Source organism: Microtus pennsylvanicus, chromosome 1 (assembly GCF_037038515.1).
Source record: "Microtus pennsylvanicus isolate mMicPen1 chromosome 1, mMicPen1.hap1, whole genome shotgun sequence".
NCBI classification, from domain to species: domain Eukaryota; kingdom Metazoa; phylum Chordata; class Mammalia; order Rodentia; family Cricetidae; genus Microtus; species Microtus pennsylvanicus.
The window spans coordinates 29,788,576-29,859,104 of record NC_134579.1 but is presented as its reverse complement, the minus strand read 5'-3'; the positions used below and the strand labels follow the sequence as shown (position 1 = coordinate 29,859,104).

The 70,529-nt window shown below is 47.8% G+C and overlaps 2 protein-coding genes across 5 annotated transcripts in view; both read left to right on the top strand.

Annotated features, from left to right (window-relative positions):
* Dnajc28 (DnaJ heat shock protein family (Hsp40) member C28) overlaps window positions 1-5,144 on the top strand; it is a 5,147-nt gene extending 3 nt beyond the window's left edge. Inside the window, exons 1-2 of the mRNA XM_075960335.1 lie at window positions 1-250; window positions 1,612-5,144. The exon at window positions 1-250 is cut by the window's left edge and continues 3 nt beyond it. Of these exons, the coding sequence (XP_075816450.1) occupies window positions 1,640-2,788 (1,149 nt within the window). The 5' untranslated portion in view covers window positions 1-250; window positions 1,612-1,639 and the 3' untranslated portion in view covers window positions 2,789-5,144. The remainder of the gene's footprint in view (window positions 251-1,611) is intronic.
* A 20,986-nt stretch (window positions 5,145-26,130) lies between these two features.
* Window positions 26,131-62,339, top strand: Tmem50b (transmembrane protein 50B). 4 transcript variants are annotated; one of them, XM_075960033.1, is made up of 8 exons: window positions 26,165-26,254; window positions 36,936-37,041; window positions 45,310-45,428; window positions 48,746-48,858; window positions 50,405-50,472; window positions 55,638-55,730; window positions 57,926-57,983; window positions 60,683-62,339. In XM_075960033.1, exons 3-8 carry the CDS (start codon window positions 45,330-45,332, stop codon window positions 60,726-60,728), a joined length of 477 nt encoding a protein of 158 aa, XP_075816148.1. In that variant the 5' UTR covers window positions 26,165-26,254; window positions 36,936-37,041; window positions 45,310-45,329; the 3' UTR covers window positions 60,729-62,339. The 4 variants fall into 4 exon arrangements, with proteins under 4 accessions (XP_075816130.1, XP_075816148.1, XP_075816139.1 ...); XM_075960024.1 differs by having other exon boundaries at window positions 45,289-45,428; XM_075960015.1 differs by lacking the exon at window positions 36,936-37,041 and having other exon boundaries at window positions 26,131-26,254; window positions 45,289-45,428.
* Window positions 62,340-70,529: the final 8,190 nt, after the last annotated feature.

Here is a 70,529-nt window from a genome sequence, read left to right as displayed (position 1 = left end):
AAGCGGGTGGAGGCGGAGCCTGTTGCCCCCTGGGTACAACGGGCGTCCTGGATGTTTGTCCTCTGCCCCCTGGGTTATGATTCTGTAAAAAGAGATTGGTGTCCCTGATGAGGGAGGCCGCCTGTCGCAGCGAGGAATGATGAAGGGCTCCGCAGTGTAGCGCGGCAGAGGCAGCCGAAGCGGGGTGAGCGTGCCAGGAAAGAGACGCAGCCGGGGGCCGCGAGCCGCTGAGCCCCGTCGGTCTGTGAAGGTGAGTGGGGGGTGCAGCGGTACTGACAGCGCCCTGACAGCCACGGTGAGCATAACTACCAGCATTCCAGACAGCTCTAATATCCACTGACCCCTAGCTTATGACATCGGGGTTCCCATGACTTCTAAAACGCGCCTTACAATCAAACGTCCAGTAATTCCCATCTAGTAATCCTCTAGTACTTCTTTCATTGCCTTATGTCAGTGTTCAGTGTCTTTCTCCTCAGGACCATGCGTTTTTAATATGGCAGGTGCTCACTCACCATCCTGCCCATCCCCCCCCCCAGCACTTAGCCAACTGTGAGGTGCTGAGGTTAAAGTCGGTTGCATGCTTGATTCTTTCTGTTCAATCTAGTATCACACTTAGTACCTGTCTCTGATGTGCAGCAAGTTATTCGTGACGGCCACTGTACAGTATCTGCCAAAAATAAATAAAATGAAATGGTACTTGGGGAAAATTTGCAATTTGCTGAGCATACAATTAAACCAACTGTGGAGACAGAGGCAGGCTGACCTTGAGTTCAAGGCCAGTCCAGAATACTTAGTTTCAGGACAGCCAGAACTGTGTAGAGAAACCTGTCTCAAACAAACAAACAAAAACCAGTCAAGCCAAGTCTTTACTGAACCCCGAATCATTTGTCATACCTTTAACGTGATTTGATTGAGTTGCTTAACCTTTCAGGACCTGCTTTTCTTATAAAATGAGAAAACTGGATTAGGTGAATTCTAAGACCCTTCTAGGTCTAACATTATATGCTTGGTGGGTAGAAGAATTCAGATTGTTTCACAATATGTAATTGCTAAACATCAATGTCCACCTTCTAGCTAACATCAGTAAAATAATAAATATAAAAATGTATATATTGCCAGGTGGTAGTGGCACACGCCTTTAATCCCAGCATTTAGGAGGCAGAGGCAGGTGGATCTCTATGAGTTTGAGGCCAGCCTGGTCTACAAGAGCTAGTTCCAGGACAGGCACAAAAGCTACAGAGAAACCTTGTCTCAAAAAAACCAAGAAAAAAAAAGTATATATTTTTGCATAGCAACTTTGTTACAAAGAACTAACTTTTTCTTTTTTTCTTTTTTATATGCATATGGGTGTTTTGCCTACATGTATGTCTAAGCACCACATGCATCCAATGCCTGAGTAGGCCTGAAGGAGGTGTTAAACTCCCTGGAACTGGAGTTAGGGACATTTGCTAGCTGCCATCTGTGTGTTGGCACCAAACCTCAGTCTACTCTCTTTGCCCCCAACAGCTGACACTTACTAAGAACATGTAACCCACACCTTAATTTACTTTGTTATTGAAAAAAAAGAAAATTACTGATAATACAGGTTTGTTGCTCACCGCTGTTTTGTAGGTCATGGTTAGGAAGAATTCTGAATACAATGATAAACACAGTATGCATGAAGATGGCTCAGATCTTAAGACCACATCTCATAAATGCTTCACTGATTCCTCACGGGGTAAAGATGCTGTCAGATTCTGGATCTAGGATGATCTCAACCCATAAATCAAAGAAGAAGATGAAAGAATATTATAGGCTGCTGAATCTAGATGAAGGATGCTCTGCAGATGACGTCAGGGAGTCTTTTCATAAGCTTGCCAGACAGTATCATCCAGACAGTGGCTCTAATAAGGCTGATTCTGCAACATTTATAAAGATCGAAGAAGCTTATCGGAATGTGCTTTCCCACGTGATAGAGCAAAGACAGGCCAGACAAAACAAAGCTGAAGACACAGAAGAAGAGGACAAATTCAAATACAGTACACCTCAGCACCGGCATTACTTAAGCTTCGAAGGCGTTGGCTTTGGGACACCAAGTCAGCGAGAGAAACAGTACAGACAGTTTAGGGCAGACCGTGCCACGGAGCAGGTGATGGAATATCAAAAACAGAAACTTCAGAGGGAACACTTTGCCAATAGCATAACTGTCAAAGACGTAAGACAGAGCAAAGAACAAAAGATAACTCAAGCCATAGAACGCCTGGTGGAGGACCTCATCCAGGAATCGATGGCCAGAGGAGACTTTGACAACCTCACCGGAAAAGGAAAACCTCTGAAGAAATTTTCTGGCTGTTCATATATTGATCCCATGACTCACAACTTAAACAGAATATTGATAGATAATGGATACCAACCAGAGTGGATTCTGATGCAGAAAGAAATCAAGGATACCATTGAGCAACTTCGAGAAGGACTGTTAGTATCTAGGAAGAAACTTGGGAACCCTCTGACACCCGAAGGGCAGAAACAGTGGAACCAAGCCTGTGAGCAGTTTCAAGACAACATCCAAAAGCTAAACAAGCGAATCAGTGATTTCAACTTGATTGTTCCCATCCTCACCAGGCAGAAAGTCCATTTTGATGCCCAGAAGGAAGTGATCAGAGTCCAGAAAATGTACGAGGCCTTCATAGAAGCAAATGAAAGCACAGATGAAAAGCCAGCCCACGTTAGCCAGGAAGAAGAGAAAGCGCCCAGAGTCAAGACAGGCTTTCTAAACTGGTTGACTTTGTGGAAATTCATTAAAATTTGACTCTTTTGACATTCACGGTCATTCCTGCTCTGGTCAGTCTTGAGTTGCCCTGACAGCAGCTGTAGAACCTGAGATTGGTTGTTGTACCCCAGGGACCTGAGAGTTGTGTGCCTTTTTAGTGTTTATAGAACTAAACACACCCCTGGTGATAGATGAAAAAACATAAGAAACCAACTTGAGAGAAAATTTATAGCATTGCTATAAACAAGGTTGTGGCAAGAAAAGGTCCGCCATCTGAAGGGAAGGTTGAGTCAGGCCAGTCTGCAGTGATGGGTAGGACAGACTCAGATCCTCGACCCGCTGGGGCGCTCCTGAAGCCTCAGTGCCCTTTGAAGCTCTAGGAACTCAAAGGCAGTTGCTGTCGACATTTCTAAATGTAGTTATTTAAACAACAAAACCAAAAGATGTATTTTTGAAACCCAAAACTGAAGAAGTTAATGAAATTTAACCAGCTAAAGTCTCCAAATGAAATTTAAAAATCTCAAGGAAAAAAAAGAGGGGGATGGAGAAACAGCAGGGGAGGGGCAGGGGTTGAGAGTGCTTAGTCCTTGCTGCTCTTGCAGAGGACCAGAGTTCAATTCCCAGCACCATGTCAGGTTGCTCACAACTGCCTCGAACTCCAGCTTCAGGGATCCAGTGCTCTCTTTGGCCTCTATTGACACCTGCGTGTGTGTGTGCCTGTGCATACACACATAGATATACATACACATAAATATTATTAAATTAAAAATCTCCAGATGACAGATAGGTTTTGCAGGCTTGCTAATGTATATTTCTGAGCTTTAGCTCTAGACTGTTAAAAAACTTTTTTTTCTTTTCATTTTTGGTTTTTTCGAGACAGGGTTTCTCTGTAGCTTTGGTGCCTGTCCCGGAACTAGCTCTTGTAGACCAGGCTGGCCTCGAACTCACAGAGATCCACCTGCCTCTGCCTCCCGAGTGCTGGGATCAAAGGCGTGCGCCACCACCTCCCGGTTGAAAAACTTTTGAATCACCTGCTGGATGGAGGAAAACTGAAGGTCAGGAAATAGCCTGCTGGGACTCTGGTATTTACAAAGACCTTCCCTGTGGGCACTAGACAAAGAAACAGCCTAGTAAGTACAGGAGCTAACTTAAGATCCACTGGCAACAGAAGTTAATCTTAAACTAGTTGATGTAAAAGTTCTAAAAATAGGTTCCAATGCTAAAGAGTTTGAATGTATTTTTTTTAACTTTCAGAGGGGGCAAAAATCTTTACAATCAGCTGGGCAGTGGTAGTGCATGCCTTTAATCCCAGCACTTGGGAGGCAGAGGCAAGTGGATCTCTGTGAGTCTGAGGCCAGTCTGCGCTACAAAACGAGTTCCAGGACAGGTTGTTACACAGAGACCCTGTCTTAGAAAACAAAAGTCCTTAAGAGTTTACGTCTGGTTTGTTCTCTGGTCACAAGTTGAAAAGGTAAGTTCCCATAAACTCTCCTTAAGCCCCATGGTGTCCTAACCCAGACTCCCTAGAGACTTTTCAGCAGCCTAAGAACCCAAATTACTGTCTTGGGAACCCTACTTCCCATCTTGGGGTCCCTTTGATAATGAGGTATCTGAAGTTTGTTCCTTGGGGCTTTAGCAAATGACGAGACAGGAGTTGATGAGATTGTCGTTCTCTCCTTCAGCATATCTGGGGCTCCCGGGTTTGCCTAATCACTTTGAGCACAGAGTTGGGTACCTAGGAGGAAACCAAAGTGGGTGGAGAGGAACCAGTCCATCTCCAGACAGCAGAGAGATGGAATTTGGAAGAACAGCTCCTGACACTGATTTGGGGCCATACAAGTCATTCTGGAAAGTTTTTGATGATTAAACAAAGAAACCTACATCCTCAAAGGAAGTCGGGGCCCTTCTGCTTCCCTGAGTCCTCAGAAAGAAGTCGGGGCCTTTCTGCTTCAGTGATCGGCCATAGTTAGCATAATAAGCAATTCTTTTATTGGAGTTATTTGGCTTTTAAGGTGATAGTACTATATATATATATATATATATATATATATATATATATATATATATATTACTATAAATGAAATTGTCCATCAACATGAAATATAGTTTTGTGATAGAGTATGGTTCCAGAATATTTTAGAAGCCTATTTTTCTGTGATTCATGTTTAAAAATGGGAATTTGGAGTAAACATGAATGAAATAATTTTCAGTATTGTACATGAGAAGATGAAGTTACCAGAAGACTATTAATTCTACTACCATTCACTTTGTTTGCAAATGTCTATATTAATAAAATTATGTTAATGATTGTCCAGTCATCCATTGTTCTATAAACAAATAGTAAATGATAACCACATTTTAACAACCCGAGTAAATTTTTAAATCTTTTTTTTTAGTTCTTGTGTTACTATTTTCTTTTAAAATTTTTCTATTTGTATATGTGTTAGTGTTTTGCTTGCATGTATGTTTGTGTATCATATGCATGCTAGATGCCCAGAAGTGGGCAGATCTCTTGTGCCTGGAGTTATAGACAGTTGTGAGCTACCAAAGAAGTGCTAGGAACTGAACCCAAGTCCTCTGGAAGAGCAGCAGCAGGTACCCTTGACTCCTTCTGCCCTCCTTTTTCTTTTTTGTTTGAAGCAGTTTCGTGTAGTCCAGACCTCTGCTTCCCCCTCCCTGGTGCTGGGAGTGCAGGTGCGCACCACTGCACCTGTTTCTGTAGAGCTGGACTAGAACATGCAGGCTTTCACACACGCTAGGCCAGCACTCGCCTGGCTGAGCTACACCCCCAGCTCCCCCAAATCTTTTTGGTGGATGACAGACATCTAACTGTAGCACCAATCTTCACATAAAAGATGATTTACGTAAAGACAGCCTCATTTTAGTAACCTGTCCAGGAAAGGGTGTGCAGGGTTTTAGTCTGCTTAGGCGGAATTGATCCTTGTGCTGTCGCTGCCTTCATGGCTACGGCTGTGATCAAACACCCTGGCAAAAAGCAGCTTGGGGAGGAAGGGTTGATCTCCGCTCACTGTTCCTGGTCAGAGTCTGTTGTTGCAGGAAAAGCTGAGCACCAGGAACTTGACACTGCCAGTCCCATCGCATCCACAGACAGAAGTGGAGAGACACGAACGCATGCGTGCTGCCTGCTCACAAGCTTTTTCTATCATACAAGTCAGGACCCAAACGCAGGAAATAGTGTGGGTCCTCTTTTAAGTAAGCCTTCCCACATCAATGGAGGCCAGCGAGAAAACCCCCACCCCTGATCCCAGGCCTGCCCAAGGCTAGTCTGATCCAGTCTGATCTAGGCACTCCCCATAGAAACTTCTTCAGTGACTCTGAGGTCACACCAAGTTGACAAAACTGCCGTCGCAATTTCAGAGTGCATTGACAGACATGTGCGGACTTCTGCCTTTTTCTCATCCCCATTTGCACTGCTTCTTTCTCTAGACCAGGACTGGCCCAGTGACCTGAGGCTGGAGCCTCAGATCCATAGGCCCAGTCTCAGTCCTAAAGCTGAACCCCAGGAGAACAGCCACGGTCCGATGTCGGAAGGAGAGAGAATACTTCCAGGGACAAGCAAATGTGCATTATTCAGTCATAAAGGGTAGGAGTAACCCAGTGAGGGTACCCCAGCAGCGGTAACAGGAAGTGCATCTGAAAATAATATGCCAGCACTTGGGAGGCAAAGGCAGGTAGATGGCTGTGATTTTGAGGCAAATCTGACAGTGAATTCTAAAGCCAGCCAGGACTACATAGTGGGACACTGTCTCAAATTAATGGGAAAAAAACCTAAAACTCAAGCAAAGAGGCATGGTTAGGAGGAGCCCATGCCTAGGAGGAGCATTGCCATGCCCCATGGCCAGCTAATGGTTTCCCTGTTCTTAAAAATACCACCCATCCTGTGGTCAGTGTTTTGTCTTCCGCTGTCTGTTGATGTCAAGACTTTTACTATCACTCCATCTGAATTCTCAGAGAGCTATAATTGAGGGGACCAAATGGACTCCTCACCCTTAAATGTAACCCTGGAATACAGACTCCCTGGTGTGTCTGTCATCACCGCCTCCCTGGCCTTAGGCAGAGGACAATGGACCCCTCTACATCCATGTTTAAAGACAACACAAATGTTGTAATAGCCCTGGCACCAACAGCTGACACTAGAATGGACCATCCGGTCCTCTTCACTTAAGGCTCAGGCATCAGGAGAGGGGAAACATCTTTAGAATGGGACAGCCTCTCCTATTGCTTTCTCCAGTTTGCCGTTAGGCCTGGTTCCCGTGGAGAGTGACAGTCACAGTCATCTCCCTCAGAGGAACACCCTTAGGGCCCAAACCATGCCTCTGTTCATCCAAAATCTAGAGTAGGGCCTAGGGAGGATGGAAATTTCTTTGCCACCAATGGCAATTTCAAAGATCTGGCTTCCTGTGGGAGGGCCCAGTCTTCACAGGTGGCTGACAGGAACACCAGTATTTCCTAGCACCCTTAAGAGACAACAAACCAGATGCATCCAGACACCTCAGTGAGCTTACGGATGTTCTCAGAGAGACCCACAGCTGCCGGAGGGTTCCTACCTGGGGTTCACAGGTAAAGGGGACATCTGTGGTGCTGAAGCTCTGCCGTGAGCGTTTACCCACTGGTGTTGATGGTTGATTCCCACCTCCTGTTGCCGGTAAGCTTGGCTCTGTCCACTCTCTCATCCAGCTACAGTGCGTTAATCCATCTGGGATTACTATAAGTAAATTCCCGGGGAGGGCTATCTTTAAGAGAGACTTCCACGTAGCCGACAGCACAGGAGACCCGGGGTGCAGCCCTGCCACCAGCCCTGGCCTGAGTTCCCTTGGTTGCATCACGGCTGGAGCCTGACTACAGAGAGATTGTATCTGCAAACAGGAAGCCAGAGAGAAACTGGGTAGGGCCAGGCTCATGCTTTTGTAATAACCTTTCGGGAAGAACCAATTAGAATCCTGGGTAATATACCCAGATCGCTTCCTGGAATGTGTCCCCAGTTAAGCTAGCCCCCCACCCCACTGGACTGCACCTCCAATACTGGTGGGATTGTTTCTTGAAACAGGGTCTCAGCCGGGCGGTGGTGGCGCACGTCTTTAATCCTAGCACTTGGGAGGCAGAGGCAGGCGGATCTCTGTGAGTTTGAGACCAGCCTGGTCTACAAGAGCTAGTTCCAGGACAGGCTCCAAAGCCACAGGGAAACCCTGTCTCGAAAAACCAAAAAAAAAAAAAAGTAGAAACAGGGTCTTTAGTCCAGGCTGACCTATACTCACAGCATCAGGAGCTGGGATTACAGGCATGCAACACTACACTAGGCTTTCATTATGGCATTTTCTTTTTTTAATTTATTTATTATGTACATAGTGTTCTGGGCACCAGATCTCATTATAGATGGGTGTGAGCCACCATGTGGTTGCTGGGAATTGAACTCAGGACCTTCGGAACAACAGTCAGTTTTCTTAACCTCTGAGTCATCTCTCCAGCCCCCTCATTACGACATTTTAATACATGTATTTTTTATCACATTTACCCCACTGCCCTTTCTTGCTCCCTACCAACTCCTGCTGATTATTTACCTATCTTTCTGTCTGTCTGTCTGCCTGTCTGTCTATCTATCTTCTTATTTATTTGAGACAGGATCTCACTATGCATGTATGTAGACCAGGCTGGCTGGGAAATTATAGAGATTTTCCTGCCTCTGCCTCCCTAGTGCAAAGGCATAAGCCACAGCACCGGGCTTGCTTATGTGTTTATTTATTTTTGAACCTGTCTCACATACCCCCCAAGACTGGCCTCAAATTTGCTATGTATCTGAGGTTGACCTTGAACCTGCCTATGGGTTGAGAGTGCTGGGGTTGCAGGCATGTATCATTATGCTGGGTTTATGCAGTGCTGGGCATTGAACCCAGGGCTTCAAGCATGCGAGGCAAGCAGGTTACCAAGTAAGGTGCATCTCTAGCCCTAGAGACCACTGCCCCCCCCCCCTAAAAGACTCCATCCGTTCCACTCCCAATAGTAGTACCCTATGGACCAAAATTCTAACACCCGAAATGTTGGGGACAAACTGATAGTATATATCAGTGCCAGTGGACATTTTCTTAACTGATGATTGGTGTGGAAGGACCCAGCCCACACTGGGAGGTGCTGTCCCTGGGCAGGTGGCCCTGGGTGTGTAAGAAAGAAAACTGAGAAAACCAGAGGAGCAAACCAGTAAGCGGAATTCTCCTGTGGTCTCTGCTTGGGGTCCTGCCCTGGCTGCCCTGTAACTAGGAGCTGAAAGAATCCCCCCCCCCCCAAACTGCTTTGGCCATGGTGTTCATCAGAGAAACAGGAACAAAGCTAAGACCAGGGTTGGTCCTGAGTCTCAGAGCTTTGCTTAAAGAAAGGGTGGCAGCCATTGTGGTTTTGGTGGGGAGTCTTTTGCTAACTGTCATCCAGCGGGCCTTGACCTTGTGGTCCTCTGACCTCGGTCTCTCAGCTCCGTCTTCTTTCAGATGGTCCATACGGATGGTGGCCTGCATCTCTCATCTGGGGAAGACGGGACTCTTCCAGCAGGAAGCCAGGCCTTTTGAGTTGGTCTTGGTAAATTTCCAAGTTTGAAGCCAGCAAGATGGTTCAACCAGTGAAGGCTCCTGCTGCTACACCGGAGTTTCCTTTCTGGCTCCACACGGTGGGAGGAAGAGCTGACTCCCGCAGGCTGTCCTGACCTCCACATGCGTGCCAAGACAAGCGTCCCCACCGTGCCCACCCCATTATCGTTTTTAATACGAGAAAATGAGAACCCAACAGGTTCTGTTGATGGGTGGTGTCTTCAGGAACCACAAATTCGGAATAAGACATGGCGGACAATGGGTGACTGTGGGTGCAGGAAGGGGGTGGCTGCCAGGTGGAGTTACTGGCACAGAAAACAAATGTGTAGGTGGTGGTGGCCATCAAGTTCATGGCATCCAGAGTGTGATGCTCACATGAGGCCTTTAGCCAAGCCTGTTCTGCTGGCTCCCTGGGGCAATGGGGACCGCCTTGCACAACTAAGAATTGTGACTGAAAGAGATGACATCATGAGGTTCTCTCTCACAGTGTCAGGGAGACAGGAGCTGTATGCTGCATGATAGTAGGTGAGGCACACTGGAATCTCTGTGTGTGTGGGTCTGTGCCGTGTGTGTGTCTGTGCCGTGTGTGTGTGTGTGTGTCAGGGAGACAGGAGCTGTATGCTGCATTATAGTAGGTGAGGCACACTGGAATCTCTGTGTGTCTGTGTGCCGTGTGTGTGTGTCTGTGCCGTGTGTGTGTCTGTGCCGTGTGTGTGTCTGTGTGTGTGGTCTGAATCAGAAGTCAGCCTTGGGTGTTGTTCCTCAGGTATCATCCATCTTGTTCCTTGAGGCAGAGTCTCTCATTGACCTGGGGCTCACCAAGTAAGCCGGGCTGACTGGCCAGCAAACCTCCAGGCATCCTCCTGTCTCTGCTTTCCCACTGCTGGGGCTCTAAGTGGGAACTACCACACCTGACTTTTCCTGTGCATTTGAGCGCTCACACTCAGGTCCTCTCGCTTGTCTGACAAGCACTTGACTGGCTGAGCTAACTCCCCCTCTGGCTGGAATCCCAGCTCTGGCATTCTGCAGGGAAGATGACTGAACTTCACTGTCCTACAGATTCACACAATGCATTGTGGGGGCTGAAGAGCTGTGCCTTTTAAATAATCCAATAAGCCGGGCGGTGGTGGCGCACGCCTTTAATCCCAGCACTTGGGAGGCAGAGGCAGGCGGATCTCTGTGAGTTCGAGACCAGCCTGGTCTACAAGAGCTAGTTCCAGGACAGGCTCCAAAACCACAGAGAAACCCTGTCTCGAAAAAAAAAAAATCCAATAAATAAACCAGACCTGGCACGGTGGCACATGCCTTTAATCCCGGCACACTTCAGTCAGAGGCAGGTGGATCTCTGTGAGTTCATAGGCCAGCCTGGTCTACATAACAAGTTCCAGGACAGCCAGGGCTACATAGGAACACTCTGTTCCAAAACAAGCCACAGACAAATAAACAGAAACAAGAATAAGCTGTAAGTTGTATCCACTTACTCTCTGCAGCTTATGGGAATTGATGTTCTGCCCTTGGCATAAAAGAGGCTTTTACAGCTTTAAAGAAAACATCACACGATTATCCCATTCAGGCAGATAAAGGGGCGCGCCTGTCACTCCAGAACTACTTGGGAAGCGCTCTCTCTCTCTCTCTCTCTCTCTCTCTCTCTCTCTCTCTCTCTCTCTCTCTCTCTCTCACACACACACACACACACACCTATAGGAAAAGGGCCGGGGTGTGGCTGTGTTGGTAGAATGCTAAGGGAGTCCCCATGGGCCCCTGGCTTTGACCTTCAGCACTGCATAAACTGAGCCTGGTAGTGCCTACCTGTATGAAATCTCAGCACTCTGGGGGCAGAGGGGTCAAAAGTTCAAGGTTTCTAGGGAAAACAGCAAATTTAAAGACAGTCTGGGCTACATGAGATCCTGCCTTGAAAGGAAGGGAGAGAGAAAGGAGTAAGCGGTCTATTTATATGTGATGTCCAGAATGGACCACCCAGAGAAAGGACACGATCAATGGCTGTGCTTGAGGCAGTGGGAACTGGAGGACACGAGCCATAGCAATGCGCCTACATGGGTTGTGGTGAGGCTGCAGTTAGGAGGCCACACTAAAAACTGCAGAATTATGCATTTCAAGTGAGTGGCTTTATGGTTCGTAGAGAACGTTTCTCCCAAGTATACATCTGCACTTCCAGCCCTCTGGAGGCAGAAACAGGAGAATCTGCAGTTCAAGGCTCAGCTGGGCTAATGTAGAACTCTAAAATAACTCTAAAGCCATTTCTGACAACTCTGAGGCCAATTCTGAGGCCTCTCAGCAGTAGGGCTCCCCCTCCCCTGGGAACCTAACAACTGCACATGCACGTACTGAAATGTTGGGAACTTCTATCTCCCTGAGTCCTTGTGAGCTCGGTTCCTGAAATTGGGACAAGATAACCCACAGATGTCCACGATGTTTTGACTCAGTCCCTGGGAAAGGGGCAAAGCAACCCTCAAATGTTCCCTCTAACCTCACCTGATCTGGCAACTGCTCTCCAGCCAATTATTGGTAATAGCCCTTTGAATAAGCTAATCATATAGTTAAAAAAAACAACCTCCAGACTTTTTGCTTTAAAAGTAGCCTGTACCAGCCATTTGGGGTCTTTCTGGCTTCTTGAATGCTGAAAGACCCTGTCGCGACAGAATTAATAAAATCCTCATGCTTTTACATCAACTGTGGTGTGAGAGAAAAAAATTAGCCAGCCCTGGCATTGTATGCCTGTAATCCCATCACTCAGGGTGTGGAAACAAGAGAATCAGGAGGAGTTCAAGGACGTCCTTTGTCAGCCTGAGATACTGATACATGAGACCTTGTCTAAAAACATAAAATTAAAAAAATTCAATGTTCCATGTCTTCGGGAAAGAATGAGTCTGAAGATCCATCCAACCTGCTCTCACTTCTCCATCTTTAACTCTGGAAAAAGTGGTCTAAGAAGTTGTGACCCGTGGCTGTAGAGATGCCCCAGTGGGTTAAAGGCTGTCTTGCTTTTGCAGAGGACCCAGGCTGGTTTCCAACATCTATGCGGTGGCTCATAACCATCTGTTGTATCCAGGGGATCTGACGCCCTCTTCTGACTTCCTTGGGCCTTGCATGCAAGTGGTGTGCATGCATACGGGTAGGCAAAACATGCCTATACTAAAAAATGTTCTTTGGGTGGTGGTGGCGCACGCCTTTAATCCCAGCACTTGGGAGGCAGAGGTAGGTGGATCTCTGTGAGTTCGGAGACCAGCCTGGTCTACAAGAGCTAGTTCCAGGACAGGCTCCAAAACCACAGAGAAACCCTGTCTCAAAAAACCAAAAAAAAAAAAAAAAGTTGTGACGTTGTGGTTTTTTGAAATGAATTGTTCCTGAGTGTCAGTGAGCTGGCAGAGGGAGGGGGGTGTCTGATAGTCTTACATATCTGAGTATGTGGAAGAGTTGAGAGGTTTTCTGTTTTAGGTATCTGCCTAACCATGGCTGCATAACAGCTAAAAACTTACACAAAAAACAGTGGACGCCTTGACTGGTCAGTGAAGTGTTATATGGAACAAGGTAAGCTGATAAATTAGGTTGCTTCAGGGAAGGACTTATAAAATTACATATATAGTAAACATTTTTTTTTTTTTGGTTTTTCGAGACAGGGTTTCTCTGTAGCTTTGGAGCCTGTCCTGGAACTAGCTCTTGTAGACCAGGCTGGCCTCGAACTCACAGAGATCCGCCTGCCTCTGCCTCCTGAGTGTTTATAGTAAACATTTTAATCAGCACAGAAGAACCTCTTGTCCCCCAGAATGTCCCCATCCAGACCTCCTGTGGCCACCTACTGGATCCAATCCCTGTGCATAGACTCTCCTGGGCCTCTGGTGACACTCTGTGTCCACTCCATACAGGCTCTGTAACTTACACGACTCCACATAGAGGTGCTATGTTACAGTCTGCACGGCAGAGGCCCCGAGTGGCCTTTCTGGCCTGAAATCAGGATTTTAGAGATGCTTTAACGGAATAATCCATTCGTCTCTTCCACCTCTTCGAGGCTGCCTGACCTTGATTTTGCCACCTCCAGCTTCAAAGTCAGCAAGGGCAGGCCAACCCCACCCCTTGCTGTAACTGTAAGTTTCTCTCCCACCCACCCGCTCCCAAGTAACCACTCAGAGGCTTCATATTAATTATAATTGTTTGTCCAATGCGCAGGCTTATTCCTAGCTAGCTCTTATGTTTAAATGAACCCATTTCTATTAGTTTATTTTTTACCATGAGGGTCGTGGTCTGTTACCTCACATCTTGCTTCTCAGGCGGCTGCTGGCATTTCCCTCCACCCTGCCTTCTTTCTCCCTGTCTTTCTGCTTGGATTTCCCACCTACCCGTATTCTGCCCTGCCATAGGCCAAAGCAGCTTAATTCATCAACCAATAAAAGCACCATGTATTTGCAGGGTACAGAAGGACCTCCCACATCTCCTTGTTACCACTCTGACTTTCGTCTGCCTCCCTCTTCCCCTGTGAACACCCTTCATCACTGTGCTGGATCCACCCACATAAGCCAACCTCCATCCCACTTGAAGTTTTACTTCATTATATTGGTATTTGAGTAAGAAATGTCCCCCATTGGCCTGGGTATTTGGGTCCCTGTTTGGTGGTGCTGTTTGGGGAGGTGGTACAGCCCTGTTGGAAGAACTTGGTGACGAGGGGTGGGTTCTGAGAGCTCACGGCCTCTCCCCGCTGCCCACTGCCGGTTCACCATCTCTGCTTTGAGGGTGTGATCTCTCGGCTTCCTGCTCATGCCAGTGCCTGCCACTTGCTGCCATGACTACCGGCCACAATGGACTCATCCCTCTGAGACGGTAAGACCAAATAAACTCTTTGTTCCATAAATTGGTTTTGGCGGTGGTGTTTTATCTCAGCAAAGGTAGAGTAACTGATACAGTAAGCTGGCACGGACCGTATGGCAACCTTTGCTGTTTGACAAAGTTCCAGAGCTTCAACACTGCGACCACACTTCACGAGCACGGTTTTACTTTCATTCTTAAGGATTCTCAATATTAATGTCTTTCCCTTCGGGAGATTTTGTTTGGGCTTTGGTAAAGGATAAAAATGTGTACACTGGTAGCCTCTCTAAACAAAATAATTCTTTAGGAAAAAACCACTATCTTGGAACCAGGAATCCCACTGTGCCCTCCTAATTACAGTTAGAGATTTAACAGATACACCCGATCTCAAGGATAAAATTCCTACAGTTTAGGTCCAGAGCCTGAGGCCATTAAAGGCAAGAGTTCAGTTAATAAACACAGAGAAGCTAGGCCATAGTGGCACACGCCTTTAATCCCAGCACTCAGGAAGGCAGAGGCAGGCAGATCTCTGTGAGTTCGAGGCCAGCCTGGTCTACATAGAGCTAGTTCCAGGACAGGCTACAGAGTTCAAACCTTGTCTCGAAAAACAAAATAAAGTGTAAGACTTTAAGACAATCCTGAAGCCATTTTTGACAATTCCGAATCCTCTCAGCCTCTGTGCCCTAGTGCTTCCCCTCCTCCCCTGGGAACCAAGGACCTAACAGCTACACTCGCACGTACTCAGTTCCTGAACAATTACCCATATACGTATGCTTTGGTTCGGTCCCCTGGGAAACGGGGTCAAAATGACCTCTTACCTCATCTGATCTGGCAACAGCTCTCCAGTCAATTATTGGTAATAGCCCTTTCAAATAAGCCAATCAGAATAGTCAAAGAACAACCCCCTTGCTTCTGTGGCCCCTTTAAAAGTAGACTGCACCAGCTATTTGAGGTCTCTCAGCTTCTCGAATGCTGGGGGACCCTGTCATGACAGAATTAATAAAATCCTCATGCTTTTGCATCAGCTGTGGTGTGTGAGACGGTCTCTGGGGGCGACTCCTTCTCGGTGTTTGGATGCTAGAGTCCAACAAAAGTAACACAGAGAAATCAGAATGGTACAGTACAATAGGAAAAGAGTGAGACATCAGGACCTCCCTTTAGGAAGTGTAACAAGGGAGAATAGACCTATATAGCAAGACTAGGAAACTGTAGTATAGTGTCTGGTCCCCAGAAGACCTCCTTTTTCTGAGGTCAGGTATTTGGATAAGGGTCCCTTGGGGGCTTGAGGAAAGCTCCTGCTTGATAAAAATTCTTATCTCTAGCAAGAGGAGCTTGTGGCCCTTCCAGTAACAGTGACTGGTGCCTGCTGTCAGTGCCAATGCTAGATTCCTCACCCCAGCTCACACGCCCCTCGTCTCTTGTTTAGTCCTACGTGCGACTATACAGAATACAAGGCATAACCTCCTCCCCATTGTGCTGGCAGCCAACCTGATTCACCCTCAGACCACGTTCGTCTCCTACCTCCACCACCGCTCCTCCGCCAACTGCACACACCCTCTCTGGGACCTGACGCCCTGCCGAAGCAGGGCTTCAGCAGTAATAGAACGTGTTTACAGATTCTGTGGATTAGGAAATGGACATACTGGGAGGCTATTATCCTGGTTCTGCAATATCCTTTCAAAAACTTATCATTTGTGTGCAGAATTTATATACACAGTCTTTCTCTAATGTGGCCACATTGTCGACATTCTTCTATATCTTTCTTCGCCTGGTTATTACTAGATTTTAGCTCTATGTCATTATTTACTGAGCCTTGTATGAGTATTGTATGCACTTCTGGGAATTAGAACTCTATACCACCAAGCAGAGAAATAATAGTACAGCCAGTGGCGCTCGATTCCACAAGGAGGAGGCTGGAGGCACAGAGGAGAAAGGAAGCTGAGGTTTATCATGAACCAGGAACCAGATGTGGCAGAATGAGGAAGCATAAGTCAGAAGGTGAGGGGCGATGGCGACAATCAGGAGGCAGGCGTGAGATGCGGCTGGTAAGGAGAGGGAAGACCCAAGGCACGGAAAAGGTGAACCCGGCACACAACTGTGGCCCGCTTCTTTCGCAGTCACCGATTTAACCCCTGCAACAACTGGGAGTCACAGTTCCTCGCTCCCATACTAACTCTTTAAAAAAAAATTCTCTAGTCCCAGCACTCAGCAGGCAGAGGCAGGAGAATTGCCACAAGCGCAAAGCCTGCCTGATAAATGTAGTGAGTTCTAGGCCAGACAGGGCTAAAAAGTGAGATCCTGCGTCTGAGAGGGAAGAGGGGAGAGGAGGAGGAGGAGGAGGAGGAGGAGGAGGAGGAGGAGGAGGAGGAGGAGGAGGAGGAGGCCCACAGGGATCAAGTGACACATTGGGGGAGGTAGACTCTGATCCCGGGGCATCTGCAGTTGGTCTGATTCCCGAACTCTGTTCCTGTCCTACTCCAGGGCACCGTGGAGACGCGGGAGCTCCATCCACTAGAGTGTTGTCTGCATGAGCTGACATTCTTGTCCTCGATTTCCCATGAGGGCCTTGACTCCCTGAGTGTTGTAGCACAAACTCTAATAGGTATTAATAATAAGAACCCAGGGTCAGATATTAGGCGTGAAAGCTGAGAGATCAGAGAAGCAGAGCAGCCAGCCACTAGAGAGACCTTTATCTCTACCAAATCCTCAGACCAAAAGGGTGATCCTGTCCTCAGACTGCATCTCCAGACGGCACTGAGTCTTGTTTCCTTCTGTCTTTTTTGTTTGTTTGTTTTTAAATAGTTTTTTAAATTTATTTATTTATTAAAGATTTCTGTCTCTTCCCCGCTGCCGCCTCCCATTTCCCACCCCCTCCCCCAATCAAGTCCCCCTCCCTCGTCAGTCCAAAGAGCAATCAGGGTTCCCTGCCCTGTGGGAAGTCAAAGGACCACCCACCTTCATCCAGGTCTAGTAAGGTGAGCATCCAAACTGCCTGGGCTCCCACAAAGCCAGTACGCGGTAGGATCAAAAACCCATTGCCATTGTTCTTGAGTTCTCAGTAGTCCTCATTGTCCGCTATGTTCAGCAAGTCCGGTTTTATCCCAGGCTTTTTCAGACCCAGGCCAGCTGGCCTTGGTGAGTTCCCGATAGAACATCCCCATTGTCTCAGTGTGTGGGTACACCCCTCGCGGTCCTGAGTTCCTTGCTCGTGCTCTCTCTCCTTCTGCTCCTGATTTGGACCTTGAGATTTCTGTCCGGTGCTCCAATGTGGGTCTCTGTCTCCTTTCATCGCCTGATGAAGGTTAATATTCAGGAGGATGCCTATATGTTTTTCTTTGGGTCTCCTTCTGTCTTATAGTCCTCTCTCTGCCCAGTCATATCTTTTCCTGTTTCCGCCTCCCTAGTGTTGATATTAAAGGCATGGAACTCTCAAATACTGGGATTAAAGGTGAGAGCCACCACCGCCTAGCCTCTATTGGCTTAGCTCTGTACTCTGATCTTCAGGCAAGCTTTATTGGCTAAAACACAACCGACCTGTCATTACAGAGTGTCCGTAAACAATACTGACGAGCAGAGGCATCATAGTGTGGTAGAGAAGGAACTTTGAAATAGAGGGATTTCAGGGTGGATCCGGGATTTTCAGTCACTAGCCATGTGACTTTGAGGAGAAACAACACAGTCAGTGAGTGCTGGCCACACAGGCATGAGACTTGAACTCAATGCCCAAAGTCCACGTAGAAAAGCCAGGCATGATTACAGCTGGGAGGAGAACGGCAAGTGGATGCCTAGGCTTACTGCCCGTTCAGCCTCGTTGAATTGCAAGTCCTAGGTCCCAGTGAGAGATCATGTCTCAAACAAAACAAAGCTCCCAAATCAAAGAAGAATAAAAACAAGTGAAGGAGCCGGTCAGTGGTGGCACACATCTTTAATCCCAGCACTCGGGAGGCAGAGGCAGACAGATCTCTGTGAGTTTGAGGCCAGCCTGGTCTACAAAAGCTAGTTCCAGGACAGGCTCTAAAGCTACAGAGAAACCCTGTCTCAAAAAACAAAACAAAACAAACAAAAAAAAAACAAAAAAAAAGTGAAGAACAGTCAAGGATGACACCCTCTGGTTTCTACATGCTTGCACATACTCTTGAATACATACACCTGTTCATGCACACACACAGAGATATAAAGCCCACCAGGCAGGACTGAGGTATTCCTGGGTCACAATATGCTGGCTGCAGAGTAGAGTCCTGGTTGCAAATCACTGGTTCTCAGGGGAAGCTGCTCTTCTCCAGTGGGGCCCTTTGACGAGGAATCCTTAGTTGCTACAATGATAGGACATTGCTACCAGCAGACTTTCTGTTTAGCGGAGTTGTGCAGGTATGCTCCGTTGGCCAGCACTCTTTCCGATTGACTTCTAAGTCCATGTTGTCCTGCTGATAGGTATTTCAAGCATCATGTCTGACCACAGGCAGGATGCCAGGTGTTTTTCAGTGTTCAGGGCAATTAAGCATAACTAGGAATTTTTCCTTGCTTCACCTGACTTGCAAATGTCCCACTAAACAGTCACATGAATGAAAAGCCTGCTCATTATCCAAGTCTACCATGGAATTATATATTACACATAATGGCAGCATATTATTTGCTTGCTATTAACTAAGCCATACACAAAACAACCACTGTGAACTTGGTTAAAAAAAAAAAGTACTCCATTTTCTTGTGAATTTTACTATGAGTGGTAACCAGAAAGTCATATTAAACTATGTCTTTGTTTGTGCGTGTCATGTTATGTGTGTGTACATGTTCATGTGTGTTAGTGAATGTGGAGGTCAGAGGTCAATGTCAAGGGTGTTCTTCAATCACGTTTACCTTATTTTTTGAGACAGGGTGTTTCACTGAACCTGGAGCTTGATGATTTGCTAGTCTAGTTGGACAATGAGCTCCAGCATCCTCTTGTCTCTGCCTCATTCAGTGCTGGATGTACCCAGTTTTGCCCAGCTTTTCGTGTGGGTGCTGGGTATCTAAACTCAGGTCCTCATGTTTGTGCAGTGAGCACTTTACCCACTGAGCCATCTGCCTAGCCTCTGCTATCTGAGTCGCCTATATTACATAGCTATTGCAGTCTACATTTGGGGCATTCAGTGAAGATATCCTTTTAATTTAGGATAAAATATTACTAAATAAATAAGGGTAGTAGCCAGCCTTCAAGATGATTCTCAATGATCCCCATCTTCTGATAGTCATGGTTTTGAGCAATACCCTTGAACATTGTATTAGACTTGATCTATGTGACCAGTAGAATATAGCAGAGTCATGATATATCACTTCTGACATACTCTCTCTCCTTCCCTCTGTGTGTGTGTGTGTGTGTGTGTGTGTGTGAGAGAGAGAGAGAGAGAGAGAGAGAGAGAGAGAGAGAGAGAGAGAGAGAGCGCCGTGGACCTTGGCGTGCAGGTGTGTGGTCCCATATGTGTATATACGGAGGCTAGAGGAAGACACTAGGTGTCTTTCTGTTGTGGAATAATCCTTCTGTATACTGTGAATGTGTTGATAATAAAAGTCTCATTGGTTGATAATAAAAGCTGCTTTGGCCTGTAGCAAGGCAGAATAAAGCTAGGCGGTAAGGCCAAATGGAGAGAGAGAGAGAGGGAGAGACAGAGGTGGAGTGGGAGAGAGAGACATGGATCAGCCACCCAAAATCCAAAATGCTAGCAGACCAGTAAAAACCACAGCGACATGGCGATGCATAGATGAATAGAAGTGGCTTTATTTATTTATTTATTTATTTATTTGGTTTTTCGAGACAGGGTTTCTCTGTGGCTTTGGAGCCTGTCCTGGAACTAGCTCTGTAGACCAGGCTGGTCTCGAACTCACAGAGATCTGCCTGCCTCTGCCTCCCAAGTGCTGGGATTAAAGGCGTGTGCCACCATCGCCCGGCTGAAATGGCTTAATTTAAATGTAAGAGCTAGTTAATAATAAACCTGAGCTATAGGCCAAATATTTTATAATTAATATTAAGTCTCTGAGTGATTATTTTAGAGCAGCTGTGGGATGGGGTGGGACAGAGAACCCTCCGTGTGTGTATATGTGGAGACCATAGGAGGACACTGGGTGTCTTTCTCTGTTGCTCTCTGATTTGCCTTGAGAAAGAGTCTAGCGCTGAGCTGGAAGCTGACCTTTTCTGCTAGGCTAGCCAGTAAGCTCTCAGGATCCTTCTGTCTTCACCCACCAACGCTGGGGTCACAGACATATTCAGCTATGCTTGTCTTCTTATGTTTGTGCTGGGGCTTTGAACTCCATGCTCTCGGAGCAAGTGCTCTTACCCAGTGAGCCATCTCTTCAACCTCTTAAAAAATCTTTTTAAAAGAATGAACCTTTGTCCCATGGATTGGTCTATGTAACTGAGCCTAACCCAGTTATTACTTAGCATTTCACCATGTCCAGGGATTGGTTTATAGGTTGTTCAATCAGGAGTCCTTTCCAGGCTCAGGAGAAAGCGGTTTTGTGTTGGTAAAATGACAGTGGGATCAAGCTTAGCTGCTGTAACAAAACACCCTATGCTGAGCGTTTTGGAATGGAAATTCATTTCCCACAGTCTCAGAGCCCAGAGTTCTGGGATCAAGATGTCTGCAGATTCAGTTCCTGGTGTAAGGTCCACCACCTCATAGAGTGGTGGAAGGAATGAAGATTTCTTTGAGACTATCATTTTACATTTTTACATGTATTTATTTGATTGTATAGGTGTGCACACACATGTGCAGGTGGAGGCCAGAGGACAATTGGAAGGACCCAGTCTTCTCCTTCTGCGGCATGAGTTCCAGTGATCCTATGAGGCCTTCAGCCTCGTCAGCAAGCACTTTTCCCCACTGAGCCAGCTCTCTGGGCCAGAGACCTCTTTTTATAAGGGCCATTAATCTCATTCAGAAGAGCGTCATCCTCTAGACCAATCACAATTAGGGTTCAACACATGAATATCGAGGAGACATAAACTTTCAGCTCATATCCTCTATCATACTCCCCCGCCAGCTTTCCTAGTCCCAAATTGTCTTATTATTTAAGTCATTTTGAGGTGAATTTTTCTGTTCCTTGTCTGCTGTGTCTAGAATCTCCACCACAGAAAGAAATGCTTCCTCTTCCACCAGGAGCAATGAACTCCCAGGTAATGATGTGTTCTAGGTTCATTTCTGTTCATGAAATAAAACACCCTGACAAAAGCCATCTTGTGGGGGAGGGGGCTTGTTTCCCTTATAGTCTCAGGTTATATGGTCCAGCAGAGAAGTCAAGGCTGCAGGAACTTAAAGTGGCTCGCCGTAGGGTCCACAGAGGTGAGCCTGTTCCACCTTGACTCAATCTCAGAGTCTGAGCTTATCTTTACTCTTTCAAAGTTGTTGACCACAGGTGTGAGTACAAACATGCACTCCTGACCTAGGGTGTGGTTAATTGGTATTTTGAGTATAGAGGTAGGTCAGTTCCACCTTGCTATTATTGCTTCTTCAAAGAGGACTGGCAGGAGGATCCAGGGAGTAGCTGCCTGCAGGATACCTGGTCTATTCCTTATATCGTGTTAATGAAGTCTGTTGCCTCCCCTCTCCCCTTCTGGAGTGAAGTATATAAGTGTGTGGAAAATAAATGCAGGCAGGTTCAGTATTCACTGAATGTCCCTCCCGATGCTGTTCTGTGTTTCTGTCTCTTATTTCTCTCACATCTCTGTTCCTTTTGCTTAATAATTCTAATCCTTGTGCTCTTACCCTGGACCGTGCAAACCTAATTGGGGTTGGATCCCGATGGATGTCACCCCAACATGTGGCCTATGACAGATGTCAGCCCAGCGTGTGGCTTATGACAGCTAGTCCCATCATATCTACAACCAAGTGTGTTATAGCTGAAGGGAAAGGCGTCCCCAGTGGAAGTGTTGCAGCTCTGAGGTTCCGGAAAGGTACCCTGGCAGTACGGAACCAAGGGATACCATAAAGTCGCATTGCACAACAAACCTCAGACAAGAAATGTATTGGGAAGGACACAAGAAGGTGGCTACTTCTGTTCGGCTGAGAAGCATCAGGGAGTTGAGTTGAGGGAGGTGGGTTTTATATAGGGTTTCTTGGGGGCAGGGTTTTCCAGGATGGAGATTTCCAAGGTGGGGATTGATGGGATTTCAAGGCAAGCCCAAGGATTGGTGGGTTTTTTTGAGCCCAGAGAAGTGGATTTTCAAGTTCGGGGAATGGTGGTTTTTGAGCTCAGGGACTGGTGGGTTTTAGTGAGTTTTCAAACCCAGAAGTAGATTTGAACCTTTTAGCCTACACCAAGAGCAGAGAGAGAAATGAATGCATGCACACTTCTTCCTTATGTGTTTTCTCATATATTGTCCAGGGCTCCAAACCAGGGAATGGTGCCTCCCTCTCTCAGGCTGAGTCTGCCCACATCAGCTAAGGCAATCAAGACAATCTCCTACAAACATGTCTGCACACATGTAATAAATGTTCATGACCTTTTACGAAACACGTTAAGGAAATGGTAGCATTAGTGCGATTGAGGGTAAAATCTTCAGTACGCTGTCATCAAAGTGTCCTCTATCGGGCTCCTACGCAAGCTTAAGTGAAGGGGTAGGCGTTTTCTCTTTCTTTTCCTTGCCCTTCCTTCCTTCCTTCCTTTTTTTCTGTTTTGTTTTATTTTCCAAGACAGGGTTTCTCTGTGTAATAGCCCTAGCTATCCTAGAACTTGCTCTATAGACTAGGTTGGCCTCAAACTCACAGAGATCTGCCTACCTTTGCCTCCTAAGTGCTGGGTCTAAAGGTGAGTGCCATCACAATCTGATGTGGGAGGTAATGTATACTGTGAATATGTTTTATTGCCATTGGTTAATAAAGAAGCTGCTTTTGGTTAATGGTTTAACAGAGTAAAGCCAGGCTGAAAGAGATTTATAGAGAGAGTAGGCAGAGTCAGAGAGAAGCCATGTAACTACCTGCAGGAGATAGACACACTGGAACCTTGCTGGTAAGCCATAGCCACGTGGCGATACACAGATAAATAGAAACGGATTAATTTAAAATATAAGAGCTAGTCAGAAACACGCTTAAGCTATTGGCCAAACAGTATTGCAAATAATATAGTTTCTGTGTGATTATTTCGAGTCAGGGCGTTTGGGAAATGGACAAGCAGCCTCCGCCTACAACCACCACTGCGTGGCAGGGGTTAGGTGTTTTAAACAGAAGTGGTCATCAGAGCTCTGAAGAATAACCTTAACAATTGTCACCTTGAGCCACATGCCAGGGGTGTTTCTAAAACAAAGCTGTGGGTAACTAATGCTGTATTGGTCAGTCACATGGCTTCCAAAATTAGTTCAAGTTAACTAAAAGCAGAAAATTAAAAGCTTTAAAGTTTATTTAGATTAGCCCTTGACTTGAGTATTTTCGCCAAATGATTAATGCCACACAAACCTTCCTTCATAACAGAGACACCACCGTCTTAACAAGGAGTCCCCTTCCTCTCCAGGAAGTCTTCTGAGGATACTGTAACAGCAGTCTGAAGTCCTTTTGTTGCGCAACACAGTAAACTTACTGAAGGAGAGACAGTGTTTGAGAATATTTACACATCATGTTTACAAAGCTCATTTCGGTCTTTTAATTGTGGTGCGGCTGTTTGTTTTGCACTCTTAGATGGTGGTGATATGAATTGCACTGTTAGAAGTAGTTCATGGAAAGAACTTGACAGGGACAAATCAGAACTTATGGAGTCTCATGTAAACAGCCGGAGTGTCCTGAATTGCTCTCCTCTCTTTCTGGTCGGCTTCTTTCAGTCTATTTGTGGTTTAGGTGAAATGGGTCCTTAGTCCTGGTCCTAGGGAGAAAATGATCCTAAAGTTTCAAGATCTTCCCAGTCCAGGGAGCCTCTGCAGGAGCTTAGGCAAAGAGAATTTAAGAAAATCCATGGGGGAGCTGGAGAGATGGCTCAGCTGTTAAGAGCACTGACTGCTCTTCCAGAGGACCCGGGTTCGATTCCCAGCACCCACATGGCAGCTCACAACTGTCTGAAAATGTAGTTCCACGTGATCTGACACCTTCACACCAACGAACACAATAAAGTTAAATAAATAAATAAAAAATAAAATGTTAAAAAAAAAGAAAATCCATGGGCTGGGCGTGGTGTCACACACCTTTAGCCCCAGCACTCTGGAGGCAGAGGCAAGTGGATCTCTGTGAGTTCGAGGCCAGCCTGGTCTACAGAGTGAGTTCCAGGACAGCCAGGGCTGTTACACAAAGAAACTCTGTCTCAAAAAGCAAAAAAAAAAAAAAAAAAAAACCCAAAAAACCCAAAGCACATGATTACATATGTGGTGGCCGAGTTCCAATTCAAATAGAAAACATGTATGTAAATTTGGTCTTTTTTATATTTTAATTTATTTTATGTATATGAATGTACAAGTGTTTTGCCTACATGTATGCATGTGTACCATTTGCATATTTGGTGCCCAGGGAAGCCAAAAGAGGGAAGCAGATTCCCTGGATCTAGAGTTACAGGTGGTTGTGAGCCTTCATATGGGTGCTGGGTCCTCTGTAAGAGCATCTTTGACATCTGAGCCATCTCTCCAGTCCCATTTTCTAAAAAACTGATGGTGAGTGGAACCAAGTTGCACCTAGTTCTACATCCTAGATCCTCAGTTATTTTGAGACAGGGTCTCACTTCAGGCTGGTCTGGAATTTACTATGTAATTCAGTCTTGTTGGAAGTAAGAATCCTTCTGCTTGGGACCATACTCAAAGCAAAGCGGGGGCATTTTGGAATGTAGGCATTAAAGGCATGTACCACTACACCTGCTTCATGTGAGGCCGGGGGTACCATGCAGCGCCTTGCATATTCAAGGCTAATACTATACCAGCTGAGCTACATCCCTTAGCCCTGGGCCAGGTGCTTACAGAGCTGTTCCCCTCTGTGTCCTCCTGCCTGCTTGCTAGGGCGCATGCATAATCCCATACTTCATAAAAAAATTTATGCAGCAAATGTTAATCAAGCATCTAAGTCCCAGATTACATACAAGAACCATGGGAGTAACACAATCCAGGATAATATTTGTGACGGTTACATGACAAAAAAATCTTTTGCTTTATTCTCTCTTGGTAAATCGTGTTTGCATCCAATTTTGTAATAACTTGGACTTCGTATCTTTCTTCAACTTTTTTGATTAAATTCTGTAGGAAATGTGGCCTTTGAAGTCATACTGAAAACCCAGTGGCAGTATCTTTAAGAGATTGGTAGAGATTTGTTCCTAAAAAAGCCAAAAATATGGTTGGACGGATGGAAAAAGAATCATCAGGCTAAAACAGCAGTTTGGCTTTATTTTGCGGGTAGTGACGGGAACCAGTACCGGCTGGATGTGTAACTTCGTCTCTTCAGGTCTGGGTTTCTGAATATCTTTTTTTTTTTTTTTTTTGGTTTTTCGAGACAGGGTTTCTCTGTGGCTTTGGAGCCTGTCCTGGAACTAGCTCTGTAGACCAGGCTGGTCTCGAACTCACAGAGATCCGCCTGCCTCTGCCTCCCGAGTGCTGGGATTAAAGGCGTGCGCCACCATTGCCCGGCTGAATATCTTGAAGCACGTGCTCGACTCTCGGCAGCTGGTGAACAATGCTCACCCGCAGAAATGCAAAGTGATCTTGCGGAGTAGGCGTGGGTTCCCCACGAAGGTGTTCTCGCCAACTCTGAGGTGCTTGTGTTGACACCGCCAGAATCTGCAGCCAGCGAGGTCCAGACTTCAGCTCCTGGACAACAAGCAGAGTACCGCGCCAGCCCCGCCCTCAAGAATCAAGCCCCGCCCCTGCCTCTCCGGCCTAACTCTGATTGGTCGCCGCGATGAGCACAGCTCTCGCCCCGCCCCGCCTCCGAGGCCCCCGCCCCGCCTCCCGGCGTTATGGCCCGCCCACGCAGGCCACTTGCTGCAAGCCCATTGGTTGCTGCGGTGCGCACGGCGCCTCGCTCCCGCCCCACCGGCGCCTTGGCCTCGCGCCCGCCGCCGGCTGCCGGGCTGAGGTTGAGCGGGCCGCAGCTACCCCGGCCGACGCGCACCCTCGACGTCCCTGCGCCTGCCTGGGTACGGTGTGGACGTCGCAGGTAGCCGGGTGAGTGCGGCTGGCAGGTCTCGGGCTTCCACCATCCGCCGATCGAGCTTGGGGCGCCGGCCCGGCACGGCCTGAGGTGCTGTGGCGCCGCCGGAGTCGGTGCGGAGGAACGCGCGGGCGACCCGCGGGGCCCGGCCTGCGCCCGCGTCCGCTCGGCCGCCCGTGGCTGTGACGCGGCCGGGAGAGGCCGCTCCGCCGCGCATCTCTTCCGGAGGCTGGGAGGTTTCTAACTCGTTCCCTGGAGCGTCCCAGTGCGACCGGTAGGGATGCACGACCTGCGGGGCGCCGCCGCCGCCTCGGCCCCACGAGGGTCTGGGGACGAGCGACCCTCCCGTTTGCTCGGAGCCATGGCCGGGAACTGTCCGTGCTGCCTTGACTTTCCCGTCTGCCCTCCGCCCCTGCAAGCGCAAGGATGAGAGGGAAGTCTTTGGGAATTCATCCTGAGTGGCGAGTGGCCTTTGCAGGGAAGTAGCGCGGATGGTGGTCGCGGTGGCGGTGGCTCTTGTGGGCTAGGCCGGTTTTCAGCCGGTGAGTTGGTTTCCGAGGTCGCCACTGGAAGGGACTTCAGCCCAAAAGGCAGATACTTGACCTTTCCAGCTGTAGCGGTGGAGGGGCGGGCGGGCTCGCGTCCACAGTGCTGCCGCGATGGGAGGAGGGGGCGTGGGAACTCGAGTCTCACTCGGGAGTGGATATGCTCACAAAATCAGCCTCCTTTTCCCTCGCTCGCAAACTCTTCACCCTGCTGGGACCACAGGTCTCATTTCTAGATAATTCCAGAGGCGCCTGTTCCTTAGCTTGCCAGCCTTTTTCATCATCCTCACTCCGTGGGTTTCCAAAGAGCAAAGCCAAGCGATTTTACACTTTAACCGAGCGAGCGTAGTGTAGAAGGACTTCCTGCTCCTAAATTGAAACCCAGAGGTTAATCTGCATAGCGATACTGCAAGAAAAGCTGGTTGAATTGGAACGGGGTGAGGACGTAGTTTTTCCTCTTCAGGAGACACGCCCTTTTGACCTCCCCTTTCTTCCCAGCTGGCAGCCTTCAAGGCTGTGTTTTGTTGGTTTTCGTTTTCTAAATTCACTTCTGGGGTCCAGGGGTAAAGAATTAATCTTGTATAATCCTTATTTGCCTTTTAGCGTAATAAAAACTAAAATGTGTAGCACAATTTCAACATTACAGAAGGCTATCAAGTAGAGTATTTAGACAATACAGAAACGTCAAAAAGTGAAACCCTCACAATTCTCAGACCTTCACTCTCCACTCTTTATGCCCCCATTTGTACTCCTGAGGCCGTCATAGCAGAATATTTTTTGGCAAGAGATGATGAAGACACATTTAATCTTTTTTTAAAAAAGGGTGGGGGCGCTGATGCATGGAGTACCAGAGAGAAGGCTCAGAGGTTAGAGTGCTATTTCCTGCTCTCGGAAAGGAATACACATCAGGCTCACAACCCAGCTGCTACACTCCAGGGAATCCAGTCTTCTGGCAGCTGTGGGCCTCTGCACTCACATGCGTGTGCGCTCCTCACAGGCACACATATATACATTGTGTGTGCACGTGCGCAGTTTTCAAGATAGAGTTTCTCAGTCCCTGGCAGTTTTAGAACTCACTTCGTAGACCAGGCAGGCTTCGAACATAAAGAGATCTGCCTGCCGCTGCTACCCTAGTGCTGGGATTCAAGGCAAGTAAAAGCTGTATTTTAGGACACGACCGTAACTCCAGTACTGGGGGTGAGTCCCAGGGGCTTGCTGGCCAGCCAGCCACTCTAGCCCAAATGGTGACCCCTAGGTCTGCAGAGAGACCTTCATCTCAAGCATAAGGTGGAGTACAGTGGAGAAGGCATTGACCTTTGAACTCTACATGGGCACCTACACACCTGTGCTCATACATGCACAATAAATAAATATTTGAGTAAAAGCTTGTGAGTTACATGTATTTTCATTTAAAGAAAAAAGAACACTTACTGCTCTTCCAGAGGACCTGGGTTCATTTCCCAGCACCCATGTCAAACAGCTCATAACTTCCTGTAACTCTAGCTTCCTGATCCAACACCCTCTTCTAGCCTCAGAGAACCCCCCTACACAAGGCATATTCTCACATAGACACACACATGTGAATAGAATTTTTTCAAGGTTTATTATATATAAAAATATACAGTATTCTGCCTGCATGCCAGAAGAGGGCACCAGATCTCATTGTAGATGGTTGTGAGCCACCATGTTGTTGCTGGGAATTGAACTCAGGTCCTCTGGAAGAGCAGCCAGTGTTCTTAACCTCTGATCCATCTCTCCAGCCCCCATAAAAAACTTTATAAGTGACATAAAAATGCCTTTAATCTCAGCACTTAGGAGGCAGGGACAGGCAGATGTTTGAGTTCATGACCAGCATGGTCTACAGAAACCCCTCCCCCCAAAAAAACCAAGATAAATAAATAAATAAATAAATAAATAAATAAATAAGAAAAGATAGCATGTTTCAAAGCTTTATTTAAGCATTAGAAAACTTTTTCCAAAAAAAGATTCAAAGGAATGGTTGTTTATGTAGTTCATAAAGAGAAGAATATCTCATAGTTGCTATGTTAGATATAATATGGTTTTATTTTACAGGGTGAGAAAATCACAATATTTGGAATGAATTTTCCCTACTAGGGTATACAAATCCAAATCATACCTTATTAATGTCCTCAGAGTTATAAACTATATCTTCATCAATAGAAAACTATCCATTAAATAAACGTAGGACAGCTGGGCGGTGGTGGCGCACACCTTTAATCCCAGCACTCCAGAGACAGAGACAGATGGATCTCTGTGAATTCAAGGCCAGCCTGTCTACAAGAGCTAGCTCCAGGACAGCTCAGACTGTTACACAAAGAAACCTTGTCTTGAAAAAAAAAAACCAAAATAATAAGTAAATAAATAAATAAACTTATGACAAGGTCAAGTCTTCTAGAACCCACATGACATCTACAGAGCCTTACTATTGGAGAATGTCCTTCCTGGCTTGCGGTATTTACATTGTTTTATAATCTTAAATTCAAACTTGGCCTTAAGGAAAGGACAGTATTGTCACTATAACTTTCAGGAGGAGGTGAACCAACTGAATGGCTTCAGTTCATCTGGCTCCCATAAGGGCCCCTTGTGAGGATATTACGACTGCGCCATGCAGGAGAGAGCCCTGATAATCAGAGTTCAATCAGGGAATCCGGGGACTCTGTACCTAGGACTGGAAGGACATCAGACACTGTCATTTCTGCCTCTGCATTCACCCAGAGCCTTTCTGCAATTGCCAGGACCATCAAAGTCAAACCTCTCTGGGAGGCAAGTGCCTGGAACATGGGCCTCAGGGCTTGCAGGAGAAACACCATCAGCACATACTCAAGATGAAGCCAGCCCTGCCAAGTGGCGGCAGGAATCTGGGCTAGGTTCCAGGGTGTGCAGGCTGAGGTTGAAGGCTGCCAGAGCAGCTGGGACATTGCGCTGCTTCCATTTGGCCTGGTATCCTCTGCATCAGGGACATAGCTGGCTTCTTTAGCTCTTCTGTGCTGGTCTCTCCTGTATCCTGTGTTCTTTTTGAGTGGCTTACCTTCTCTAGTGGGGCTCCAAGTCTGGGGGGGTTTTGATAGAAATTAGTTTGGGATCTCTTTCAGGTCGGATGCTTTGGGTGTGTCCTCGTGCTTGATTGATATTTTAGCTAACAGAATTTTGGTTGAAGTCATTTTCCTTCTGAGTTTTGAAGCAATCGCTCCATCCTGACCTGCTGTTGAGCATTGCTTGGTCCTTCGGCCAGATTTCCTCCGTCAATGAATGCCGTGAGTTTAGAGTGGAGTGCGGGTCTGTCTTCATCCATGAACCCTTAAAACACAACAATAGAGGAGCGTGAGAATGTGTCATTGTGTGTGAACTTTCACTTCTGGTTTTCTCATTGCTTTTGTTTCTTAACTTCTCTCCCCTCGCATACGCTGCTATTGCTTGCTTGAGATAGTTTCTCATGCTGTAGCCCAGGCTGGCCAGGAACTCGTTATGTAGCCGCAGTTTTCCATGAGCCCACAGCTGTCCTACCTGATTCTCCCCAGCACTGACACTACAAGCAGGACGACTGTGCCTGGCCTTTTGTTTAGTTGTCTTTTCCCCAGACCTTGCTCTGTGACCCAGGTTGGTCTAAAACTTGCTCTAAGTTCAGTCCATACTTAAGTTACAGCCTTCCTGCCAAAGTCTTCTCGATGCTAAGGATTCAGATGGATACTTTATTTTCTCTAGAACTTTTTAAAGTTTGTTTTTAATTTTCTCTATGCTGGTGTTTTGCCTGCCCTTACATGTGTGTCACATGTGTGCCTGGTGGCCATGAAGACCGGAGGGCCTTTCAATCTCCCAGACCAGAAGTGTAGTTACAGACGGTTGTGAGTGGCCATGTGTATGCTGGGAGTCATACCACGGTCCTCTGTGATAGCGGATGCCCTTCACCCCTGAGCCATCTCCTCAGCTCCTATCTGATTTTCTTGACTCTTTATTTCTCTCTCTCTCTTTTTTTTTTATTTGGAGATTGTGTAGCCTAGGCTGTCCTCAAACTTCTGTCCTGCCTAGGCCTCTGGGGTACTGAGATTAGAAGTGTGTACTCTTAATTTATTTTTCAAACCGTATTTATTTGTGTGTGTGTGTGTGTGTGTGTGTTTGTGTGTGTGTGCATGCCACAATTCATATGTGGAGGTCAGAGGACAACTTGGGGAGAAATTTCATTCCACCACAGGGGTTTCAGGGATCGAACTCAGGCTGTCAAGCTTGGGTGCAGCAGCAGGTATCTTTGGACGGCTGTGCTGTCCCCATGGTCACAAGTGCTCCACTGTGATACTTTTAAATCCTAAGACTGTTTTCTAGTCTTGATGTTCGTTAGCATAGCATTCCTTCTTAACACTTATTATTTATGTATTTGTGTGTGTGTGTGTGTGTGTGTGTGTGTGTGTGTGTGTGTGTGTGACAGAGAGAGAGAATGTGTGTGCTTATATCCAGAGGACAATTTTCAGGAAGAGTAGTTTTTCTCCTAGTGTGGAGATCAACTCAGGTGCCAGGTGCTCACATGTCTGGAATGGTGGCAGAGCCATCTCCCTGATCCTATGATAGCATTCTCGTCTTGGTTTCTGGGGTTGGAATGTGTGTCCGTGTGTTTGTTGTGTCAAGCTGCTTTTTCTTTTTTAGACCCTCTCTTGATGTCTTTCATGTTCAGAGGTTCTTCATGCACACAGCACTCTTTGAGTCTGCTTAGAATTTTGAGGGGACTAGGATGACAGACGGCTCTGAGGGTGTGGACGGGACTTCTGAACCGCTCGTTGCTGGAGGCCTTTAGGTTAGTGGAAACCTTAGTTTCCCAGTTACTTGCTTTGGAGCTTCTGTGCTTTCACTGGTTTTAGCTCCTCCTTTGTCCTTCCTAGCAATGGTGTTGGTCATTGCTTTGGTTGTTGAGACAGAGTCTTACTGTGTAGCCCAGGCTGGCCTGGAACTCACAGAGATCCACCTGCCTCTGCCTCCCAAATGCTGGGATTAAAGGCGTGCGCCAGTACCGCCACTCTTTTACTGTAGTTTTAGCGAGGTTGCAGGATTACCCAGGAGCAGTCATAATTTCTCTCAACCTGAGAGTCGTGGTGCTTAGTCAGGAGCGGCACACCTCAGAGCAGTGTGTTTGTGAAACCTGTTTTTGGTTGATTGGCAGGTCTGAGTGCTAACAGGAGTACTCTGCCATGATTATTTCATTTCTCATTTTTCTTTGTGTGTGTTTTGTATGTTTGTGTTCATAAGGAAGCCAGAGGTAGACACTGCATATTACTCTTAAATTGTTCTTCTCTTTATTTTTTGAGACATGATTTCTCATTGAATTGGAGCTTGGCAGCTGGCTAAACTATCTGGTCGGTCAGCTCAGGGGATCCACTTGTGTAGTAGTGCGAGCGGTGGGCTGTGTTCCGCCCGGCTCCCAGCCGCCTGGCTAGCTTATGCCCCAAAATAATTACACGGAAACTGTATTCTTTTAAACACTGCTTGGCCCACTAGTTTCAGCCTCTTACTGGCTAACTCTCACATCTTGATTAACCCATATCTAGTAATCTGTGTAGCACCACGAGGTGGTGGCTTACCGGTAAGATCTTAACCTGCATCCATCTCAGAGAGGAAAGCTGTGGTGTCTGGCTCACTGCCTTCTTCCTCCCAGCATTCTGTTCTGTCTACTCCGCCTACCTAATTTTCTGTCCTATCAGAGGCTAAGCAGTTTCTTTATTAATTAACCAATGAAAGCAACAGATAGATACAAGACCCACCTCCATCACACTTGTGTGGCTTGAATAAGAATCTCACCATAGGCTCATATATTTGAATGCTTAGGCTGCAGTTGGTGAAACTGTTTGGGAAGGATTAGGAGGTGTGGCCTTGTTCAGGGAGGTGTGTCACTGGGTGGTGGGCTAGCTCTCTGCCTCATGCTTGTGGGTCAGAGGTAAGCCCTCAGCTCCTGCTCCAGTGTCATGCTGGCCGCCGGCTTGCTATCACACTTCCACCACGATGAGCACGGACTCTAGCCCTCTGCAGCTCAGCTGTGAGTCCCCAGATTAAATGCTTTTAAACGTAAGTGGCATTGGTCATGGTGTCTCCTCACAACAGTAGAGAAGTGACTCAGACAGCCTGTCCCTGCTCCCCCTAGAACTAAGAGTTACAGGCCAGCTGTCCCCAGGTTTTCCACCAGGTCCTCATGCTGTGCAGCAGGCACTGTCCCCAAGGAGACCCCTTGTTATGGGGCCTGCTTGGACCCAACACAAACACCAAGTCAATGAGGAAAAGACATGCCTGTTGTAATCAAGCCACCACTTTGATTACACCTCGAGGGTGTGGAGCACCCCCCAGCCAGAATGCTATAGAGCTTTAAGCACAAAACTCACTAACATCTGTGCCAAGTTACAGCTACATTTTCCACCAGTCAGGATTTGGGGAAAGGGGACTTTCCTAGAAACATGTCTTTGTGGTATGCTTCCCCTGTCCTCCTTGGTTGGTTTTACTCAGCTGTGGCAGGGTGGCTTGCCCAAACTCATGTCTCAACTTGCCAGCCAGGATGTCAGTCACCCAGGAAGGTCTTGGAACTTAACTTTGACCCTTATTCAAAGTGGAAGTTTGACTCAAAATGACTTCAGTTTGGTCCCCTCTTACAACCTCTCCAGTCTTGACTTTCTTAGGGACATGTCACCATTATCCCAGTTCATTTACCAGAAGACTGTAGCTTATGGAGGCTTAAAACTCAAACAGTTCCTGGCACCTAGCTAGTCCAGGAAGATGCGAGTAAGTACCTGAACCTGCCCAGGTAGGTGCCCTAGTGAGCCCAGGTCGGTGCACATGCCAGCTAGTGCTGGAAGATGCTCCTGGACGCCCAGTGTCCGTTTCCTTCGAGCCCTTTAGAGATGCTTTTACTATTGCTCTTTCTTAGTTTGTCCTAATGCCTCGGTTGTCTTAGTGCTGCCCCAGCAGAGTCCCCCTCGGCCTGTGCAAGCTGACAGCTGTGGCCCTGTAGGCTGGGCAAGTCCAGAGGATGATCCCTAAGCCCGGGTCCTGCTGGGAAAGGATGCTACAGCTGGATTGGCTCGTGGGTTGGAGCACTCATTTGCATTCATGTGGCAGTTCCTGGGGGTCAGTTCCTGGGGGTGTGTTTTCTGTTTTTTTTTTTTTTTTTTAACATACAGAAAGGTACTGGGGCTGGAGATGATTCAGTGGTTCAGAGCACAGGCTGCTCCCCCAGCGGGCCTGGGTTTGATTCCCAGCACCTACATGGTAGCTCACAATTGTCTGTAATTCCAGTTCTAGGATTTAATGCCTTCTTCTGACTTTCTAGGGCACTAGGCACTGCAAACAAACACCCATATACATAAAATAAAATACGTTTTGCAAAAAATTAAAATTTATCTTTTTTAAATAATACAGAAAAGTTCAAAGAACAATAGAGTCAACACTTAGTATTTGTCACATTTGATTTATTATCATTTTGTGTTATTACTTTTTTTCCTTTTTTTGAGTGAGAGAGTCTTACTTTGTAGCTCAGACTTTCCTTGAACTCACCATATAGCTCAGGTTGGCCACAGACCAGCAGTGGTCCTCCTTCCTTGCCCTTCCAGAATCTAGGATGGCAATGTGAGCGACCACACCCAACTGTTTTGTTAGTATTACTAATAATTTTAAAGCTTTAGTTTATTTTTAATTATGTGTATGTGCACAGTTACGCATATGCGTGAGTAAAGGAGCCTGTGGAATCCAGAAGAGGCCATTGGATCTCCTAGAGCTGGAGTTACAACAGGATGTTGTGGGTGCTGGGAACTGAGCTTGGGTTCACTGCAAGAGCAATCTGTGCTCTTACGCACTGAGCCATCTCTCGAGCTCCCATTGGTTGTTATTATTTTGCTAAATTATAATATGTTGCCAGCATTGACGTTTGACCTGTAAACATACCAGCTTGCATGTTTCAGGGCTGCTGCACCCCAGGCCCGGGGTGGGGTAGTAGTAGTCCTGATGACCTCTGATCTTTTTCTTCCATTATCTCAAAGCACGTAACACCTGGCTTCTGCCGAGCGCACTGGCCCACACCAGTCTCCTTTGTCAGAAGGGCATGTGCTCAGGCCTCTGTTCTGTCCTATGCAAGCATCCCTCCCCCCATATGAGCAGGCTCAGAAAATAGCCCACGTTTTTAAGTTCTGCTTCTCTTTTGGTGAACAGTCTTCTTACATTGTAGAAGGACTCGTGAGAGGACAAGGCACACACTCCCAACCCTGCTGTGCAGTTGCCTTAGCCAGCGTGTAGTTGTAGTACCAACTACTTGGGATACTGCAGCAGGAGGACAGCTTGAGCCCAGGAGTTCCTGGGAAGCCTGGATAATACAACAGGCTCAACTCTCTCAAACAAAACAACAGTGCTGGCCAGTGCCCTTTAATCCCAGTACTTGGGAGGCAGAGGCAGGTGGATATCTGGGGGTTTGAGGCCAGCCTGGTCTACAAAGTGCTTTCTAGGACAGCCTGTTCCACAGAGACCCTGTTTTGGAAAAACAAAAGAAAGAAAGAAACAAACAAACAAAAAGCCCAACAGCTAGAAAATGTCCTTTGCCAACTTTGAATTTTGACACATTACAGGTTCTGTCTTCCACAAAACACTAAAACGTAAACCCAAAATTATGTTCTTTGGTCCTTTAAAACAACGATCGTTTTTCCACACAGGTCTCATGACATCTTCATCCTGCTTAGAACAGGGCGAGACACACAGATGTCCCATCCAGATTCTTGGTTAAATGGAAACGTAAGGTCCATGGTGGACTATGCTAGAGGGGCGGGGCAGGGTGGACTTGGCCCTGTTGTCAGCATGTAGGAAGAGATGGTGGAAAGATTGGCTTTCTACAGGGCCCAGCCGTGAGCAGTGCCCCCAGGGTGAGGCCTTGGGCGCTCCTAGCTCTCTAGACTCTCTCCCTCTCTTTCTATCCTCTCCTTCTCTTCCCTCATTCTTTGGCCCTGGCTGGCCTGGGAATTTCCATATAAACCAGGCTGGCTTCAAGCTCACGGAGATGGCCTTCTTCTTCCTCCCAAGTACTGGCATTAAAGATGTGTGGCATCATGTCTAGCTTGCAGGAGACTCCTTTTTGCTTCTGTCCTGCCTCTTCCCTCTCAAGTCCTGCCTGAGAGGTCAGTGGTTTGTCCCTTACTGTCGTATTTTTGCCACCGGTCTATCACGATTGGAGCTCTGTCTTCACTTCTCTTCATCCTGAGCTCTCCAGAGTCAGACATAATGGTCTGTGCTTCCTTTTTTTTGTCTTGTTTTTAGCATGCACCAGTCGCTTTCAGCCTCTCCCCATGGCCATTGCAAAGGTGCGCCCACATTTTTAACTGTTACAGGAGCTCCCCTTCTTCTAGTTTTCTCTCAATCAGCTTGGGCTTCTGGAACACAATATCATAAATTAAGTAGCTTATAAACAAAAATACATTTTTCACAGTGCTGGAGGTTGGGAAGACCGAGTTCAGAGTGCTGGCAGATTTGGTGGCCCGTGACATCACCAGAATCCTAAGCTGGAGACCTGACCCTAGGGGTTCCTGGTGTGGGAGGTCCTTCTGTCTATGTGTTGCTTTTATTGGTTAATGAATAAAGGAACTGCTTTGGGCCTATAGCAGAGCTATAGGGGAACAGAGCTAGGTGGGGAAAACTAAACAGAATGCTGGGAGGAAGAAGCCATAGTCAGAGAGAAGCCATGGATCCGCCACAGGAGATAGATGTGCTGAAACTCTGCTGGTAGGCCACAACCTCATGGTGATGCACAGATTAATGGAGATGGGTTAGTTTAGGATATGAACTTAGCAAGAAATACGCTTAAGCTATTGACCAAACAATATTGCAAATACTATGGTTTTCTGAGTGGTTATTTTGTGGCTGGGCGGCCGGGACTAACAAGCGACCCTTCCCCCAACAGGTTCCAGTGGACCAGACTGAGCCACTTGCCCCAGTCAAACAGGAGACAAATGTTGGTGACTCTAGGAAAGAAATTCATCCCAAAGCTCCCCCACTGGGAAGGCAAAACTGAGGCTACTGTAAGGTGGCAACACCTTGCATAGGGAGGGGACAGCAGCAAGACGGCAGGGTCTCTGCATGCTTGCTCGTCCTGTTCACATTGTAATCTAGTTGTTCATTCTCCTAGGGCTGGTTCCACAGTCTCACCTGTGCCAAGGGGATTGCTGTCTTTGGAGAGATTGTTTCCATTTCCTCGGGGGATGTTTATCTTATAAACCTGTCTGGAATTTAAGGTAACAGAAAAGAATGGGCTAGAGCGCACATAATGGCACAAACCTGAAATGCCAGCACTGGGGTCCTGGAGGCAGGTAGAGTTCAGTTTGGCAGAAGTCTGGCCTATATAGCAGGTTCCAAGTATGCCAGTTTGTGACCCTCTCTTACAGGACAAGATGAGAAAGATGTGATCAGATGGAATTTGTTAGGCCAGTGATTGAGTTCTGCCCCAGGGAGGGCTGGCTGGCTCAATGAGCACATTTTGCCTTGATGCTGTGGGAAGAAGGGTAATGGATCTCTATCAGGCTTCTTTAATCTTATGAGGGTCCCACCATTATGACCTAATCTAATCCATAGCCATCTGTCACCAAACCTATCAACTTGGCTGGGAATTAGGGTTTTAACATTTGAATTTTGGGGTACACAAGCATCAGCAGTGGATCTCCTAAAAATAAGCAGTTTCTTTATAGTTCTGCCTCTCACAGGCAAGGGGTCGGTATGTGATGCCTGGTATATGGGACCTGTGTTTGGGTTTCTCTCATTGGCCCAGGTCCTATAAAACGTTATTTTAAACAGTTTTCATTAAAGCTTTTGGTGTTTAACTTGGCGTGTTAATAGCAGTGCTGACATAAAATGAAGGAGAGGTCCTTTGAAGCATCTGCCCTTCAGGGCTCTTGAAGACTGCCATGTGACTGCAGTCTGGGGGTTCTTGGAGCCTCGGGGGACTCTGGAGGTGATTCCGTACAGTGACCACCAAACTTCACTGATCACGAAGGAGGGACATTTTCTAATCTGGAGAGTTTCCAAGTGTGTTTCTTCCTGACTTTCTGACTCTAAAGGGTGGGTTCCAGTGATGCCTTCGCCTTCCCACCAAACTCCTCTGCACAGGAGTTTAAGCTGGTGTGAGTCACTGTTGGTTCTCCAGCACTCCAGCTCGATTCTGGAGGACACAGCCTCAGGGGACAAGACTTACTTGGCTCACAGTGCTGCCTCGGCTCTGTCACCTCCAGGGACGAGGAAGAAATGCAGTGGCGAGGATGAAAGCTGCTCATCTCATGGTGGCTGGACTCCAGGGCAGAGCAGAAAGGGGCCAGGAGCAAGATGCCCCCTCCTGCTGTCTGATGCCTTTCATAGGCCTTGTTTCCTAGTTCCTCCCCTTCCCAACAGTGCATCAGACTAGGGGGGCTTTGGGACGGGCTGCTATAGCAGCTGTGCAGCATGAAAGGGAAGCCAGTGCTTGGCAGACGCAGAGGCTGGATCTGCAGGGGACGAGGGGCTGTTGGGTAGGGTCTGTTCTTAGCCAAATGAGAAGGCAACTCAGTCTTTTCAGCAGGAGGAAAAACACCAGATTTGCATTATTTTGTATAAAAATTCTCCCATCTGCAGTATACAGTACATACTGGTGAGGGCAGGGGTGATGTGGCTAGCTCTGCCAGGAGGCTATCATGATGGGGCAGGGGAGTGCACACCAGTACTTGGGTCAGTGGGTCAGTGTCAGCATGGAGGGAGAGGGGACCAGGACGACTCAGAGTGTGGCAGGGGAGTGCACACCTGTACTTGGATCAGGGTGGAGGGAAGTGGCAAGGTGACCTGGGCGACCCTGGGATCTGGCTTGTAAAACTGCCTGGATGATGAGTCACGCACTTAGGGACTTTCAGAACCTATAACCTGGGATCAGCTTGGGAAGGCTCAGGTCAGACGTGTTGATGCCAAGGCGGCTTTGCAGGCTGAGCACCAGGCAGGCAGCTGTGTCCGTCTGGGATCACATGTTGGCGTCTGCACTGAATACTCATTGTTAACAGGGAATCACAAAGCTATGGACTTGAAATCACTTTAAAAATTCGTGTTCTCTGGCTTTTACTCTGTTTTTAGATTTAATCTTTCCCCCAAGCTAGAAGTATTTACCAGGTTTTATTTTTCTTATATGTGACTTAGAGTCCAGAGGGTGAGAAAGTGTTCCCTGATATTAAATATGTAAAATGTTTTCCCCCAAATACTTAGCTCTCTGAGTAACTCATGTTGCCAGATTTTACAGCCTGTAACATGTCCACACAGTGAGTACCTAGACACCAGATTTATGGCTACCTCGAGAAAGCTGCTCTCCTTTGTCCCTGCCCCAGCGCGCTGGCCACGTCATTGCAGTCCTCACTGGACGGCCTCCTTTCCCAGTGACCTGCAGTGTCCTCTAAGCTGGGCCCATCCTGCATCTCTTGTTCTTGTTGTCTTCCATGGCAAGCAGATAACCCTCTCCCCGTGGTATCTGAACTGAGGACCCCTACAAAGGTCTCCGTTGTGTGTGTCACAGTGGACAGCAGCATAGTGTCATTGTCCCCGGCACAGGCTGTGGAACCAGACGTGAACTTCAGGGAGAAGCCTGGTCTTCCTCCTCCTTATGTGACCTAAAACTGTTCTTTAGAAGTTTAATGTTCTTCAGTAATGTGAGAAACTGGTGATGTTAGTGTGTGTGTAAGACTGATTGTAATAGTAAAGAATTCTCACTGGGCAATGGTGGCACACACCTTTAATCCCAGGACTCGGGAGGCAGAGGCTCCAAAGCTACACAGAGAAACCCTGTCTCAAAAATCGAGAGAGAGAGAGAGAGAGAGAGAGAGAGAGAGAGAGAGAGAGAGAGAGAGAGAGAGAGAGGTAGAGAGAGAGGAGAGAGAGTTCTCACAGAAGCCAGGCATGCCTCATGGCAGAATCCTGGCATCAAGTTCCAGGCCAGTCTGGAATACATGTGGGGTTCTGGATCAGCCTGAGTTCACAGTTAAACCTTGTGTCAAAAATCTAAAATCAAACCAAAACAAGAAGAATTAGAATTTGTGAGTACTGAACAGAATAGGTTATAATGAACATCTGTAAGCAACCTGTGCTGAGTAGCCGGAGCTGCTGGCGGCCACGGTGACAGGAAAGGCACAGCTTCCACTTGTCTGTCACCTGAGTCAGTTTGTGCTACTCTGGCTCTACTCTAGTTCAAGATCCTAATCCTTCACGGTGCTTGTGTTCTTGTCATTGTTAGCTGGTTTCTTACATTATTTTTCTGTGTACATCATTGAAGATTGAACCCAGGTCCTCACAGATCTCACAAGTGCTTGACAAGTGCTCTGTATTGAGCTCCATTCCCAGCTCTGTAACGGATTTTAAAAGACATGCGGCCCATGCCTCTCCCTCTCCCTCCCCCCTCCCTGTGTGTGTGTATAGGGCAGAGGTCCATGTTGGTGTCTTCCTCTGTCACTTCTACTGTAGTGTTTTGAGTGGGTCTCTCACTGAATCATGAGTGCTGGGATCCACTTGTCTCCCAGGGTTAGGATTACAGACTGTTAGGGTTTCTATTGCTGTGAAGAGATACCATGGCCATGACAGCTCTTATAAGAAGAACATTTAATTGGGGTGGCTTAGGTTTTCAGAGGTTTAGTCCTTTATCATGCAGGGACATGGTGGTGTGCAGGCAGACATGGTTCTGGAGAAGGAGCTGAGAGTTCTTCATCTTGAACCACAGGCAACAGGAACTGAACTGAGACACTAGGCGGGGCTTGAGCATATACAAACCCTCAATGCCCACCTCCACAGTGACACACTTCCTCTAACAAGGCCACACCTACTCCAAGAAAATCATACCTCCTAACAGTGCCACTCCCTTTGAGCATATGGGGCTAATTAGATTCAAAGTAGCACACAGACTCAGCTGTCACAACTGACTCTCGCCCCTGTGTGACAGGTACTTTGCTCACTGCCGCCTCCCTAGCCCCAGAGGTTTTAATGACACAAGCTATAATTAGCCATGTGTTGGTGGCACCTGTAATCCCAGCACTTGGGAGGTAGAGGCGGAGGGATCAGTCTTCCAAGGCCAGCCTCTGCTGTATAGTGAATGTGAGCTTGGTTTGGGCTGCATGAGACCATCTCAAACAACAACAAAAAGAGAGTTAAGCATTTAGAAGGGCTAATTGAGTCTGCCCTGGCAGTGGGCACTCTAATGATGGAGCTTCCCCTCCCCTCTTGGCTTCCTCCCCCAGGAGGCCCTTTTGTAAACATCTAGAGAACTCTAGAGGAGGAGTTGTTTGCTAGCCCACACCATTGCGTGAACACACCTGCTGTGGATGGCGGGAACTCAGGGAAGACAGCAAATGGGAGAAGACCCATCTGTCACATGACCAGCCAGCCTCCTTTCTAGACTGTTTCAGCTGTCTCTGTTTCCTGCAGCTCGTGTCATTCACTCTCTCTCGGTTTTCCCTGTCAGCAGCCCCAGTTTTGATCAGTGCGCTCTCACTTGGCACTCAACCAGGACACCTGATAGCATTCTTGCCTGTTGCTAATGTTTTAAAAAGATGTCTAATGAAACCTTTTCCTTGGCTGGTACAGTGTGGCTCAGTATCCATCCTATCCTCTTCCGTTTGACTATGCAAAAGCTTTGTTTACGTTCCTCCTCAGCTCCTCCTGCAGCTGACAGCCACTACCGGGAGTCATCTTGCTTGCAAACCCCTTGTGGTTTCCTGTTGCTTAGAGCAGAGACCTGCAGGGTCATCTCTGGGTTGCACTGGCTGTCCCTTTGGGCTTTTGTTTTAAGGTTTTTTTGGTGGCAGGAGATAGTTTAGAGGTTAGGAGTACTCACTACTCTTACAGAAGACCTGGGTTCAGTTCCCAGCACCCACAATAGCAGCTCACAATCATCTCTAACTCCAGCTCCAGGGATCTGATGTTCCCTTCCTGCCTCTGCGGCTCCTTCCTGCATGTGCACTCGGGCACATACACACACAGAAATACTATTTAAAAAATGTAAAGGTTTGTTTGTTTTTATCTTCTGTATGTGAGTACTTGCGTGTATGAATGTGTACCACATGTGTGCACGATGCCTGAGGCCAGAGAGGACAGTAGAGCCCTAGAACTGGAGTTCCAGGTGGTGAGCATTAGCACTAGAATCATCATGAAGGTCGAGCGTCCCAGTTAGAGCGTTAGCTCTCAGTGTGACACTGCCCCTCCCATGCTCACCATTCTTCTGGGGTCTTGGTATTCTGGGCTCTTTTCTCCCGAGAGATCTTCAGTTGGTTTCCCCCTTAGAGCCAGCAAACCCCCAGATCTTCAGTGAGGTCCTTACTAGTCCTTATGGGATGGAGCTCTTAGCTGCCTTCCTCCATTGTGATTACAAGCCCCTTGCCCCAATTCATTACTTGCTGACTGTCTTTGGTACTGGTGAATTCTTTATTGTTGAGACCCAAGGGTTGTTTTCTCTTATTTTTGCTATACTCTTTTTGCACATCCTTAATCTCATTAATTCTCCTGTCCTATGCCATCCCTGGACACAGGAGGGTCGCAAATCAGGGCATGGACATAGCTGCGAGTTTTCTGCTTCTAGGCCTACTTCCAGCAGGTAGTAGGGGATGAGCTTATAGGGCAGTGAAGTTCCCCTGTGTAACCTCCAGGTGCTGTTTCACAGTGGTGGTGACCTTCCTGACGCCCGGCTGTTCACTTCAATCTTCTGCTAACAATCTGATAACATGTCTGCAGAATATCTTGCTCACAAGTGCCAATATTGCTCTTTGTTGTATGAGGTAGCTGAGATATCAGCTGGCTGGTCACCTTGGTCACATTGTGAGACAGGTTTGTTCCTTGTTAGGATATGCCTGGAAATCCCCTCTGACTTGGACTGAGCCGCACCCTGTTTCCCGTGCAGGGAACAGCAGTTAGACTCTTCAGTCTTTTAGCCATCAGCGGGTTCCCTGGGTCTCCATACACAGATAGATGTTCAGGAGGCAGGTGGAGGTAGCAAAAAGGAGTTTACACTAAAGCGTTGGGATTATCCCCATGACCTATCCCTCAGGATTTCCCTCCCCAGTCTCCAGCTGACCTGACATCTCTAACCAGCAAGTAAGGTTGAGTCACTTCAGATTCTTGCTACTTTTGAAAAGCAGTATCCAGTGTTTTAAAACAAAGCCTTTTCTTGTCCTTTTTGGAAGCTCTGATGTTCTGAGCCTCCTGCTGGGCAGTCTTTGTTTTTATTATAGTATAATGTGGAGCACTGTTCTCACAGTATTTATTATATATAATGTGGAGCACTGTTCTCACATGTATTTATTATATATAATGTGGAGCACTGCTCTCACATGTATTTATTATATATAATGTGGAGCACTGTTCTCACATGTATTTATTATATATAATGTGGAGCACTGCTCTCATGTATTATATATAATGTGGAGCACTGCTCTCACATGTATTTATTATATATAATGTGGAGCACTGTTCTCACATGTATTATATATAATGTGGAGCACTGTTCTCACATGTATTATATATAATGTGGAGCACTGTTCTCACATGTATTTATTGTATATAATGTGGAGCACTGCTCTCACATGTATTTATTATATATAATGTGGAGCACTGCTCTCACATGTATTTATTATATATAATGTGGAGCACTGTTCTCACATGTATTTATTATATATAATGTGGAGCACTGTTCTCACATGTATTATATATAATGTGGAGCACTGTTCTCACATGTATTTATTATATATAATGTGGAGCACTGTTCTCACATGTATTATATATAATGTGCACTGTTCTCACATGTATTATATATAATGTGGAGCACTGCTCTCACATGTATTTATTATATATAATGTGGAGCACTGTTCTCACATGTATTATATATAATGTGGAGCACTGCTCTCACATGTATTTATTATATATAATGTGGAGCACTGTTCTCACATGTATTTATTATATATAATGTGGAGCACTGTTCTCACATGTATTTATTATATATAATGTGGAGCACTGTTCTCACATGTATTTATTATATATATGTGGAGCACTGTTCTCACATGTATTATATATAATGTGGAGCACTGCTCTCACATGTATTTGTTTATTTTGGTTGCTGTTTTGAGACGGTCTCACTCTGTCCCCCGACTGTCCTGTAATTCACAGTGATCTGGCTGCCCCTGGCTCCTGGGCGCTGGGGTCAAGGGTGTGCGCTCCTGCGGGCTCCTGTGCCACACTTTTAACAATCTTCATTCACACCGTTCTCCCCCTCACTATTATTGCTGCCTTATAGATCAACCTCGAAGGCTTGGTTCTGTGTAAGGACTTTGGAAAGGGCCCCGCTGAGATATTGTTTCACTGCTCCGTATACTGGGCACCTTACCTGGGAAGGCTCACTGCGTGGCTGACACTCCGTCCAGGACAGCAGTCTCCTGTTTTACATACACGTCTGCTGCTTGAGGCTCTTGGCAGGGACTCAGCTGGAACTGTGGTCCCTCAGCGTGGAAGCTTTGGGGATTTTCCATGCTCGTTTTGTAGTACTCCTTCTGTTTTAGTTGATCATCTATATTGTGTCAAATTCAAGAGGGGAGAAATTATTAGTATAGTTTCCATTATTTTGGTCCTGACCGTTGACTCAAATTTAAGGGTAGGACACACATTCTCCTCTGAATGAAAGACTTGTCAAAGGATTTGCAGACAGTCTTTTTGTTTTTGCTTCACCTTATGGTGCTTTTGATCAAAATATGGTTCCCTGATTTCCTATTCTCCACTGCTAGGTGTTGCTCCAACACCTGTGGGTGCTAAAATCTAAATGACCATTTAAAGAATGGTAGCGCCCCCTGGTGTCCAAGTACAGCTACATACATCTCAATAGGTTTTGTGGTTTTGTTTTGTTTTTGTTTTGAAGACAGAGTTTCTCTGTGTAGCTCTAGCTGTCTTGGAACTCGCTCTGTAGCCCAGGCTGTCCTGGAACTCACAGAGATCTGCCTGCCTCTGCCTCCCGAGTGCTGGGATTAAACATGTGCACCACCACTGCCAGGCCAATGGGTACTTCTTGAAGTGTGGTTTTTCATAACTATAGTAGATAAGAACTTAAGTCATTTTAGGATTACAACTCTAATAAAGGAATAAGGTATTTTATTTAGTTATTTGAGACAAAGTCTACAACTTGCCGTGTAGACCAAGCTGGCCTAGCACTCACAGAGTGCTGCCTGCTCTGGTACTAACGGTGCACCGCACCCGCTGATGTTTTGCTTCTCAGATGCATTTCCTAGGGCTGGAGAGGCGCTCAGGGATGAGAGCCTGATAGTGCTCTTCCAAAGGAGCCCATGTCAGGTGGCAGACCTCCGTAATTCCAGCTCCAGAGGACCCTGTCCCCTCTTCTGGCACCTGTGGGCACCCCACCCCCTCAACACACACACACACACTCACACACACGAAAGTAAATGTTTTTAGAAAGTGTTTCTTGAATTTGATTTATTTTTCTGTCTTTTGTCCTTTAGGAAACGTTATTTAATGAAAAGTTCATGCTTGCAGAGTAAACATGGCGGGCTTCCTAGATAACTTCCGATGGCCGGAGTGTGAGTGCATCGACTGGAGCGAGAGGAGAAACGCCGTGGCCTCTGTGGTTGCAGGCATATTGGTAAGTGAGGTAGACGTACTGGGGACATGATGCCTTGGCGGTCATCTTCGAAATGAACGTCCGTGTCCTTAGATGACAGTGGCCTTCCAGGGCCGCTTCACCTCAACTGCTGCTGAGGATAGGTCATAGTATTACGTCGCCTGCTGGGGTTTCATTTTGTTTATTGAGGGGGAGATTATGTAGTCCAGGCTTGCTTTGCGTGTCTATCCTCCTCTGCCTTGCAGCTGTTGGGGTTGCAGGGTTTGGTGCAGTGCTGGGGTTAGTGTTGCTAGGCAGGCGCCTTTTCAGCTGAGCTGAGTCCCAGCCCGCCATGCATGGGTCCATTTGATCTGAGGATGGTTTAGATTTGGTGTCTTTTCTTCGGCTGCAGCATCTGTCACAGCCTCAGAACCCGGTGTCACAGAGTCACTGTGACTGGGTAGGCTTTGTACAGACTGGCGCCTGCAGACTCAGAAAGAAGTCTTCTCTTTTGTTTTGTTGGCCTCAAACTCACTGTGTATCCTAGGCTAGCCTTAAGTACTAGGATCGAAGGTGTGAAATGACAGAGTGGGCTTGCTTACCTTTCTTTCTGTTTTGCTTTCCTTTTTTTTATTATTATTATAGAAAATGTCAAAACTTTAAAAGAAAGTGGTTGAGAAGGGTGGGGAGGTGGGGAGGAGCTGGGAGGAGAGGAGGAAGGGGAAATGTTGGTCAGAATTTAAAACAAGATTTAAACAGCAGCAGCAGCAGCAGAGTAGTGGTATCCGTGCCTCTCACTTCATGCCAGCCGTCCAGTGTCCCAGCCATCCAGTGTCCCACCTATCCAGTGTCCCAGCCATCCAGTGTCCCAGCCGTCCAGTGTCCCAGCCATCCAGTGTCCCAGCCGTCCAGTGTCCCAGCCGTCCAGTGTCCCACCTATCCAGTGTCCCAGCCATCCAGTGTCCCAGCCATCCAGTGTCCCAGCCATCCAGTGTCCCAGCCGTCCAGTGTCCCACCTATCCAGTGTCCCAGCCATCCAGTGTCCCAGCCGTCCAGTGTCCCAGCCGTCCAGTGTCCCAGCCATCCAGTGTCCCAGCCGTCCAGTGTCCCAGCCGTCCAGTGTCCCAGCCGTCCAGTGTCCCAGCCATCCAGTGTCCCAGCCGTCCAGTGTCCCAGCCGTCCAGTGTCCCAGCCGTCCAGTGTCCCAGCCGTCCAGTGTCCCAGCCGTCCAGTGTCCCAGCCATCCAGTGTCCGTCCCTTGTGTCTCTCGCTCCTCTCCTCCGGCTGAGGGCCCACACCGCTCCTGGGCCTGCCTCTGCTTCCCGAATACCCGACTTGTTTATTCTGTTGTTTTGTAAATCATGACCCGAACAGTCTTACTTTATATCTGTGAACTATTTCCTGCCTCTGAGGTAGAGTAAGTGGAAAAGGACAATTACTAGATACGGATTTATCGATTTATCCAGTGATTAAAGCTCCGCCTGTACTGCCTACTTGCCAAGTATGACTTCACTCGCTACCTGGAGCAGAATGACCCGGAGAAGAGCTGAAAATGGGTCGTTGCCCTTAACAACCTCCTGACTGGCTTGTAGACTTCTGTAAAATCTCGCTTGCGCACCTGCCCACCCTGTGGTTTAGAGCATAACGTAAGAGTGCAAACAGGAGCTGGATCAAGGCCTTCCTGGAGCTGTCCTGGCTTCCTTCCGTCGTGACATCGCCTCTTCCACTCTCTTTGCTGTCGGAGTGCTTATTCAAGAAAGTCTCCAGTAACACCTACTGCATTAAAACAAAACAGATGTTTATCCCCCTTCCCCTGCTTGCTTTGGAGGCAGGGTCTTGGTATATAGATAGCCGAGGATGGTCTCAAATTTGAGGTCTTCCTGCCTTTACCTCCCAAGGGTTGGAATTACAAGCATGTACCACCTTGCCTAGCTTTTCTTTCTCTTTTTTCCTCTTTCATTTCCTTCCTTTTTTTTTTTCCTTTTTTTGGATCAGGTCTCACCAGGGCCCTGCTCCCCTGGAACTCACCAAAGCCCAGGCTGGCCTTGAACTTGACATGAAGCTTCTGTGTGCTGGGGTGACAGTCATGAGCCACCATGCCCAGTCTTTCTCTTTTCTTTTGCTTTAGCTTTCTTTCATCATATGTATTTATTTGTGTGTGTGTGTGTGTACAAGGGGGGGATTGGTGGGGTAACTGTGGTACTCGTGTGCAGGTCAGAGGATAACTTTGGGGACTGGTTCTCTCCTCGTACCGTGTGTATCCCTGGGGTGGGACTCAGGGCCTCACGGCCAAAGGCACACGTTTACCTGCTGAACCATTTGGCCTCTTTTTCTTTTCTCCACTCTTTTTCTCACAAGATCTCATATATCCCATATGCATGCACGAGTTCTGCCCGCTGAGCCGCATCCCAGGCAGGAAAGCCTACATTTAACTGATATTTTACTTCATAAAAGAGTTGGGAGCATTTCTATAGATGTTTTCAAATGAATTTTGAACTCTCTTAAACATTGAGATTATGTAATTCTCTTATTTTGTCGTTTGAGACAAGGGCTCTCACACCTGTCCTTCATTTCTCTGGACAGTCTTTGCACCTGTCTGTTTAGGTGTACTCAGCTTGGCTGACGTGGAACCCTTACATTTTATATACTCATGTCCAGTCAGCTACAGGGTGCTTAATTAAACCACATAAACTAAAACAATAGTTGGCTTTTATAGTCTGGGAGCTGTGGCAACTGGGTGCTGGTCAGTGAGCAGCTGAGTAGAGCGCCTGCTGGTTAAGGAGGCTGCCGGCTGGTTAAGGAGGCTGCCGGCTGGTTAAGGTGGCTGCCGGCTGGTTAAGGAGGCTGCCTGCTGGTTAAGGAGGCTCCTATCTGGTTAAGGAGGCTGCCAGCTGGTTAAGGAGGCTCCTATCTGGTTAAGGAGGCTGCCAGCTGGTTAAGGAGGCTCCTATCTGGTTAAGGAGGCTGCCAGCTGGTTAAGGAGGCTCCTATCTGGTTAAGGAGGCTGCCGGCTGGTTAAGGAGGCTCCTATCTGGTTAAGGAGGCTGCCAGCTGGTTAAGGAGGCTCCTATCTGGTTAAAGAGGCTGCCGGCTGGTTAAGGAGGCTGCTGGCTGGTTAAGAAGGCTCCTCTCTGGTTAAGGAGGCTAGTCATGAGGTGGAGGGAGGAAACAAGCCATTCCTGATGAGACTCTTTTCTTACACCGTCAGAGGTAAAGAGCAGGGAGGCCAAGGGTGCTCACCTTTGTAACCTAGCACCCCAAACACAAAAGCAGCACTTGCTGCACCTGTGCCCGGGGAGGTAGCCACTACAGAGCGATGCTGTGAGCTTCATGACCTGCCTTCCTGGGCTCTTTCTCAGTTTTTTACAGGTTGGTGGATAATGATCGATGCCGCGGTGGTCTATCCTAAGCCTGAGCAGTTGAACCACGCTTTTCACACATGTGGTGTGTTTTCCACACTGGCTTTCTTCATGTAAGTGTGACATGATTCTCAATTCAGCATTGCCTTTTGAAAAAAACAGTCTTCCTGACCTTTAATGGTTTTAAAAACAACTTCTGGACTTTATTGATGCATTCTTCTTTTTTTCTACTTTTTTTGAAGGTTTTATTTTATTTTTTATTTTTTTGAGACAGGGTTTCTCTGTAGCTTTGGAGCCTGTCCTGGCACTAGCTCTTGTAGACCAGGCTGGCCTCGAACTCACAGAGATCCGCCTGCCTCTGCCTCCCGAGTGCTGGGATTAAAGGCGTGCGCCACCACTGCCCGGCGAAGGTTTTATTTTTAATTTTTTAATTTTTTTATGTATAAGTGTTCTGCTTGTGGACTTGCATACTAGAAGAGGGCATCGGATCCCATTACAGATGGGTGGGTTCATTTCCCTGTGGGTGCTGGGAATGAACTCAGGACCTCTGGAAGGGCAGCCCGTGCTCTTCAGCTCTGCTGACCCATCTCCCCAGCCCTGATGGATTCTTTAGCATGATGGATTTATCCCTCTGTGTGACCATTCTGGCTGTTCTGGAACTCCCAGAGATCCACCTGCTGGGATTAAATGTGTGCTCTGCCACACCTGGCCTAACAGTTTTATTTTATTTATGTATTTAGTTACTGATTCATTTATTTTGAAATAGGATCTTTCTATGTAACCTTATTGGAACTTGCTATGTAGACTCAAAAGGTTATATTATGAAGGCTAAAGCTGCTTACTCTCCATAAAGCGACCGTAAGTAGCCCTTCTATTAGCATACCTGTCCTCCCCCCTCTCCCTCTCTCTGTTTAACCTGCAGCCTGTTCATACTGTACCTATGCTCTGACACTAAGCTATACCCAGCTCCTATTGGTCTTTTCAATATTTTTAAAAATTATTTTTATTTTATGTGTATAGGTGTTTTGCATACATGTATGTAGGTATGCCACATACGTGCAGTATCCATAGAGGTCAGCAGAGGGCACTGGATCCTCTGGAGCTAGCGTGTGGGTACTGGGAACCAAACCTGGTGTTTTAGCCAGTGCTCTCAACTACTGAGCCATCTCCAGCCCTACCTGTTTAGTTCTTCATTATAATGAAAACTTGAAAATGGGATAACGAACCCTGAGTCATCTATATATACTTGTATGAAGTAGATAATAAAACGAGAAACTAAGTGTGGTGGCTCACACCTTTAATCCCAGTGTTTGGGAGACAAAGCAGGTGGATAGATCTCTGTGAATTGGAGGCCAGCTTGGTCTATATTAACAGGGCTGCAATAGTGGGACCCGTCTCAAAAGAGAGAAGAAAGAGGAGAGGAGGTTAGCTGCCGTTTCCTGGTCTCTGGGACAGGTGATGAGCTAAGTGTGTTTCTGGGTGTGCTTTAGGGGAATCAAAAAGAATAATATTTCTATGCACTTGCGTTTCTGTTTTGTTAACTACCTAGCTGTCAGATGTTGTCCCTAGTTGGGAAATAGTCATCTTCTAAATGATGTGCAATCCCGGTGTGTGTTGTCCTGACAGGAGAGCTCACTGGCTGGTTTTGTGTCGTTCTAGGATAAACGCCGTATCCAACGCGCAGGTGAGGGGCGACAGCTATGAGAGCGGCTGTTTGGGACGGACAGGTGAGGCGCCCCTGGAAGGGAGGAATGCTCCGGAACGTGGACGATCCGGAGAGAAGTCAGAGCCTCCTCAGGAGTCTTTTCCGTCTTTAGTTGTGTGTGTGAGTGCTTTGCCCAAATGTGTGTAAGTGCCCTCTGTGCAGTACCTGGTGGCAAGCAGGCCAGGAAAGGATGTCAGATCCCTGAAACTGAGGTAGGGACAGTTGTGAGCAGCCACATGGGTGCTGGGAACGGAACCTGGGTCTTCTGCAAGAGCAGCAAGTCTGCTCAGCAGCCGCTCCATCCCCCCAGCCCTACACCTTCATTTTTAAGACAGGATCGTGGAGCTCATCGATGTGGTTGGCAGTGGGCTCCATGGTGTTTCCTGCTACCTTGTGCTGGGGTACACACAGTACTGCTGCTACACTTGGGGTTTATTACTGTGTGGGTGCTGGAGGTCTTGTCCACAAGTCCTCTTGCCAGTGTGGCAAGCCGTCCACTGAGCCCTTGTTTAGAACCCATAGAGTGGTACCACCACATAGGCGGAGTTTCTCATCTCAGCCGTCTAGAAACTCCTGTGCGGATGTGCAGGATGCATTTTCGGGAGTCTTCAGTCTCATCAGACTGGCAGTCAAGATTGGCCATCACTCCTGCTTCCTAAAAATGGGTTGAATCCACTTGAGTGTCCCGAACCCTGGGCTGAAGAGACACTTGAGCCCTTGAACTCAGCAAGAGCGTGTAGTGCAGGGCATCTTCCTTATAGCCGTAGAGCAGCCGGACTGTCCCTAGGGGCAGCTGCTGTGTGGAGGTTCAGGTGTGACTGTCCCTAAGGGCAGCTGCTGTGTGGAGGTTCAGGTGTGACTGTCCCTAAGGGCAGCTGCTGTGTGGAGGTTCAGGTGTGACTGTCCCTAAGGGCAGCTGCTGCTGGAGGTTCAGGTGTGACTGTCCCTAGGGGCAGCTGCTGTGTGGAGGTTCAGGTGTGACTGTGTCTAAGGGCAGCTGCTGTGTGGAGGTTCGGGTGTGACTGTCCCTAAGGGCAGCTGCTGTGTGGAGGTTCGGGTGTGACTGTCCCTAGGGGCAGCTGCTTTGTGGAGGTTCAGGTGTGACTGTCCCTAAGGGCAGCTGCTGTGTGGAGGTTCGGGTGTGACTGTGTCTAAGGGCAGCTGCTGTGTGGAGGTTCAGGTGTGACTGTCCCTAAGGGCAGCTGCTGTGTGGAGGTTCGGGTGTGACTGTCCCTAAGGGCAGCTGCTGTGCGGAGGTTCAGGTGTGACTGTGTCTAAGGGCAGCTGCTGTGTGGAGGTTCGGGTGTGACTGTACCTAGGGGCAGCTGCTGTGTGGAGGTTCAGGTGTGACTGTCCCTAAGGGCAGCTGCTGTGTGGAGGATCGGGTGTGACTGTCCCTAGGGGCAGCTGCTGTGTGGAGGTTCAGGTGTGACTGTCCCTAAGGGCAGCTGCTGTGTGGAGGTTCGGGTGTGACTGTCCCTAGGGGCAGCTGCTGTGTGGAGGTTCAGGTGTGACTGTCCCTAAGGGCAGCTGCTGTGTGGAGGTTCAGGTGTGACTGTGTCTAAGGGCAGCTGCTGTGTGGAGGTTCAGGTGTGACTGTCCCTAAGGGCAGCTGCTGTGTGGAGGTTCGGGTGTGACTGTCCCTAAGGGCAGCTGCTGTGTGGAGGTTCAGGTGTGACTGTGTCTAAGGGCAGCTGCTGTGTGGAGGTTCGGGTGTGACTGTCCCTAGGGGCAGCTGCTGTGTGGAGGTTCAGGTGTGACTGTCCCTAAGGGCAGCTGCTGTGTGGAGGTTCAGGTGTGACTGTGTCTAAGGGCAGCTGCTGTGTGGAGGTTCGGGTGTGACTGTGTCTAAGGGCAGCTGCTGTGTGGAGGTTCAGGTGTGACTGTCCCTAAGGGCAGCTGCTGTGTGGAGGTTCGGGTGTGACTGTCCCTAAGGGCAGCTGCTGTGTGGAGGTTCGGGTGTGACTGTCCCTAAGGGCAGCTGCTGTGTGGAGGTTCGGGTGTGACTGTCCCTAAGGGCAGCTGCTGTGTGGAGGTTCAGGTGTGACTGTCCCTAGGGGCAGCTGCTTTGTGGAGGTTCAGGTGTGACTGTCCCTAAGGGCAGCTGCTGTGTGGAGGTTCGGGTGTGACTGTCCCTAAGGGCAGCTGCTGTGTGGAGGTTCAGGTGTGACTGTCCCTAAGGGCAGCTGCTGTGTGGAGGTTCGGGTGTGACTGTCCCTAAGGGCAGCTGCTGTGTGGAGGTTCAGGTGTGACTGTGTCTAAGGGCAGCTGCTGTGTGGAGGTTCGGGTGTGACTGTCCCTAAGGGCAGCTGCTGTGTGGAGGTTCAGGTGTGACTGTCCCTAAGGGCAGCTGCTGTGTGGAGGTTCGGGTGTGACTGTCCCTAGGGGCAGCTGCTGTGTGGAGGTTCAGGTGTGACTGTGTCTAAGGGCAGCTGCTGTGTGGAGGTTCGGGTGTGACTGTCCCTAGGGGCAGCTGCTGTGTGGAGGTTCAGGTGTGACTGTCCCTAAGGGCAGCTGCTGTGTGGAGGTTCGGGTGTGACTGTGTCTAAGGGCAGCTGCTGTGTGGAGGTTCAGGTGTGACTGTCCCTAAGGGCAGCTGCTGTGTGGAGGTTCGGGTGTGACTGTCCCTAAGGGCAGCTGCTGTGTGGAGGTTCAGGTGTGACTGTGTCTAAGGGCAGCTGCTGTGTGGAGGTTCGGGTGTGACTGTCCCTAGGGGCAGCTGCTGTGTGGAGGTTCAGGTGTGACTGTCCCTAAGGGCAGCTGCTGTGTGGAGGTTCAGGTGTGACTGTGTCTAAGGGCAGCTGCTGTGTGGAGTTTCGGGTGTGACTGTCCCTAAGGGCAGCTGCTGTGTGGAGGTTCAGGTGTGACTGTCCCTAAGGGCAGCTGCTGTGTGGAGGTTCAGGTGTGACTGTCCCTAAGGGCAGCTGCTGTGTGGAGGTTCGGGTGTGACTGTCCCTAAGGGCAGCTGCTGTGTGGGGGTTCAGGTGTGACTGTGTCTAAGGGCAGCTGCTGTGTGGAGGTTCGGGTGTGACTGTCCCTAAGGGCAGCTGCTGTGTGGAGGTTCGGGTGTGACTGTCCCTAGGGGCAGCTGCTGTGTGGAGGTTCGGGTGTGCTGTTAGAAGCAGACTGACTCAGGGGACCCTGGTCTAAATCCACCCCTGTTTGCCAGAGGTGGCCATCTGATGCACCAATTATTTGATTATGTGTACAGCAAGTGACCTTTCTTTTTTATTTTTTATTTTATCTTATTGATATTTATTGAGCTCTACATTTTTCTCTGCTCCCGTCCCTGCCTCCCGCCTCTCCACTTCAATCCTCCCCCAAGGTCCCCAGGCTCCCAATTTACTCAGATCTTTTTCTACTTTCTACTTCCCATGTAGATTAGATCTATGTAAGTCTCTCTTAGTGTCTGCATTGTTGTCTAAATTCTCGGGGATTGTGATTTGTAGGCTGGCTTTCTTTGCTTTATGTTTAAAAACCACCTATGAGTGAGTACATGTGATAATTGTCTTTCTGTGTCTGGGTTACCTCACTCAAAATAATGTTTTCTTTTTCTTTTTTTTTTTTTTTTTGGTTTTTCGAGACAGGGTTTCTCCGTGGCAAAATAATGTTTTCTAGCCCCATCCATTTTCCTGCAAAATTCAAGCTGTCTTTATTTTTTTGCTGTGTAGTACTCCATTTTGTAAATGTATCACATTTTTCTTATCCATTCTTCGATCAAGGGGCATTTAGGTTGTTTCCAGGTTCTGGCTATGACAAACAATGCTGCTATGAACATAGTTGAGCACATGTCCTTGTGGCACGATTGAGCATCCTTTGGATATATACCCAAAAGTGGTATTACTGGGTCTTGAGGAAGGTTGTTTCCTAATTTTCTGAGAAATTGCCACACTGACATCCAAAGGGGTTGTACCACTTGCATTTCCACCAGCAATGCAGAAGTGTTCCCTTTTCCCCATAACTTCTCCAGCATAAGTTCTCATCAGTGTTTTTGATATTGGCCATTCTTATAGGTGCAAGATGGAATCTCAGAGTTGTTTTGGTTTGCATTTCTCTGATGACTAAGGATGTTGAACATTTCCTTAAGTGTCTTTCAGCCATTTTAGATTCCTCTGTTGAGAGTTCTCTGTTTAGATCTGTACTCCATTTTTTATTTATTGGATTATGTGATCTTTTGGTGTCCAATTTCTTGAGTTCTTTGTATATTTTGGAGATCAGACCTGTGTCTGATGTGGGGTTAGTGAAGATCTTTTCCCATTCTGTAGGCTGTCGTTTTGTCTTGTTGATCATGTCCTTTGCTTTACAGAAGCGTTTCAGTTTCAGGGGGTCCCATTTATTGTTTCTCAGTGTCTGTGCTGCTAGGGTTATATTTAGGAAGTGGTTCCCTGTGCCAATGCGTTCAAGTGTACTTCTACTTCCTACTTTCTCTTCTATAAGGTTCAGTGTGGCTGGCTTTATGTTGAAGTCTTTGATCCATTTGGACTTGAGTTTTATGCATGGAGATAGATATGGGTCTATTTTCATTTTTCTACATGTTGTTATCCAGTTATGCCAGCACCACTTGTTAAATATGCTTTCTTTTTTTCATTTGATATTTTTTTGCTTCTTTATCAAAGATCAGGTGTTCAAAGATGTGTGTATTGATATCCGGGTCTTCTATTCAGTTCTATTGTTTCTTCTGTCTGTTCTTATGCCAATAATAGGCTGTTTTCAGTTTTGTAGCTCTGTAGTAGAGTTTGAAGTCAGGGATTGTGATGTCTCCAGAAGTTCTTTTATTGCACAGGATTATTTTGGCTATTCTGGTTTTTTTGCTTTTCCAAATTAAGTTGAGTACCGTTCTTTGGAAGTTTTTGAAGAATTTTGCTGGGACTTTGATGGGCAGCAAGTGACCTTTCAATTATGGTTTAATAAATCAGTTTAGTGAAATTCTTGTCAGAGCCTGACTCCTCAAATAGTGGTTTCTCTAGAAGTAAAGAGGTAACTTCTCTTCTTTTCCTCTTTCTGAGATGTCTAACCCTTTTTAGCTTCTTTGTTTTGGTGTGCATGCATGCTTTAAATCTTCACGAAGCTAAGCAGTCCAGCAGGAAAGCACGTGATGCGCACCAGGCAGCCCGTTGCAAAGCTGCACATTTGTAAGATGCTGCAGAGCTGCGAGGGAGTGGGTCCTGAAGCCTCCTCTTCCCGCAGGTGCCCGCGTCTGGCTCTTCATCGGCTTCATGCTGATGTTCGGCTCGCTCATCGCCTCCATGTGGATCCTCTTTGGTGCTTACGTCACTCAGAGTAAGTGTGCACCCTCCTTCACGTCACCAGTGCCATTGTTGAATTAGGTTAAATTCTTCCTCTGTGTGGAGACCCATCCCCTTGTGCCCCAAACACTGAAAATCAGGTTTCTCTTGCCTCCTTTGCACTGAAATCTGACCCGAAAGGACATGTGGCTCATGTGGTCTTTACCACGTTGACTCGGAGTGGACTTGAGTCAGGTGTATTTGGCGGTGAGGTGCCGGGGCTGCTGCATAATATCCATTTGCTTTTCGTTTGTGTCCAGACTAAGTTAGAACTCGAGGACAAAGACAGTGCCGGGCAGTTTGCTCCGAGAACAGACGAACTGTTTCCTGTTCCTCTAGTGAAAATGGGAATAGGGCCGGGAACTTTGTAAAGTTGTGCTCGTTCCTGTGTCTTCATCTTAAGACAGCTCACAGTGAGAAGCACCTCAGTTACTGTCTCTTCTGATTCGGTCAGTGGTGCTCATTCCGTACACTCCTCTGCTTAGGAAGTGAGTGGAGTATTTCCGGGGTCATTTCTGACATATTTCAAAGTTCAGCAGACAGCCTTTCTTGGGACTATTGATATTTATAATAGCAGCCACCATTTAGTATACATTGAACATCTCTAATCTGAAAATTTGAAATCCAAAAACGCTCCAAAATTGGAAGCAGGGGTTCTGAGTTGTGACGTGACAGCACCCATGTTCCAGTCTGTCCCTGACCTTGTGTGCTGGGTTGCAGTCCGAACAGGGGGACTAAACCTGGTGTGGTGGTGCACACCTTTAATCCCAACACTTGGGAGGCAGAGGTAGGTGGATCACTGTGTTCAAGGCAGTCTGGTCTACCAAGTGAGTTCCAGTACAGCCAGTACAGCCAGGACTACACAGAGAAACTCTGTCTCAAAAAATAAAACCAAACCAAAACTAAACTAAACTAAAACAGGCAACATAATTGAACTTCATGTTGGGTCCCAACTGAACACTTGGTCCCATTCCCGAGCTATGCATATGTAGGTGTCCCCAAATCTAAAAGCTGAAATCCGATCCCAAGCATTTTAGATAAGGTGTCAGATAAGGTGAACGCATCTGGTATCGCTCAGTGGTCCAAGTACTGTTGCAAACATTACATTTAATCCCACTCCTATATTGTGGGCACTGTTAGAATGCCCACGCTACAAAAAAGGAAGTTGAGACACTGAAGTTTAGTAACCTGCTCAAGGTGGTGCATTTAGTCAGTAACAGAGCTAGGGTTCAGCACCAAGAACTCAGCTCAGACTTGGGGCTCTCCAGCTGACCTGCTGTTTCGTTTCCTGTGCTCTCAAAAGCTTGAAATGTAAGCATGGGCAGTGGTCAGTCAGTGAATGTAATATCAGGAATAGCTAACGCCCTTGTAAGAGTCTGTGCTGGCCCTGCCAGGCACAGGTGGTTTGCTTTCTTGTCACTGGTTTTTGTTTTGTTTTGTTTTGTTTTTAAGACAGCACCCTGGTGTTTCCCATGCTGAACTCAGCCTCCTGGGCTGAAGTGGTCCTGTGCTTCAGCTTCCCACAGCAGTAGAAGCATGGTGCCCAGTCGTAACAGCTGTGATATGGCCTGAGCCCTGTGAGTTAGATGGCGAGAGCCTCATGAGGTCACTGACGTTTATCTAAAGTAATCTTTTAGGGAATGAAATGTTGTAATATGAGCGGCAGGGCTGCGTCCCCAGCACCCCAGCCACCTGGCTAGCTTATACCCCAAAATAATTACATGGACACTGTATTCTTTTAAACACTGCTTGGCCCATTATATCTAGCCTCTTCTCGGCTAACTCTTGCACCTGGACTAGCCCATTTCCAATCATGTGTGTAGCACCCCAAGGTGCGCTTACCGGGAAGATTCTAGCCTACGTCCATCCTGGGTCAGAGCTGAATCGCGTCTGCCTCAGAGAGCAGAGCTATTGCATCTGCCCCGGAGAGGGGAGCATGGTGTCTCTGCTCCAGAGAGCAGAGCTGTCTAGTCTGAGCTCACTTCCTCTTCCTCCCAGCATTCTGTTCTGTTTACTCCACCCACCTATGTTCTAACCTATGAGGGCCAGCCAAGCAGTTTCTTTATTTTTTTAACCAATGACCTTCCTCCATCAATGATTTGTTTCCTTGTGGACACACAGAATGTGTCACGCCGAATGGCATGGGCCCTGCGGCTGTGTCCCTCTAATCTGTTTCATTCTTGTTTGCAGATATTGATGTTTATCCCGGACTAGCTGTGTTCTTTCAAAATGCTCTTATATTTTTTAGGTAAGTTGTCTAATTTCCTTTGCTCTCTTTTATTTTTTTATTATCATTTATTATTATTATTATTATTACAAATTTTCACCTCCTCACCTCCTCCCATTTCCCTCCCCCTTCCCTCATTCCCCCTCCCCCTTCCTCTCCAGTCCAAAGAGCAGTCAGGGTTCCCTGCCCTGTGGGAAGTCCAAGGTCCTCCCCCCTCCATCCAGGTCTAGGAAGGTGAGCATCCAAACAGACTAGGCTCCCACAAAGCCAGTACATGCAGTAGGATCAGAACCCAGTGCCATTGTCCTTGGTTTCTCAGTCAGCCCTCCTTGTCAGCCGCATTCAGAGAGACCGGTTTGATAGATTTATTTTTATCTGTGTGCATGCATGAGTGCCTGCATGAGGAGGCCTCAAGAGGGCACCAGACCCCCAGCAACTGGAAATTGCAGGTGGTTGTGCTGCCCACCGGTGTGGGTGCTGGGAACTGAATCCTGGTGCTCTGCAAGGGCAGCCAAGGCTCCAACTGCTGAGCCATCCTCCCAGCTCCAAGTTGCCTGATTTCTCACCTACACTTAAAGCATTTACAGAAATGTCCACAGCGTTGTAAGAGTGGCGTGGCCATGGAACATCAGTGAAATCCTGCCACCAAGACCTCACTCATTGTCATATAAGGATATGTTATCTTTAAGTTGCTGCCACTGCTTAAATGAGTACCAGCTGTACTCTCATTCATAGGCGAGACATACTCAGAGGAGAAAATGCAGAGAAGGAACTTAAATCCAGACTGTAGATTTAGTCCATAGCCTGTTCTTTGCTTAGCAAAAACCATGCAGATTGATAAGAAAAAGAATAATTCAGGGCTTGAGGTGCACGCCTTTAATCCTAGCACTCTGGAAGCAGAGGCAGGAGAACTTGTGAGTTCGAGGTCAGCCTGGTCTATAGTGTGAGTTCAACACTTTGTTATTGGCCAGTAAATGAGGCTCAAGATATATTAACACTAGGAGGTGATGACTGCTGCTCTTCCTCCCCTCCCTCCTCCTCCTGCTCCTCCCCACTTCGCCTTTCCCTCCTCTTCCCCTCCTCTGCTTCTCCTTCCTATGGTTTCCCCCTCTTCCTCTTTCTCCTCCCGTCCTCCCCCACTTCACCTTCTCCACTTCTCCCCCTTCCTCCTTTGCATCTTTCACCTTCCCCCTCCTTTTTCTCTATCCCCACCTGTAGTAAGAGGAAGAAGATGTTTGTTCATTTCCTAGCCACCCAGACTCTCAATAACCACACAGAAACTATATTTAAATTACTGTTTGGCCCATTAGCTCTAGCTTCTTATTGACTAACTTTACAAATTAATTTAACCCATTTCTATTCATCTGTGTATTGCTGCAAGGCTGTGGCTTACCCAGTAAAGTTCCAGCATCAGTCTCAGGTGGGGCTACATGACTTCTCCTTGACTCTGCCTTCCTTCTCCCAGAATTCAGTTTAGTTTTCTCCACCTAGCTCTGTTCTACCCTATTAGGCCAAGCCAGTTTCTTTATTCATTAACCAATAAAAGCAACATAAATACAGAAGGATTTCCTACATCACCTGCCTCCCCATAATGCACGGTCTTTTTGTATTGCCAAGACTGGCCTTAAACTCCAGGTTCCCATAATCCTCCTGCCTTGGCCTAGCAGCTGGGACTAAAGGAGCCATCATGCCCATTCAGCTCTTACATTATACTTGTAGAAGTCAGTGCAGCTCGGTGGCTCCCTGCCCTGTGCCTGGCTTTCCTGTTGTCTTCTCTCCATGCCTGTGTGGCTAGTTTCTGATGTTCTGTCTTGAGGCTCACTGAGCTGAGCTTCAGTGTCCAGGCGGATGCTCATTCCAGCCTCTGTGTGTTTAGCCCTAGAAGCTCAGTTTAGGTCTTGTGGTGTCTTCCTTGTCTCTCCTGAGCATGCCGTGTTTCTGTTGGTGTGACTACCCCTGACCATGTAAACATTTTTTGATGACCTGCACTGTTTTCATTCATTGATTATTTCTAGTTATTTTTCTGTTTGGGGCTTTTTTTTTCATTTGCAGTTTTCTATGCAAATTGTTGGGGGTTCTGTTCTGATACAGTGTTTTTGAGCCCAAGTTTCACATATCCCAAGCTGGCCTCAAGCTCACCATAGCTGAGGATGACCCTGCACTCCCTACCAGGATGGGCTGACGGGCTCAGATTCTCCTCTGTTAGGATCGACACCACATGCCGTCCTTTACAGCCTGTTTTCATGGCTGAACTTTGACATGTACCCGTTGTCTCCCGCATTAGACAGTTTGTTCCACGGGGAGCAAATTTGTTCATTTTGAGTCAACCATAACCCATCTCTTAGCCAGAGGCTCTGTGCAGTCCAGTGTTTTAACCCACAGTCGTTGCTGAGGAACGGAGAATTACAGTCTGGTCTGTTTTAGGTGCTTCTGTGACCAAGCATAGATAAAGATGCCCTTAGAGCTGTAAAGTGGCCTTGGACCCACGACTGCCACAAGGCTGCCCCTCTCTCCAGCATATTTCCTGCCTAGGCATTGTGGGGTGCTCTTCACCCCCAGACACCACGGTGCAGCTACTTCACAAAACAAGGGCATCCCTCACAGCGTGCTGGTCTTGTATTTGGTTTTAGACGTTGATAAACGGTCAGTGACGTCACTGATGGGCTTGTCTGTCAGAGTCACGTAGATGTCACCTCACAGCTCTGTTTGTCCCTTTCTAGCACTCTGATCTACAAATTCGGAAGAACTGAAGAGCTCTGGACTTGAGATCGCCTCTCAAATTGCACCCTCCTCTTGTTCAGTTCTGTTCTTAGATAACTTTATCTCTGGTATAATTTACACATTGCCAAATGGAACAGATTGTACACTGAGTGTTTGATTTCTTCACAGTTTTATGCTCTGAGATTAGAATTGCTCTTGCAAAATGTCTGTCTTGGTTTTTCATTGGCGGACAAGTTAATATGTACATAATCCACAACCACACAATACATAATACGTGATGCTGGATGTCAGGGTTTATTCCGAGGCACTCAGATTAGTATGTGTCCCAAGCTGGGGTTCTATTGTCTTGGTGTTTAGAGGTAAATACTCTGTCTTGGTGTCTGATGTTGGACAGTGAACAAAATGCACAGCTCCACGTCTCTGCAGAGGCCTGAGCTGTCAGAGAAGGCGTGCACATTTGCCAGCTGTAATTTATTTTGGCTTGGAAATGAGACTTTTTTTAAAAGGAAAAATGTTTGTGTGTATGTATATATTAGAGAACTGGACTTTTTATATGAAGACTTTTTAAATGCTCGAAGGCCTAGTTTGAAGCCCCCTTTAAAAAGAATTCCTCACCCGTGACTTTTATTTGAGAAGGGATAACACTCTCAGAAAAGCTCTATTTGTTGGAGTTAATGTAAAAGGACTGCAGGTGGCTGAACAGTGTGCTCCCGGTTGTCTCCTATGGCTCAACACCATCCGGCATCACACGCTCAAGCAGTGACCCTGAGACACATGTCACAAAAAGTGGAATAATTAGCTAAAGATAGACTTCTTCCTGAAGGGCCACAGCCATTTGATTCTCCTAGCCCTTGGCTCCCATGCTCTTGTCTCTGGCTTCAGGTGACCAGATGCTGCACAACAGCTCGTGTGCTGAAAGCCACGCTCCACCCCGGAAGCCCCTCTGCCATGTCTGAGTGCTGTGTTTGCCCCGTGTCTCTTCCTCCAGGCTTTCCTTTGTTGTGAAGATTCTGTGTTGCACTCTTAACCCCAGAGGGATTTTTATAAAACCTTTTGCAGAAAACAATAATATTAGTGGTAGCATATGCAACTTTCAATGCAGGCCTTACGTTTCTTAGCTTGCCTCCCCGAGAGAGAGGCCTCACCAAGCATAGTGCGTGAAGCAGCTGCGGATTGCTGCGCCTTCATCTAGATGCATCTCGCTTTGTGACTCCGCTGTCAGCCCTTCAAAATGCTGCTTTGTCTGGCTTCCGGAACACGGCGAAGCTAATCACACATTTCCATTCTTAGAGTCTAATGCAATAAATATTCCTCGTACCCGCACTGTACAGCTAGGTGTGCTGGGGACATGATCCGCAGCCCCGCTCTCTGTTATTCTCCATTGTCCCAGTTAACCCTATCCAAGACACATGACTTCAGCACGCCAGTGTGGAGGTTTATGAAGGGCAGCCCTGAAGACCGACTGACAATGCTGCTGGCTTCTTTTGTGTTCATGAATTTTGTTTTAGTTGTGAGCATTCTGTTGATTTTCTCTGTTACCTCAATAAATGAGAGACGCTGTTAGCGCCCTCTCCCAGGTGTTGTGATCAGTAGAAGCCTCGGTGATCCTCTAAATGCACATGATTCTCCTAATAAAAGTCTTTATTTGTTACTCAACTTAAGACTGTTGAATCTGCGTTTTTTGTGTGCCAGAGTGTTCTGTAGGCCATTCTGAGATCCTCACCATGTTATTTTTTGGTTCTTTTGGGGGAGAGTCTCACTTTGTAACCCTGGCTACCCTGGAACACAAAATGTAGACCAGGCTGGCCTTGAACTCACAGAGATCTGCCTCCTCTGCCTCCCAAGTGCTAGGATTAAAGACATGGGCCACCACACACAGCCTGTGTTACTGTGTACGTGTGCATATGTGTGCATGTGTGTGGAGGCCAGAGGTCTCCATTTGTTGTTTGAGACATTCCCTCCCTGGGAGCTGGGGATCGCAAATGAGACTAGGCTGACTGCTCAGTAAGAGCCCAGCTGTGTCTGCCTCCCCAGCACTAGGATTGCCAACATGTGCCATCGAGCCTCGGTTTACTTGGGTTCTGTGGATCAAACTCGAGTCCTCATGCTGCTTTGGCAGACTCTTTACCAACTGCTCTGTCTCCTTGGCGCCCTTGTTGCAATAACTTTCCTGTTGCCACTGATGAAGACACACCGATTTCCCCAAGTACTAGTCTGCACGAACATGCCAGGCTTTGAAGATTTGAAAGATGGATGGTATTAAACCACATAGCTTGGTCTCTTGAGTAGCAAACTCGGGAGTGTTTGTAATGGATAGGTTGAATTTATGTTCTCCGTGTTTCTCCCTCATGGAAGAAATATTACAGTCACAGTGTCAATTTAGGATCACTTAAAATATATTTTTTATTACTTGATTTTATGTGTATGTGTGTTTCTGTGAATGGATGCATATGAACCACATGAGCATCTGGTGCCAGAAGAGGCCAGAAAATAGTGTCAGGTCCCCAGAACTGCAGCTACAGATGATTGTGAGCAGCTGTGAGCGTGTAAGGACAATAGTGTCAGGTCCCCAGAGCTGCAGGTGATTGTGAGCAGCTGTGAGCGCGTAAGGACAATAGTGTCAGGTCCCCAGAACTGCAGCTACAGATGATTGTGAGCAGCTGTGAGCGTGTAAGGACAATAGTGTCAGGTCCCCAGAGCTGCAGGTGATTGTGAGCAGCTGTGAGCGTGTAAGGACAATAGTGTCAGGTCCCCAGAGCTGCAGGTGATTGTGAGCAGCTGTGAGCGTGTAAGGACAATAGTGTCAGGTCCCCAGAGTCGGAGCTGCAGGTGATTGTGAGCAGCTGTGTGCGTGTTACGAGCCCAACTTAACTCCTCTGCAAGAGCAGCCAGTGCACTTAACTGCTGAGCCGTTTCTCCACACCCAGCTCTTTGTATTACTCATTTGAGATTTGATCATTTCATAGGAAACAGTCTTTGCTACTCTCACAAGTGTATCCCAATTTTTCCATGTACTCTCCCGAGTACTCGATTATTCTGATCAAAATTATGAAGGGTTGGGCTTCTTTTAGTATTATTTATTTACATGTATGTGTTTATGTGTCTCTTGTCATTCTGTATATCTGTCTGTTTGTCTGTGTGCCTGCCTGACTGCATATATATCTCTGTGTTTCTGTGTATGTGGTGTCCTTCTGTGTCTGTATGTCTGTCTGTGTATGTAGGGGTGTCTGTCTGTGCAGGCCAGAGGATCACCTGGGGCAGTTAGGTCTGCTCAGTACAGCCTGGCTCACAGAACAGGATTCATGGGCACCACTTTTAGCTCTTTTCCTTCTGTGAGGAAATTGGAAGTTGCTGTGATTGACAGGCCCAGTGAAGGAAACTGGACACTGATTTCATTGTAGAATCCTTTCTTACCTTTAGGAAATTGTGGCACGGGTTTTCTTTTCATATCTCATCCCTAGTTTCTTAGAAATGGTCTTTTATTATGTTTTTATTTTCTTATAAATTAGTTTTGGGTTGGAGAGATGGATCAAATGTTAAGAGTACACTGATTGCTCTTCTAGAGGTCCTAAGTTCAAATCCCAGCAACAACATGGTGGCTCACAACCATCTATAATGAGATCTGGTGCCCTCTTCTGGTCTTCAGTCATACATACAGACAGAACACTATACATGGTAAATAAGTCTTTAAAAAAATTATTTGTTTGCACAGACTGTTTGATATTTAAAGAGCTTACTTTTTTTTTTTTTGGTTTTTTGAGACAGGGTTTCTCTGTAACTTTGGAGCCTGTCCTGGAACTAGCTCTGTAGACCAGGCTGACCTGGAGCTCACAGAGATCCTCCTGCCTCTTCCTCATGAATGCTGGCATTAAAGGAGTGTGCCACTACACCCAGTTATATTGTTATTCCTTTCTCCCTCCCTCCCTTTCTTTTCATTATGTAGACCAGGCTGTTTTGAAGCTCATAGAGGTCCACCTGCCTCTCTCTCCAAAGTGCTGTAATTACAGGTGTGTGCCATTACACAAGGCTGTAGTTTCTTAAAAACAACAACAAACACTGTGAAAGGATTAAAATAAGCTAACTAACATGTCACCATGACAACTCCAGGTGTCCTCCACCTCTGTCACCATGACCATTCCAGGTGTCCTCCACCTCCGTCACCATGATTATTCCAGGTGTCCTCCACCTCCATCACCATGACCACTCCAGGTGTCCTCCACCTCCATCACCATGACCACTCCAGGTGTCCTCCACCTCCGTCACCATGATTATTCCAGGTGTCCTCCACCTCCATCACCATGACCACTCCAGGTGTCCTCCACCTCCATCACCATGATTACTCCAGGTGTCCTCCACCTCCATCACCATGACCACTCCAGGTGTCCTCCACCTCCGTCACCATGACCACTCCAGGTGTCCTCCACCTCTGTCACCATGACCATTCCAGGTGTCCTCCACCTCCGTCACCATGACCATTCCAGGTGTCCTCCACCTCCATCACCATGACCACTCCAGGTGTCCTCCATCTCCATCACCATGACCACTCCAGGTGTCCTCCACCTCCGTTACCATGACCACTCCAGGTGTCCTCCACCTCCGTCACCATGATTATTCCAGGTGTCCTCCACCTCCGTCACCATGATTATTCCAGGTGTCCTCCACCTCCGTCACCATGATTATTCCAGGTGTCCTCCACCTCCGTCACCATGACCATTCCAGGTGTCCTCCACCTCCGTCACCATGATTATTCCAGGTGTCCTCCACCTCCGTCACCATGACCACTCCAGGTGTCCTCCACCTCCGTCACCATGACCACTCCAGGTGTCCTCCACCTCCGTCACCATGACCACTCCAGGTGTCCTCCACCTCTGTCACCATGACCACTCCAGGTGTCCTCCACCTCCGTCACCATGATTATTCCAGGTGTCCTCCACCTCCGTCACCATGACCACTCCAGGTGTCCTCCACCTCCGTCACCATGACCACTCCAGGTGTCCTCCACCTCTGTCACCATGATTATTCCAGGTGTCCTCCACCTCCGTCACCATGACCACTCCAGGTGTCCTCCACCTCCGTCACCATGACCACTCCAGGTGTCCTCCACCTCCGTCACCATGATTATTCCAGGTGTCCTCCACCTCCGTCACCATGACCACTCCAGGTGTCCTCCACCTCCGTCACCATGATTATTCCAGGTGTCCTCCACCTCCGTCACCATGACCACTCCAGGTGTCCTCCACCTCCGTCACCATGACCATTCCAGGTGTCCTCCACCTCCGTCACCATGACAACTCCAGGTGTCCTCCACCTCTGTCACCATAGCCACTCCAGGTGTCCTCCACCTCTTTCTTCCCCTTAAGCAAACCGTCCCAGTACACTCCATTTTCTCCCTCGGTTGGTGCTCAGTCCCAGTGGACGCTGTTTAAAGAGTACTGAACAGTTGTCCCTAGGCAAGGGCACGACTGGGTTCCTGAGAGGCACTAGTCACAACAGTGTCCTTAAGTGATCAGCTTTGTGGGTGTTTCACTTTGTTTAATAGATACTGTTGCCAGGTGGTGGTGGCCCACGCCTTTAATCCAAGCTCCTGGGAGCCAAAAGCAGGGGGATATCAGTGAGTCCAAGGCCACCCTGGCCCACGAGGGAGTTCCAGGACAACCAGCACTGTTACACAGAGAAACCCTATCTCAGAAAAAAAAATAGATAGTGTTGATGTGACACAGAGAAACCTGGTCTCAAAAAAACCAAAACAAAATAGATACTGTTGACATGTTACATTGGACCCACCATCACCACCTTCTTGTAGCTATAAGCTCTAGACAGAACTTGAACTCAGCCCTCAGAGGCCCTGCTAAACACCAGCAAGAGCAAAAGCTTAAAGGACACGTTCCCAGAGAGACCAGACACCTGTATCCACCACAGAGCAGAAAGAGTTCCCCTCCCACCCCCTGCCTCTTCAGGCACCTCAGATCACTCTGCACATATGCTTAAAGGATCAGGAAATTGCCCCAAATACTGACTATGGGGTCACAAATACATTTCAGCAAGTAGACTGTTGGCCATTGTGGGTCCGAGTAACAGGGTGTGTAGTGACCGCATGCGTGCACACCGGCACGCGCACACACACACCGCTGGCATATACACACACCCCACCGGCACGCACACACACCCCACTGGCACGCACGCACACCCCACCACGCACACCCCACCGGCACGCACACACACCCCACTGGCACGCACGCACACCCCACCGGCACGCACGCACACCCCACCGGCACGCACGCACACCCCGCTGGCACGCACGCACACCCCACCGGCACGCACACACACCCCGCTGGCACGCACACACATCGCACCGGCACGCATACACACCCCGCTGGCACGCACACACCCCACCGGCACACACTCACACCCCACCGGCACGCACGCACACCCCACCGGCACGTGCACACACACCGCACCGGCACGCACACACACCCCACCGGCACGCACTCACACCCCACCGGCACGTGCACACACACCCCACTGGCACGCACACACACCCCACCGGCACGCACTCACACCCCACCGGCACGTGCACACACACCGCACCGGCACGCACGCACACCCCACCACGCACACCCCACCGGCACGCACGCACACCCCACCACGCACACCCCACCGGCACGCACACACACCCCGCTGGCACGCACACACACCGCACCGGCACGCATACACACCCTGCTGGCACGCACACACCCCACCGGCACACACTCACACCCCACCGGCACGTGCACACACACCGCACCGGCACGCACACACACACCACCAGCACGCACACACACCCCACTGGCCTTCGTCCCTCCCACACTGCTAGTTCTCAGCATTCCTGTGCTGGGCCACCATCCCTCCTGCTTTTTATGGCTGCCAGTTTAATCACCTGGCTTCTGGGCAGCCTGAGTCATTTCTGCTGCACACAGATAGCTGGGGAGACAGGGTGTCCTCTGTTCTCTCCTCTGCAGTTGTCTTGGGTTCAGAGAGATCAAGGCATTCGTTTCAAAACTTCCACGATCCCGATTGGAGAAAGAAACTGGAAAGCCCTTTGATGTCAAGGAGATTGACCTCCACTCCACCCCTGCCCCCTGTCCCACCCCCCCACCCCCCCCTGCCAAGGGCCACCTGCCTCATGCCCCTCTTCCCTGCCAAAGGACATAGAGTGCAGTTCCCCACGACATTTCATGTTCCTCGAGCCGAGCCGGATTTCCCTCCTGCCATGAACAGTGTGAATTTTCAGATTAACATTTTATTTTGAATAACTAAAGTCTTACAGAGAAGTAGCCACAACAACAAAATTCCATGTGACCTTGTTTTGTGAGAAGTGTTTGACACTATGTTGCAGACTGATGTCTGAAATGCTTCTGTGTAGGTCCTAACATACAAGGCACAGACAGTGTGTCTGTTATTTAAGCAGGAAATGTGTTGGTGACTTCGAGGGAGCTGTCTTTATCTCATCCACCCATAGGCTAATGCGGGTTAGTGCTTGGTCCAGCCAACCGGCATGGGCTGAGCAACCCTGCCTTCTCCTACACTGTGCCCAGCCCTCCCTGACTCCTATGCTTTAGAGCATGCGCCCAAGAATGCAATACCTCCTCTTAACATTTGTGACCCTCGACCTCTGTAGCATAAACCTTGATGATGGGAGTGGCTCTCTTTGTGGCGGTACAGGGACCACTTCTTTAACTAGGCCAGCAAGCTTTCCACAAAGGGCCAAGTGGGGTAAATATCAGACTTTGTGAGCCATGCATTCTGTTGCAACTTCTCAGGTCTGCCTGGCAGTGCAAAAGTAACCCGGAAGGAGTGCGCCTCCCCAGCTTCCCATAGACCATGTAGGAAGGAGTGCGCCTCCCCAGCTTCCAGTAGAGCTCCATGGACACCATGGACATTCTTTTTATCTGTGCCTTCTGTTTGTCCCCATATGTGTGCAGGTAACGGAGGTTAAAAGAGGGTGTCAGATGGAACTGGAACCATAGGTGCTTAAGTCACCCAGTGTGGGTGCTGGGAACCGAACCCAGGTCCTCCTGAAGAGCAGCAAGCCCTCAGCTGCTGAGCCATCTCTCCAGCCCCAGGCTCTTGTTTACCTCTCCAGCTGTTTAAAGATGTAAAAATGGCTGTTGGCTCAGAAGCTGCAGAAAAACAGGAAGTGATTCCATTATAACGACTCTAACGTAAGAGAGGGCCCAACCGGATGTTTTATAGATGATGTTCTCTTGATTAGAAATTAAAGTTCCAAGTTAGCACAGAATTAATCCTGTTTTCTAGTTGTTTATTATATGAGGCAGAGCTAGGCATAGTTCTCTGGGAGAGAAAACTATGCATGTATCTTTCTTATTCGAATCTTCTGGTCCTTCCCATAGGCAGGCCTCGCTGTGAGAGGGCTCAGCTCTCGCCATCCTGTTCCAGCTCCCTCCCTGTTGAGGCTTGCCCTTTTCCTCCCTCCCCACAGCCATCACTTCTGCCTCCAAGAGTTCCACGGTCTTGACCATGGTCCAGATGTAGAAACCAAAATAACTAACTAGAAAAAGATATAATTCAAAAATAATTGGCAAGTTACATTTGGAATAATTACTGTGTTCTGCCAGGAATGAATGTTTCAAGGCTACTCCGGCCTTCGTCTAACTTTGATGTCAATGATGGTCTTTGTGGGGGGTATTTTTGGCTCTAAAATCTTGCATCCCTCAGCTTGGGCACCAGGAGACTTTCCCGAGGCACCAGCCCAGTCAGGCCATAAATAAAAAGGACTTAAAACTTTTAATTGGCTTTATCAACACCGTTGTCAATAGCTACATGAGTAGATCATTACGGTGAAGAGTGACACAGAACCGCTTGTTTCTTCTGGGCACGGTGGCACATGTCCTGCGAGGTCGGGGCCAGCTTGATCCACATAGATGGTTCCATACCAGCCAGGGCTACGTAGGAAGACCCTGACTAAAAAACTAAACTGCCACAACAAATATACCCATTGATAGCCTGTTGGAATTCTCAGTAGGTGGGTGTGTCCAGCTCAGCCCCTCCGTCAGACTGTAAGCATGGACAGCCCACTCCCCACGTCTACAGTGTTTGCTCTGGGCTTGGGCTCTGTGTCCACTCTGACTTCACTGCCACCTTAGCCAACTGTGCTACCCTGGGGGCTCAGCCACAGCCTTCTCCTGCCTCGGGACAATAGACCAATTCCACCCTAAAACCACTTTATAATGGCTGTTCTTCGTTTTCAATGTCACCACATTGGGAACTAAAACCAAAAACCGGAGGGCCTGTGATGGGGGTGCCTCCTTTATCCTTTTCTTTTTGGCAGTGCTGGGACTGGAACTCAGGGCCTTGAGCATGCTAGGCTACTGCTGAGCCGTATTTCCCATCCTGTCCTAACCGTTAGCGCCCCCACCCCACCACCAAGATGGCTAATTCACAAGCCTAGTCAGAGATGCAGCCCAACAGGAGGAGGCTCTGTCAACAAGTGTACAAGGTGCCACCAGCCTAAGGCTGAGTGTCTCTCACTGCTGGCAAAGGCTGTTGGCAGGGCTTCTCAGAGCAGACTGCAAGGTTGCTGTGTCACCGTGGGTGGCAGAGGGGAGAGCTGCACAGCCTTCCCTAAATGAAACAGAAGGGTTTCAAATGTGCCTTTGGGAAGCCGAGCGAGACTGGCAGTCAGCTCGTGTGTGCTCGTGGTTGGTGGAAGCCGAGCAAGAGTGGCCGTCAGCTCGTGTGCTCGTGGGTGGCGTGGTTGGTGGCCATCTTCCTTTCCTGGGTTTGTACATTGTGACTCGTGTGACCGGAATGCTGGTGGCCCCTCTGGAAATACCCTCAGACTCTGAA

What these genes read in the sequence shown, in the direction of transcription:
- Tmem50b (XM_075960015.1), top strand. Translation starts at nt 45,330, where the DNA reads ATGGCGGGCTTCCTAGATAACTTCCGATGGCCGGAGTGTGAGTGCATC. An exon ending in TGGTGCTTACGTCACTCAGA is followed by an intron (nt 55,731 to 57,925) that starts GTAAGTGTGCAC and finishes TCTTGTTTGCAG; the next exon opens with ATATTGATGTTTATCCCGGA. An exon ending in AATGCTCTTATATTTTTTAG is followed by an intron (nt 57,984 to 60,682) that starts GTAAGTTGTCTA and finishes GTCCCTTTCTAG; the next exon opens with CACTCTGATCTACAAATTCG.